Consider the following 72,089-nt stretch of genomic DNA (forward strand, 5'->3'; position numbering starts at 1 on the left):
TCGGTCTAACCAACGCACCCGCCGTTTTCATGGATCTTATGAATCGGGTGTGTAGGCCTTTCTTGGATAAATTCGTAATCGTGTTTATCGATGATGTTCTGGTGTATTCTAAGACCAAGGCCGAGCATGAGCAACATCTCCGATTGGTATTGCAAAAGCTTAGAGCCGAGCAACTCTATGCTAAGCTTTCCAAGTGTGAATTTTGGTCTGATGAAGTACAGTTTCTTGGTCATGTTGTAAACAAGATGGGTATTCATGTCGACCCATCCAAGATTGAAGCAATCAAGAACTGGATTACGCCATCCTCTCCTTCCGAGATCCGTTCTTTTCTGGGCTTAGCTGGTTATTACCGGCGTTTCATTTCAAACTTCTCAAAGATCGCTTTGCCTTTAACAGCTCTAACGCACAAAGGTAAACCGTATATTTGGGGCTCGAAGCAAGAAGAAGCCTTTCTGACGCTCAAGCGTTTGTTGTGTGAAGCTCCTGTTCTTGCGCTACCTGAGGGTAATGATGATTTTGTCGTGTATTGCGATGCATCCAACCAAGGTCTCGGTTGTGTTCTTATGCAACGAGGCAAGGTTATCGCTTACGCATCAAGGCAACTCAAGGTTCATGAAAAGAATTATACAACTCACGACCTCGAGCTTGGTGCAGTTGTTTTTGCCTTGAAGATCTGGAGACACTACCTTTATGGTACTAAGTGTATCCTTTACACTGACCATAAAAGCCTTCAGCATATCTTTGATCAAAAGGAACTTAACATGAGGCAACGCCGATGGAACGAACTCATCAGCGATTACGATTGTGAGATCCGGTATCATCCTGGTAAGGCTAATGTGGTAGCCGATGCGCTCAGCCGAAAACCCTGCCAACTTAACTGTATCTTGCCGCGCACCCAGCTTCACTTCGCGCCGATTCAAAGCAACCTTGAATCGCGTATTCGTGACGCGCAGCGCGCATCCATCAGTAATGGTAACCTTCGCGCCGAGTTAGCGTGTGGCGCGGGAGCACTCTTTGTCCCTAATCTGAGTGGAATTCTCTGCTATCTCAATCGCATCTGGATCCCTTGTGATGAGAATCTTCGCGCTGATATCCTGAGTGAAGCGCACAAATCTCGATATTCTATTCATCCTGGCGCTGAAAAGATGTACAAGGATTTGCGCATTACTTATTGGTGGCCTGGCATGATCGGATATGATGCTCAAAGGAGTACCATGGCGGCAGACAATTTCCTTGACATAAAGCTGCGCGAGATGCTCAACACGGTAGTTTTCACGAATGGGCAGAAAGTGAGCAGATTTAGTCAATCGATCCACTATTACCCAAATGCTATCATGTTTGCTTGCTGTCAAAGGTAACTTGGTAATAAAGTCCATCGCTATACCTTCCCATTTCCACGTAGGAATTTCTGGTTGTTCGAGCAAACCAGATGGGCGTTGGTGTTCAGCTTTAACTTTAGAACAAGTCAGGCACTTAGCTACGAACACAGCAATATCCTTTTTCATGCCAGGCCACCAATAAGTAATGCGCAAATCCTTGTACATCTTATCAGCGCCAGGATGAATAGAATATCGAGATTTGTGCGCTTCACTCAGGATATCAGCGCGAAGATTCTCATCACAAGGGATCCAGATGCGATTGAGATAGCAGAGAATTCCACTCAGATTAGGGACAAAGAGTGCTCCCGCGCCACACGCTAACTCGGCGCGAAGGTTACCATTACTGATGGATGCGCGCTGCGCGTCACGAATACGCGATTCAAGGTTGCTTTGAATCGGCGCGAAGTGAAGCTGGGTGCGCGGCAAGATACAGTTAAGTTGGCAGGGTTTTCGGCTGAGCGCATCGGCTACCACATTAGCCTTACCAGGATGATACCGGATCTCACAATCGTAATCGCTGATGAGTTCGTTCCATCGGCGTTGCCTCATGTTAAGTTCCTTTTGATCAAAGATATGCTGAAGGCTTTTATGGTCAGTGTAGAGGATACACTTAGTACCATAAAGGTAGTGTCTCCAGATCTTCAAGGCAAAAACAACTGCACCAAGTTCGAGGTCGTGAGTTGTATAATTCTTTTCATGAATTTTGAGTTGCCTTGATGCGTAAGCGATAACCTTGCCTCGTTGCATAAGAACACAACCGAGACCTTGGTTGGATGCATCGCAATACACGACAAAATCATCATTACCCTCAGGTAGCGCAAGAACAGGAGCTTCACACAACAAACGCTTGAGCGTCAGAAAGGCTTCTTCTTGCTTCGAGCCCCAAATATACGGTTTACCTTTGTGCGTTAGAGCTGTTAAAGGCAAAGCGATCTTTGAGAAGTTCGAAATAAATCGCCGGTAATAACCAGCTAAGCCCAGAAAGGAACGGATCTCAGAAGGAGAGGATGTCGTAATCCAGTTCTTGATTGCTTCAATCTTGGATGGGTCGACATGAATACCCATCTTGTTAACAACATGACCAAGAAACTGTACTTCATCAGACCAAAATTCACACTTGGGAAGCTTAGCATAGAGTTGCTCGGTTCTAAGCTTTTGCAATACCAATCGAAGATGTTGCTCATGCTCGGCCTTGGTCTTAGAATACACCAGAACATCATCGATAAACACGATCACGAATTTATCCAAGAAAGGCCTACACACCCGATTCATTAGATCCATGAAAACGGCGGGTGCGTTGGTTAGACCGAAGGACATGACCAAGAATTCAAAATGGCCATAACGAGTTCGAAAAGCAGTCTTCGGAACATCTTCATCGCGGATGCGCAACTGGTGATAGCCAGAGCGGAGATCAATCTTCGAGAAACAAGAGGCACCTTGGAGTTGATCAAAGAGGTCGTCAATACGCGGTAAGGGATACCGGTTTTTAATGGTGAGTTTGTTCAACTCGCGGTAATCAATACACATGCGAAACGATCCATCTTTCTTTTTAACGAACAACACCGGAGCACCCCAGGGCGAAGAGCTAGGGCGAATGAATCCTTTAGCAGTCAACTCTTGAAGTTGGCTGGCCAATTCTTGCATCTCAGCGGGTGCAAGACGGTAAGGAGATTTAGCAACGGGGGAAGCACCAGGGACAAGATCAACACGAAACTCGACTTCACGAGCGGGAGGGATACCAGGAAGATCATCAGGAAAAACTTCAGGAAAATCACGCACAACAGGGATATCGCGAAGCTTCTTTCCTTCATCGGGTTTAACCACATGGGCTAGAAATGCAATACACTTCTTCCGCATGAGTCTTTGGGCTTCGGCGCAAGACATAAGTTTAAGACCACTGGAGGGTTTTTCGCCGTAAATATGAAGATCACCATTTTCTCGAGGTATGCGAATCATCTTCTTGGCGCAAATAACTTCGGCGCGATTCTTCGAGAGCCAGTCCATACCAATGATAACATCAAAGCTTCCAAGAGGCATAGGGATGAGGTCGATCAGAAAATCGTTTTCGTTAAGGTTAAGCGTGCAATCTTTAATTACCGAGTTTATTAAAACAGTTTCGCCATTAGCCAATTCAACTGAAAAATCTTCTTTTAAGTTATCGCGCGGTCGCGCAAGCTTCCGCTCAAAGGCGCGAGAGATAAAACTTTTATCGGCGCCAGTATCAAAAAGCATAGATGCATAAAATCCGTTAAGCAAAAATGTACCATTAACTACGTCGTTATTCGCTTGCGCTTGGTGCGCGGTTATGTTAAAAGCTCGGCCACGCGTCACTTGGTTCGAAATTTGGTTCACCGGATTCGCTTGAGTAATCTGAACTTGTAGCCTTGGGCACGCGTTCCGGAAATGACTTGGATCACCGCAGTTAAAGCACGATCTGGGTCGTGGGTTTTGGTAAGTTGGCTGTGGGTTCTGCGGGTAGGCTGGTGGTGTTGGCGCAATCGGATTGGAGGGAGGGGTTCTACAGTACTCAACGGAGTGGCCTACGCGGCCACATCGGTTACATTGTCGACACGGGACTTGAGGTGGGTGATGAAGTCTACAGGTTGGGCAAAAGGGTTGGTTTCCTGTGTAAGGTTTCTTAGTTGGCGGGGCAGGAAGTGCTGGATTGGTTAAGGCATAGTTGTGGACTACAGGAGGAGTTGGGTAGGCTGACAGTGGGTTAGGCGTGTAAACTGGTTGATAAATGGGTTGTTGGACAATGGGCGGGTTGGTAAGCGCATAGGCTTGTCTGCGCCTACGTTTCTGGTTATGGTTTGAGGGTTCTGGTTTGGTTTCTGTTGGTTCAGGGACAGTCTTGGTGGGTTTGGTCTTCTCAGTTCCCCGCAGGAACAGGGTTCCTGCTCTGACATGGTTGTCGCTGAGCACAGCGGCCAATTCGATGGCGTCAGAGAGGGTAACTGGGTTTCTGGCCCATACAGAATCTTGAATTTCCATGGGGAGACCCCCAAGGAATTTCTCGATGGCTCGGCGTGAAGGGGTAACAAGGTGAGGGACCAGTAAGCTTAGCTCGTGGAAGCGCGTCGCGTACTCGCGCGCTTCGCCACTGTATTGCTTCAAGTTCCAGAATTCTTCCTCCAGGCGCTTAACTTCGTTGGGAGGGCAGAATTCTCGCGTAAGAATTTCCTTGAATTCCTCCCATGTCATGCTAGAAGCAGCCTCTGCGCCACGCGCATGAGCTACTCCATTCCACCATGTAAGCGCTCTGGATTCCAGGACACTGGAAGCATATAGGGTTCGTCTTTCTGAGGGGCATTGGGTATGGAGGAAAGCGTTTTCAATCTTCTCAAGCCATTGGAGCATCACGGTGGCTCCTTCAAGACCTGTGAACTTCGGAGGGTTACCCGCATTAAAGGACTTAATGTTATAACTGGAGGTATTAGCATTGTTTTGGCTCAAAGCTTGGGCTATTGCGGCGGCCATTTCCTGGGAACGTTGCTGTCTACGCATGCGCGAGGCTTCTCTTCTCTGAAATCGGCGAGATAGCGGAGGCATTCTATAAAAATTTTAATTTTAGTTAATATCTTGGTTTTAGCGCAAAGTAAAATCTTATAAAGCTTGGTTTCACGGAGTCAGTTACTGTCTAAAGTAAAATAAATGACCCTAAATGCAGACTTAATAAAGGTAACAAACTCGAACCAAGAATCGGCAATTCATGTATCACCATGACTTTCCGAATTCCCAATTTAAAATGACTAGTAAACGAGTATTGGAGATTGACGATTCATGTATCACTATGACTTTTCAATCTTCAATATAAAATATACAAGAAAATGAGTATTGGAGGTTGACAATTCATGTATCACCATGACTTTTCAAGTCTCCAACCTCAGAACATAATCGTAAATGAAAATTGAAAATCAACTATTCATGTATCACCATGACTTTTCGGATTTTCAAATCCAACAAACGAATATGTAGGTAAAATCAGTAAAAATCGAAATTCAACAAAAATCGAAATATCGCGAAATAGAACATAAAATCATATACTGCGCAAGCGCGAGCATATTCATAAATAACGAGTAATTAACAATAAGCGCGCAAACATGAGATTTCTCTCATGCGCGAGAGGGGACTCTTAGGTATTCTAGGCCGTTACGTCTAACCACCTATCCTAAAGTCAACGAGCTCTGATACCAATCTGTAACACCCCGACCAAAGGCGGATTATACATCGGGCGCCACATATTGCTTCATTACTCGCGACACTATTGGTGTCAATATTTATTAATACACATTTTATCGCGCACGCGCAGCGGGGAAAATAAAGAACATAAATCAAACATAAATCAATATATTATAAATTATAACATTCAAACAACATTAACTTGTCTTGATACATTTTAATTCTAGGTCCAAAAGTAAAAACGTCCTACGTGTCCACAAGCTCCAAAACAGCTACTGCAAACCTGAACATGTGTTAAAATAAACGTCAAACACTTGCGTGTTGGTGAGAAATCAAGTTTAATAGATAATCATAGATAATCACAGTAAATCTGCGCGCAACACGTGTATGTCTAGAGTTTAACAAGGGTGTAATCAGATTGTGATCAAGCCTAAGATAGTTCATAGATCATAGTTCAATCCATGCTCCCAATTGAGCATAAAAACGAGAAAACATCTGTGCAAGTGTAAACTAAGAAAACCGTAAACGATAGGTCTCCCGTGTTCAACTAATGGTACCAACGGAACTGCGGAATAGGCCGAACAAAGCGGTTAATGATACACACATACAAATAAACAGCCAAGTAAACGTCCTCAACACATGGGATACTGCGCGACTAAAGTTCATAAACAAGTTTAAGACTCAAGTTTTGTATGAACACATGAACATCCCAAAGCATTTAAAATAAAAAGGGATTAGATACGAGATAACTCACTTGATAAACGATGCGGTGATAGATAAAGCAAGAACCAACTTTAAACAAGCACAAGTTAACCTATAAACAAGATTATTGTTTTAATGATTTGTTTTAAGTCTTGATTATAAGTTAGCATAATTAATAAGTAAATTATAATATATATTACCGGAAAAAGCAGGAAGAACAAGGAGGAAGACGGAGGCAGAGAGGAAGACGGCAGAGAGAGCAAGGAGCAAGAGAACAGGAGAGATTAAGTGTTTTGTGTGTGATGTGTTATGAAATATTATTATTATTTATAGAAAAACCCTAGGAGACATAATCCCTAGAAAAGGGGAAAAGATCTCAAAAAGCAAAAGATTCCAAAAGCAAAAGATATCAAAAGATATGGCAGCTGCAGGGGCAAGATAAAGCTGTCAGGGAAACAGTAACAGGCATGGGCGGATCAGATAAAGGTACTGGTCAAGCATGGCAAAAGCAGATCTCAAAAGATAATGTCAGTCACTTTTTCTACCAACCAATGGGGGTTGGTACGCATGCTGCGCCGAAAGTAACTATTCAGACATTAGATAGGTTAGGTCAACAGCACAGAAGATAAGACAACACAAAAGCAAACGGCTAGATTTAAACAGAAGATACAAGGGTTAAGCGCGGGAAGGCTGAGTGCGCGAGCGCGAAGGCTGGCACAACAATCCTTAGCGCACTGCGGGAAGAATCACAAATCCTTAGCGTGCTGCGTGAAGAACAAGAATTCTAAGCGCATCGCGGGAAGAACATACATTCTTAGCGCATTGCGGGAAGAACATGCATTCTTAGCGCGCTGCGAGAAGAGTTCTCTTCACGCATCGCAGGAACAAGATGTCTTCACGCAGGCTTCCATGTAAGGAGTCTGGCGCGTGGAGCTGCAGACATCCTTAGGCGGGAAGAACCAAAGGACAAGCAAAGAGGAGGGAAACAAGGCGTAAGGGCGGGACGGCGACAAGAGGGAAAAGAAGGCGGAAAGAGAGAAGGAAGAGGGAGGGGACGGCGGAAAGAAAGAGAGAGAAAGAGGCGGGAAGGAAATATATATTATTATTAAAAATAAAGCATAAGTATAAATATTAAATAATAAAAGAGAGATCGGGTCAGAGAAACGGGTACCTGGGTCGGGTCGGATCGGGGCAGATGTCACAAGCATCATATCCGATCGCGATGGCCGTTTTATATCTCGCTTTTGGAAATCTCTCCAATCTGCGCTAGGAACTCGCTTGGACATGAGTACGGCATATCATCCTCAGACTGACGGTCAGTCTGAGCGAACTATTCAAACTCTTGAGGATATGCTCCGATCTTGTGTTCTTGATTTTGGAGGTAATTGGGATTCACACCTGCCTTTGATCGAGTTTTCTTATAACAACAGCTATCATTCCAGTATCGGTATGGCCCCATTTGAAGCACTTTACGGTCGTAAATGCCGCTCCCCGATTTGTTGGAGCGAAGTGGGTGAAACTCAAATCACAGGACCCGAACTTGTTCAAGAGACAACCGATAAAATCGCCAAGATCCGTGATCATCTGCTGACTGCCAGAAGCCGACAGAAGAGTTACGCAGATCGTAGGCGAAAGCCTCTCGAATTTCAAGTTGGTGATCTTGTTCTCCTCAAAGTGTCGCCTTGGAAAGGTGTTGTCCGCTTTGGGAAGAAAGGTAAGCTTGCTCCTCGATATGTTGGTCCATTCAAGATTCTCGCGCGTGTGGGAAAAGTTGCCTACAGACTTGACCTGCCGCTCGCGCTCAGTAATGTGCATCCAACGTTCCATGTTTCCAATCTCAAGAAGTGTTTAGCTGACGAGAACCTTCACATTCCACTTGATGAAGTTCAAGTTGATGAATCCATGCATTTCATTGAGAAGCCTGTTGAGATTATGGATCGCGAGGTTAAGCAAACCAAGCGCAGTCGTATCCCTATCGTGAAAGTTCGCTGGGAGTCCAAGCGCGGAGCCGAGTTTACATGGGAAAGGGAAGATCAAATGAAGATCAAGTACCCGCACCTGTTCTCTGCGCAACCTACTTCGAGATAAATTTCGGGACGAAATTTCTTAAAGTAGGGGAGACTGTGGCATCTGCCCCGATCCGACCCGACCCAGGTACCCGTTTCTCTGACCCGATCTCTCTTTTATTATTTAATATTTATACTTATATTTTACTTTTAATAATAATATATATTTTCCTTCCCGCCTCTTTCTCTCTCTTTCTTTCCGCCGTCCCGTCCCTCTTCCTTCTCTCTTTCCGCCTTCTTTTCCCTCTTGTCGCCGTCCCGCCCTTACGCCTTGTTTCCCTCTTTGCTTGTCCTTTGGTTCTTCCCGCCTAAGGATGTCTGCAGCTCCACGCGCCAGACTCCTTACATGGAAGCCTGCGTGAAGACATCTTGTTCCTGCGATGCGTGAAGAGAACTCTTCTCGCAGCGCGCTAAGAATGCATGTTCTTCCCGCAATGCGCTAAGAATGTATGTTCTTCCCGCGATGCGCTTAGAATTCTTGTTCTTCACGCAGCACGCTAAGGATTTGTGATTCTTCCCGCAGTGCGCTAAGGATTGTTGTGCCAGCCTTCGCGCTCGCGCACTCAGCCTTCCCGCGCTTAACCCTTGTATCTTCTGTTTATACCAGCCTGTATGCTTTTGTGTTGTCTTATCTTCTGTGCTGTTGACCTAACCTATCTAATGTCTGAATAGTTACTTTCGGCGCAGCATGCGTACCAACCCCCATTGGTTGGTAGAAAAAAAGTGACTGACATTATCTTTTGAGATCTGCTTTTGCCATGCTTGACCAGTACCTTTATCTGACCCGCCATGCCTGTTACTGTTCCCTGTCAGCTTTATCTTGCCCCCTGCAGCTGCCATATCTTTTGATATCTTTTGCTTTTGGAATCTTTTGCTTTTTGAGATCTTTTCCCCTTTTCTAGGGATTATGTCTCCTAGGGTTTTTCTATAAATAATAATAATATTTCATAACACATCACACACAAAACACTTAATCTCTCCTGTTCTCTTGCTCCTTGCTCTCTCTGCCGTCTTCCTCTCTGCCTCCGTCTTCCTCCTTGTTCTTCCTGCTTTTCCGGTAATATATATTATATATAATAGTTTACTTATTAATTATGTTAACTTATAATCAAGACTTAAAACCAATCGTTAAAACAATAATCTTATTTATAGGTTAACTTGTGCTTGTTTAAAGTTGGTTCTTGCTTTATCTATCACCGCATCGTTTATCATGTGAGTAATCTCGTACCTAATCCCTTTTTAGTTTTAATGTTTTGGGATGTTCATGTGTTTGTACAAAACTTGAGTCTTAAAACTGTTTATGAACTTTAGTCGCGCAGTATCCCATGTGTTGAGGACGTTTACTTGGCTGTTTATTTGTATGTGTGTATCATTAACCGCTTTGTTCGGCCTATTCCGCAGTTCCGTTGGTACCATTAGTTGAACACGGGAGACCTATCGTTTACGGTTTTCTTTGTTTACACTTGCACAGATATTTTCTCGTTTTTATGCTCAATTGGGAGCATGGATTGAACTATGATCTATGAACTATCTTAGGCTTGATCACAATCTGATTACACCCTTGTTAAACTCTAGACATACACGTGTTGCGCGCAGATTTACTGTGATTATCTATGATTATCTATTAAACTTGATTTCTCACCAACACGCAAGTGTTTGACGTTTATTTTAACACATGTTCAGGTTTGCAGTAGCTGTTTTGGAGCTTGTGGACACGTAGGACGTTTTTACTTTTGGACCTAGAATTAAAATGTATCAAGACAAGTTAATGTTGTTTGAATGTTATAATTTATAATATATTGATTTATGTTTGATTTATGTTCTTTATTTTCCCCGCTGCGCGTAGCGCGATAAAATGTGTATTAATAAATATTGACACCAATAGTGTCGCGAGTAATGAAGCAATATGTGGCGCCCCGATGTATAATCCGCCTTTGGTCGGGGTGTTACAAGTTATAGTTTACTATGATTTTAAAATTTATTTTAATAGATCTGCAACTTCAATTTTGATATTTTCTTATTTTCTTATCTTTCACTATTAATATTAATGAATGAATCAAATAAAATTTACATTTAATAAAAATAAACTTGAATTCATATATTGATATAACTTGAAATATAAGGGTCATATGTTAAAATGTTAAAAAAAAAGGTGAAGAAGGCTATAAAAGTGACAAATAGCAAAAATGAGTAGTTATTTATTAGAATAGATAAATTAACTTTGTGAGTCACACAGACTTAAAAGGCAATAAACTTGACAATCAATCGGTTGTCTAGTACTCTAGGCAGAATGGGAAATATGAATAATTTTAGTGTTTGAAATTTTTTTAAAAACTTAGTAATTTATGCTCCATTGATTTTCATAACTTCTAATAAAGGCTTGAAATTGAAATATAAAACGAAAATGGAAAATAAACATACACTTATCTTTATTAAACATTGACATGGCTACATTATGGTCAATGTGGCATGTAAGTGTTATCAAATATATGTAGGTTTATTCCGAATTCATGGAAAGCTTGCATAACACTTTCAAAAAGTTTTTGGAAGATGAAGTTAGTGTGGTTATTAAAGTCGGGTTATGTCCAAATGGAGAACCGTGGTATCTTCTTGTTCAAAGCGCGGTTGGGAGTATCCAGGTGTTGGGGCATTTCAGGTAATCCATGATATAGTTGTTTATGTAATATTGATGTGTATACAGTATACATGTCTAATTAGGTTTTATAAATATAAATGTTACGTGTTTAGGTTTTATAAATGTGTGTTTGTCTTTATGACTGGTTAAATATGTCATGCATAAATAATTTTTAGTATAATTCTATTTTTGATTGCCTCGCAAGTAAAGTTTTTGCCTCACACCTACAACTTTGCGCCTCACCTTATTTAAACCAAGCAACACACCATTGACTAATTCACACACATGTCTAGAGTCACTCTACTTCATTAATATCTCATAATCACAAGTATAGATTTAATTACCATAACTTGGATATCATGTGAATCAAAATATGTTACACTTTACTTTTCAAGCATATAGATCATTTATTATACTGTTGCTTTTTTCAGACAACTACATTGTAACATGTTATGACAACTACATGGTAAAAAACTAGGAGAATAAGGTTGTTGAAGACCAGTACAGGTTCTATGACCAAGTACCAGAAATGGAAAGCTCGTAAAATTCCAAACCAGATGTCTCTGATTTTTTGGTAATGCGAGCACGTTTGATAACCGGAAATCAAAATACTTTCTTTATTGGTACGCTCAACAATTAATCAAACATGGTGATCAAGTTCTTTCTAAGGCCAAATGTATTTTTGGAGAAAAAAATTGTTCTTAATGTAAAGGTAAGTTGGTTTAAATGAAAAATAAAACGCATCTTTTTTTTTCTTTCTCTTTAGGAAGCTATTAGCATGCAAAGTATTTTGAGATTCCATTTTAATGATTTGCTGATACTTTTTTAATTATGAGCAGGTATCAGGCATTCATTGGTGGTTCACCCATGAGGGAGGAAGCCACGCCTCCGAGCTAACCGCTGGCCTTTTCAATTCATGCGACCATGATAGTTACGCCACATTTTTAAGGATGTTAAAAGCTAATAAAGCTGGCTTAAATGTCGCAGTGAATCGATCTTCCGAATCATGTCAGAACAATGAAGTAAAAATCTTGACAAGTGGATGGAAGAGGTAAGGATATAGTTGGTCCAGTGCCCATTTGTGGCCTAGTGGTAGAAAAGTTTGCGTTATCCGTTGAAGATTCAAGTTTGATCACCACTTGTGTCACTTTGGATGGATATTAACAATGAAGAATTTGAGTAGTAACTTTTTCAAATATAAAACATTACATGTCTGAAAGTGATTGGTATATATTGACCTTGCATTTTAACATATATATAGTAGACGAAACTATTTGAAAAAATAAATGGATAGATTTAAAGCATATATTTTAATTTATAAATTTATATAACAATTTACAATAATAATAATAATAATAATAATAATAATAATAGATAAATGAACTGATTTAAAAAAATGGATCGAGTTTTAATCATATATTTATAATTTAACGATTAAAAAATTACTTTACAAATGAAAACGTATTTGAGTTTTGAATTTTTTTTACAATCTTCTATAATATGCATAGTACAATATGTTAATTATAACATTTGAAATTATATTCTTTTCAATCTTTGACAAACATAGTTTATTGTTAATTTTTGGATTTCATCAAGTATTTTGGAATATATAGTAAAATAATATATTAATATTTATTTTTATAAAAGTATAGAGATATAATATAAATAGAGTGTAAAATGAAATGAATAATTATTGATCTATTACATATATTAGGGTTAATTAATATGTTAGTTTTGCAGGAGAGAAATTATGAGAATTAACCAAAAGATAATAAATGTCCACAATTATTTTACTTAATTACAATTGAGTGACTAATATAAAACTTAAAAGACAAAATGGCAAAAAACGTTCATTATGTTTGCACGGTTTTTCAATTGACGTCATTTGACAAACTTAATGACAGAAAACATCATTTATGCTTAAAAACTCTATCACGTTACGTCCTTTGACACTTGTTAATTTTTCTGATTAAATCTGGTCATGTGCTTTGCACATGAGGGTATATTTGTAAATTTACAGTTAATTTAATAATCAAAACTAAATTATAAAAACATATTAAACACAATCACCACACACTCACATTCTCTCTCTCTCTCAACCACCACCATTGCCAAACAACCACCGTCTACAACCTCCATTATCCACCGTCCTCCCCCCTCCACCACCGCCACCCACCTCTGCAGCCAAAAACCAATTAAAAGCTCTCTATCTCTCTCAAAAACTCTTTACAACCTCTGCAGCTATCGTCCCCCATATCAAAGACGGAGACGATGGTTCCGACGTGATTTCCGGCGATCGGAGGCGAGATGATGTGATTCAGTTGTCTTCTCCAACAACGAGGAAAGAGAACGGCCACGAATCTGACGCAAAAGAAGATTCCGATCACTAAGGTAAGTGTCGACAACCTAAAACCTCGATTATCGACAGATGGCGGTGGTGTGGGTTGATGGCGATACCTGTTTTGCTACGATTAGGGTTTCAGAAGACCAAAGATGATGCTGATGGTGGTGGGGGGTCAGGTGGATACGGTCCCGGGCGAAGGTGATGTTCAAAGGCGGTGGGTTTTTTTTGGTGGTCAACGATGACTGTCTTGGTGGTGAGAGGTCAGGTGAAGGTGATGTTCGAAGGCCTAGGATTTTATGAAGTTAAGAGAGAGTGAAAGATATATGCCGAAACAAATATTATTAAACAAATATGCAAAATTACAAAAATACCATCATGTGGCTTGCACATGACCAGATTTAACCAAAAAATTAACAGGTTTAATGTCAAATGACGTAACGTGATAGAGTTTTTAAGCATAAAGGATATTTTCTGTCATTAAATTTGCCAAAGGACGTCCATCGAAAAACTGTGCAAACATACAGGACGTCTTTTGCCATTTTGTCAACTTGAAATAATAATAAATTTTTAAATTTTAATAATTAATATATAAATATAAACAAACAGACCTACTTTTATGAAACACCCTCTATCTCCTTTATCATTTCCCCCTCACTCTCTCTACACAACCCCCACCTAAAAAGTCATTGCATAGACTTAAAGGTGTTTGGGATTTCTTATTTTACATTCTTATAGCTTTTTATTAAATTAATAAGCTATAAAAGTGTAACTTATGGAATTTTCACCTCTCACAATATAAGCAATCCCAAATACTTTATTACTTTTCACAAAGTAAGTTATAAGTTGATGAAAATAAGCAATCCCAAGTACCCCTTAATTTAAACCTCATTCAACTAATGTACGTACAATGTCAGTGCTAAGTCGCTTTCCCACTTTAACCATAAAAACCCAATGCCAGATTTGAGAAAAATGTGAATGGAATAGTGTACTATACATATCAATTAATAAACCGGTTAACTAAACCGACCTCGGTTTAGAACCAATTTTGCAGAAACCGGTTTCGAACCGATTGAAACCGTAGGTTCGGAATCCGTTTGTAATTTTCTCCACCAACACTGGTTTCAAATAGGTTAACCGAACCAAAACCGGCAAAAAATGGTCAAAACCCGAAACGAAACCGATCAAAACCCGAACATAAACCGATCATACATAGTCAAAAAACCGATTTCAACCCGAACCAAAACCGTTCATAAACCGGTTTTGACTTTTATTGACTAAACCGAAATGGTTTCAACCCAAAATCGATTTTGAATTTTATACCGATTTGTGCATTTGGCATAGATGGTAACTCGTGGACAGCTGGCATTCATGGTAAACGGTCACCAAACCCAACTTCTGTAACATATCACCTCGTAATTAATGTTAACTCAATTTGCATAAAGTTAAAATATAATTACATTTTAACTTAGGTTGGTGACCTGTATTTACTTCACCAAAATAGCGTATCCATATTTGCCATAAATGCATTTCAGGGATAGAAAACCTTTTTTCATAAGTTGACAGCACTATCAATATTACTTTTATTTTATTTATGAATTCACACTTTTAATTTTATTAACCATGTTATATTTAAAACTTTTCAATTTGTATAATAATTGTTATTACTATATTTGCTTAATTGTTTTTAAACGACCAATAGATAAAAAATTGTCTAGATATTTTGTACGAGGTGATCAATGCCAAAAGGCCACCGGCCAACTCAGCCATACAGAGCCTTAAGCGCCTCAAAAATATCTCTCAAGTTACGGAGAAAACCTACCCGTCCAAAGGCCGGCTAATGATAAAACCCGGACGCTCTCATTATTGAACTGGTCTCAGTCTCCCTTCATTGAGTCACTCATGCCCCTCACAAAGTGTTGTCTGTGAGGATTATATAACAATATCGATGCATTTTGATAGGCAATCACATCTATGTAAATTACCTATTGATAGAGAAAAAAAACATTGGTTTATATGTAAATGGGTCGAACCAAGCTTGACTTGGTTTATACATGATCTGAGTGGAGCTGGCTCAGTTATAGACAGAGGATTTCGAGCGGAGTATTTTTGAGGTTTTTAAGAGAATGTCGAGTAAGGAGCTATGTGACGATCTACAACAAGTGAGAAACAAGTGTAGGGGTATGGTACTAAACCCGGTTTTACGACCCTAAATTTATTATGTTTGGCTTATTTTATTATATGGACTAATACAATGTTATTGGGCTGAGGAGGTTTTGTGGAGGTAACCCTAACTGGGCTAGGCCCATTAGGGTACCATGATGGTGGCCATGAGGCTCTCTATATAAGGAGGTCTCCACTCCTTGTTAGAGGGTCATGCTCAATAAGAGCCACCACCCTATTTTTGTGTCTGTAAACAAGAGATCCTCAGGATTTCTTAGCAGTCACCTCCACACCCCCGAAAAGCCATTGCAGGTCTCAAGCAATCGAAGAAGAAGATCAAGTCGTGGTTCGTTCATCTCGAAATCAGTGGAAACATCGTCATGGATCAGGTCAGATTCATTTCATGCTTCGACATTGGCGCCATCCGTGGGACGGCAACGAACTACCCTTCGATTTTCGTCTCGGCTGTCAGATCTCTCCCAGGAAAAACCCAGATCTGGAAGTTTACAGAAAAAGGCTTCAAGGCTTGTTCTATTAAAGCTCAAAAAGATCCTTAGATCTAAAAGAGGCTTCCAGATCTGCGCAAAAAAGAAACTACCTGATTCGGATGATCAAGCCTCCGGATCTGTGATGGTTTTAAATTCTCTCCGCTACGAGCTTCAGATCTATCTAGATCTGATTTACAGATCTAGATCTAGATTACAGACCTGGATTTTGGGTTTAAAATTACAGATCTCTCAAATTGTAGATCCAAAAATTACCAGGCTTCCGCCGCCATGCACGCGCGCTCGCGGATTCTCACTCCGCAGCCATGCATGTGCCACCGCGGGAACCACCATGTGGGTTTCGCGCAAAAGACCTCCACCATGTGGGTTTTGCGCAGAAGACTGCCACCACGCATGCTCGCTGGCGGGTCACCATTCCGCCGACATGCGTGAGCGCAACTCTCCGCCATGCACTCGCGCCCGCGAGTCACCACTCCGTCGCCGTGCATGCGCACATAAGGCCACGCGCCAAACTTAAAGGTTGGGAATCCTCATAAACCCATAAGGCCAAGCGCCAAACTTAAAGGTTGGGAATCCTCATAAACCCATAAGGCCACGCGCCAAACTTAAAGGTTGGGAATCCTCATAAACCCATAAGGCCAAGCGCCAAACTTAAAGGTTCGGAATCCTCATAAACCCATAAGGACAAGCGCCAAACTTAAAGGTTGGGAATCCTCATAAACCCATAAGGCCAAGCGCCAAACTTAAATGTTGGGAATCCTCATAAACCCATAAGCCACGCGCCAAACTTAAAGGTTGGGAATCCTCATAAACCCATAAGGCCACGCGCCAAACTTAAAGGTTGGGAATCCTCATAAACCCATAAGGCCACGCGCCAAACTTAAAGGTTGGGAATCCTCAAAAACCCATACGGCTTCGCGCCGAATACAAGACCGAACGCGGCTCCGCTCCGCTCAACACGCCGTCATAATTAAACCTATTAACACAAGCCACGTCACATGCGCGCCACCGCGGGTCAACCATTCCGCCATCCTACATGCGCACCGCCATGATGCTTGAGCGCAGTCGCATATCACATGCTCATGCGCCACTTATGCTCACGCATCACATATGCTCACGCATATTACATATGCTTACGCATCACATGCTCACGCATATCACATCAGCGCACGCAACATCTGCGCATGGCGCATGACACAGCCTGTGCGCACGCGCATGCAACATCTGCGCGTGGCGCATGACACAAAGTCTACGCGCACGCGCATGCAACATCTGCGCGTGGCGCATGACACACAGTCTACGTGCACGCGCATGCAACATCTGCGCGTGGCGCATGACACAAAGCCAAAGCCTATGCGCAAGCGCATGAAACATCTGCGCATGACACAAAGTCTACGCGCACGCGCATGCAACATCTGCGCGTGGCGCATGACACACAGTCTACGCGCACGCGCATGCAACATCTGCGCGTGGCGCATGACACAAAGCCAAAGCCTATGCGCAAGCGCATGAAACATCTGCGCATGACACACAGTCTACGCGCACGCGCATGCAACATCTGCGCGTGGCGCATGACACAAAGCCAAAGCCTATGCGCAAGCGCATCTGCGCATGACACAAAGCCAAAACCTATGCGTAAGCGACACAACAAATGAGAATAGTCTAATCCCAAATCAGGATAAGGACAACTTTATTTAGCAGCAATGAACTAGGGGACTATCGTGGTATACCACCACTACATTATCGCGATGGAAGACATCCGAATCTTAGGGCGGGAGCCTAACAATATCCCAAACGGCCACGCGCTAATTTGATATGTTTTTGCAGGTTCGGCTACGAGTCGCACAAGCACATATGACATTATTATTATCTGGCCGATTGCGCCTCCATTATTATTTTGAAAACAAGCTGGGATAGTCATCCTGCGTAGAAGAGGCCCTTGTGGGCCAGTCATTATCGTCATATTATAGCTCATAAGCCGCAATGTGCGCAAGCTTCATTATTTTTATAGCTCGTAAGTCGCCTCGTGCGCAGGCTTCATTATTCTTATAACTCATAAGCTACCCCGCGCGCAAACTATTGAGCATCATTATCGAGATGCGCGCTCTATCTTTTATCAGGCCTCGCGCCACTATCGTAAGTCGACATTGCGCGCAAGCTTCATTATTTTATAGCTCGTAAGTCGCCTCGCGCGCAAGCTTCATTATTTTATAGCTCGTAAGTCGCCTCGCGCGCAAGCTTCATTATTTTTATAGCTCGTAAGTCGCCTCGCGCGCAAGCTTCATTATTCTTATAGCTCGTAAGCTACCTCGCGCGCAAACTATTAAGCATCATTATCGAGATGCGCGCTCTATCTTTTATCAGGCCTCGCGCCACTATTGTTATGATGCGTGCTATATCTTATTCATGCCAGTGCACCATCATTATCATAAAGATCACAACATGTCACCATCATGGAGAAAACCTCCCAAAACTCAAAGACAATAAAGACAAGGCCGAAGAAAAGGGAAAAAAAACCGCCTCATGTCCTAACACACCTTATAAAGTCCAGCGCTCCACCTAAACGCTTGCACGCCTAGGAGCAACACTGGACTTGGGGGGCTTGTAGGGGTATGGTACTAAACCCGGTTTTACGACCCTAAATTTATTATGTTTGGCTTATTTTATTATATGGACTAATACAATGTTATTGGGCTGAGGAGGTTTTGTGGAGGTAACCCTAACTGGGCTAGGCCCATTAGGGTACCATGATGGTGGCCATGAGGCTCTCTATATAAGGAGGTCTCCACCTCCTTGTTAGAGGGTCATGCTCAATAAGAGCCACCACCCTATTTTTGTGTCTGTAAACAAGAGATCCTCAGGATTTCTTAGCAGTCACCTCCACACCCCCGAAAAGCCATTGCAGGTCTCAAGCAATCGAAGAAGAAGATCAAGTCGTGGTTCGTTCATCTCGAAATCCGTGGAAACATCGTCATGGATCAGGTCAGATTCATTTCATGCTTCGACAACAAGTAATATCTATGAAGTGAGAAACAAGTAATATCTATATACAGGGAAATAATTAAGAAAACTTCAGGTGTATTTAATTATTGCTTTTATGAATTAAGCCATACAAAGGCTTGTAAACAAACAAGTCTACAAGCAAATTTCTGACAAATTTCATAACAATTTTATTTGGTGAGTTTAATGCTGGTTAGATGGTTGGCTATTCAGGTGTATTTAATTATTGCTTTTATGAATTAAGCCATACAAAGGCTTGTAAACAAACAAGTCTACAAGCTAATTTCTGACAAATTTCATAACAATTTTATTTAGTGAGTTTAATGCTGGTTAGATGGTTGGCTATGTATAGTGGAGGACTATAAAAGGGGGCGTTTTTTTAGAAGACCTATACTCGTGAATTCAAATATCAATTTTTAGTATATCCCTACTTTATAAGATTTTTATATCAAATATTTGGTGAGATTATTTTTTAATTTAATAAGATGTTATAACCCGTTTAAGAAATATATGGGTTTGATAAGACTCATACCCGTGAATTTGGGTCAACGCATGAGAAGCCTCTATTTAAAAATTAAGCAAATCTGATGACTCCAAAAAAGAGGGAAGCGACCATATCATGACACCTAAGATTTTTGGGTTTTCGTATATATAAATTATAGATAGATAGATAGATAGATTATAAATTAGTTGGTCGTTAAAAAAAAGATAGATATTATTGTTATTGTTATTATTTTAACAAGACACTTAATATTATAAGTTCAAAACCTTAACCGAGCTGCTTCATCTCTCACTTTCTAGTATGGTACAGTGCTCCATCGCTTTCAAGCTGCTAATGCTATAACTATAAACACATAGACTTAACTCTCCTCAACAACTCCCTTTAAATCATAACTCTTCATCTCCTGTTATATATAATACTCCACCTACTTCATATTTTCCGGCAAACTCCTAAACCATCTCCGGCCGGCAGTCCCTTCAACACCCAGGTAAAAACCTCATAACGTTTGTTTTCACTTCAAGATATGTGTTAATTGTTTAGGATCATTTTACTTAAAAACTCAATAGTGATGCCATGACTCCATGAGCTCACAGAAGGTTTTTTTGGGTACTTTCGCCGGAAAAAGTTACCGATAACCGACCTATTTAAAGTTCGGGCTAGATCGGTTCGGATTGTTAGATTATAGGGTTTAGATCTAAATTGAAAAAAAATATGTGTTTTTTTTAACTAAATATTGTCAAAGTTCATCATGCGGCTAAAAAACATTATCAAAATCATCATTTTACAATATGATATGAGAATGTTCACACATGTGCCAAAACTTAGGGGTGTTTGGTTGAACTTTTAAAACTTGCTTATTTGCTATTTGTTTCTTGAAAGCAAAAGATGTTTGGTAAAACAACTTCAAAAACTTCAAAATGTAGCTTTTCAAAAGTTATTTTTGCTTTTCAAAAAGCAAATAACTTATTTTTTTGTTTTTATTTATATGTTACAACTCTCACTGCTTTCTTCACCTAACCTCTCACCACAACTACAAACCAGTGTATCAGGTGGTCCAAAACTTGGCATTTTAAGTTATACATATAAGAGATGTTAATACATGATATATTAGTTATGATAGACGTTATATGCTGTGATTTTAGGTATGATACATGTTAATTTTTGGAATTATGGGTTTGTATGTGTGTACTTAGCCCACATTTTGTGTTACTGTATATGTATGAATTTTTTATTTTTTTTTGTAATGTGATTCATGTGTAAAAAATAACAGAATTACATATAATTTTTAAAATAAACAAGTTGGTTTGCGAGCCGACTCGGACTCGGTTACTTTGTAAATGAGTTGAAACTTGACACTGAGCCCAGTAGCCCACCTTTTGTGATTGTATGAATGTGTATAACTAATTTTTAAAATATTTTTAAAGTATATAAGTTGGATTGTATGTTGTGTTGGATAATAAGCAAACTCTTCCATTTTACACTTACAAGTCTCGAATGAAACAATGGGGAGGTTTGCTATTATGAGTAGAGGGTGTTAATCGGGTCAATCCTATATCAGGTCGGGTTATTGGGCTTAATAACTAAAACTAACCTGCAACCTTACCCATCAAGGTTCGGGTTATTTGGGTTCTGTCGGGCCGGGTTCATTGTGTTAGCTTGGTCATTCTATATTTTGAAGTTAAATAACAAATATTGAAAATGTCACTTGAATTGTTTGGTATAAAGAAGCTCCCAATATGAACACTTCTTTTTAACAGTTTGTCTTTTGGTGGTTTTTTTTATCTCTTTTACTTTTTATTATTTTTTTTTCAACTTGGTAATCATTATATGGGTTCAAGATTTGTTTGATGTGTTAACAAATAAACCAGTAAAAAGCTACATTCAATTTTTGGAACTTTATGAGGTTCTCTCTTTTATATAAAAAGTGCAAAAGATATTAATAAAAGGCTTGGTAAGTGGACATTTGGCCTTTGGTGAACTAGATTGGGTTATTTGGGTTAACCCGAAACCCGATAAATTTTTAAAAACGAACGCGTAATTCGACGCTATTAATAATTCGGGTTTGTCGGGTCAACCATAATAATCTGATTAAAACTTTGTTTACCTCATTTAACCCAAACTTAATTGGCCTATCCAGGTTGGGTTAATCGGTTTAGAGCATTTTTACACCCCTAATTATGAGATGTGTGTAAATGTGGCAACTTGAAACAAATAAACTAGTTATCATATGCCATGTTATTTGTGTGACTTTCTTAAACCATGAAACTATTATGCATAAGTCATGTTTTTGTTATGCAGCGAATAAAGCAAATTGTGAACAAAAAGTCGTAAACCAAGGAGGAACATCAACATACACAAGTTCTTGCTACAATAAGTAATGCTAAATCGGCTCAGAGTTGTTCGATGGGACGATTGATGCTAAAGCCGCATAATATCTTGTAAGCATTTATTTAACTCGTCTCTCTCTCTCTCTCTCTCTATATATATATATATATATATATATATAATATAAACTCATATAGTGAGAACCATTTTGAGTTTTAAGAACTCGAAAGAACTCAACTTAACAATTTTTTTTTCGAATTTTTTTTTACACATGTGTAATACGTAAGTGTAAGTAATGTGCAAAAAATTACTATATTTTTTTACACACCGAATCGACTTTTTACACATGTGTAACTAACGTTTAAACTTGCGTAATTATCAAAAATACTTATTCTCTCTCCTGCTTCATTTTTTAATTAGATTTAATCTCAGCCACATATTTCATATCATTTAATTAAATGCGTGGTTCAAAATTGAGTTCTTAAAGTTCTTAAAACTCACCATGGTTCTCAAAATAACCTTCCCCAACTCATATATAATATAAGCTCATATTTCTAAACTTAAATACAGCGTCGACTTGAGGAGAAGATGTAGGCTCAAACTCAAACCATCCAAGAACCTTTATCAGCTATTAACAAGGTCTGAGAAATTCTTGGGTCCTCTACGCACATGAATGAAGAAGATTGGGTATAAACCTTCATCTAAAGCGCATGTTTCATTGTGTTCAATTGATCCCCACATCTTACATAACTTTATCAAACCAAAAAATCTCGAAAACCTAACCCACACTCCCGGCTAAAAAAATTAATCCTCCACAATCGGATAAAAATACCTAATCACCCACGCATCGTTAAAAGAATCCTAACCCTTCACTCAAGCTAAAAAAAACCTGACCCTGACTCTACTTAAAAAACCAAACCCTAACCCTAAAATAACCTACCTCTTTCCAAAAAAAGAGGGGGGAAAAATAAACTATATGCATAGGTTAAAAAACTCATAGGTTACCAATGTGGTTCGGGAGTCGCTCCCACCGCATCTTCACGTTCGAAGTTAAACATGTGGCACGACGCTATTATCGGATATCTTGGCCCAACAATGAAGTTTTTCTTAATCACCTCCCGAATTTCCCGTTTGTCGGTATAAAGCTTTAGCTCTTCAATCCCATATAGCTTTCCCTCTACGTTTTTAGGATTGCTCGCACATGTATATAAACAGTTGGGTTTCAATATCGTAAAGTCCGCCATTATACCTATTAGTAATATATTGGTTAAGGTGTTTTACTTTTCTACACCCGATGTTTACCACCTGTTGTGGAGAAGTTTAAGATGCTCACAATCTTGTGGGTTTGACATGCGATAGATCATTGATAGAAAGAGGGATGCTGTAAATGAGTTAAGATGTTTAGCACGACGCGATTATCGGGTATTCTGGCGTGTCGATGAAGTTTCTTTTAATCATCTCCCGAATTTCACATACGTTTACCAACTGTTGAGGAGAAAGTTTAAGGTTTCCGTAATCTTGTGGCCTCAAAATGCGATAGATAATTGTTATAAAATGGGATGCCGCAAATGAAATACAATAAGGAGTCCTTTGGTTCCATATTTTGGAGAATACTTGTTTAATCATGTGTTTAATTGCAACAATTAGTTATGTAAATCTTTCTATTGATGAGTACATTGTAAGATGCAAACATTTCTAATAACTTGTACTTATTGTTAATCTCTCAACATTATTGCTATCTTCTTTTCTTTTTTATTTGTTTCTCCATGACACTAGATATAAACACGTGTGATACTATTTAGTGGACGAGTGATTGCAATATACAACATAGTTTTGTAAATTAATTATGAGACCGAAGACCGAACTTGTATGGGTATCAGCCATTCTGGATGTTGGGTCGGTCGGTACTTCAAGCTATATTGAACCGAATTCAAAGCAATGGGAGAAGCATGAAACTGCTCATCAGATATATTTTCAAGTCTAAAGCAAGATCCGTTGTGGTTGCATCGAAGTTTTTTGACATTTTTCTAACCTGAAACTTTTTATTTTAATGAGAAAGCAAACTTTGTTGGCTCATTCAACTTAAGTAGGTTATTAAAGAAACCAGATTTTTATAGGTAAAAGGACGGAAAATTTGACTCGGTAGTGTTTGGAGTGCCCACTAAAGTTACTCAAAAACCTTTGTTTCCCCTCTAAAGTCACTTGACTTCTATTATGTATTCAAATATTGTTAAATTTTTTAAAAAAATCAGTGACCTTAATGAAAATTATATGAATCCTTATTACTTTATAGTGATCATCTTCTTCCAGGTTGACTTGAGATGAAAATTTATGAAATTTGATTAGTATCTTTTTTCTTAAATACCGGCATTAAATCGAGACGAGGGTCTCACCAGAAGCAACCTCTTTATTCCTACGGTTTAGTGGTAAGACTGTCTACATCTTACCTTTCTCAGACCCTACCATAACTTTGCTATTAGTGGGATTTACTGAGTACGAGATTGAGGATGATATGCCTCTATATTTTTTAAAGGGTCAGCCGACTCCTACACGTTTGACATCTTGTAACGTTTGCGCATTAATAACTTGTACGCTACCACTTACAATTCTATTTTGATTAAATTGTTGTCAAAGCGTAGATTTAAATAAGCATATCATCATGGTATATACAAGGTTTATAAAAAATTAACTTTTAAAGGTGTATAAAAAAAACTAAAAGTAAAGAAGAAATTGAGAATGTCTTATTAAATAAACAGATAAGACAATAACAAAACTGTACTGGCGATTGGTGAAGTACCAGAAGATAAAGAAGTGTACAATGCCAGCCATGAGCCAACCTTACAATTTTGTTTTTATTTATGTTTTGAACTCATTCTACATCACTACAAAACAAAAAAGAAGTAGCCTTAAAAGTAAAAAAATGGGCAATTTCATAAAATAGTAATCAAGTTTTAAAAGTTTTCTAATTAAGTCATTCAACTTTAAAAAGTGTTTCAATTAGGTTACTCAACTTTCATATTTTATTAAATTAAAGGTTTTAACATGTTTTTTTAACAATTTTATTTTTTGTTTCACATAAGAAATCTTTTTATCTTCCTGTTGATGTTAACGTTGAGTGGCGACGTGAATTTTATTTTTTATTTTTGAATTTTAATATAATTAACGTTTTTTAATTTTTTAAAAATATAACTACATATATTGCAAATTCCGACCCCCACATCTTATCCTCCATTTCTTTCTTGACAAATAAAAAAATCGGTGAGACTCGATTTGAAGATTTAGTGACCCGATTTGAGAAAAATATGCATGAGTGACCTAATTAGAACACTTTTGAAAGTTTGAAACTATTCTACGAGATATTTCCTAAAAAAGAAATAATTTAGAGGATATATTTTACGGCACTTTGGGGTTGGGGTTGTTTGAGATTCCTTATTTTTGTCTTCTTATAACTTATAATTAGTTATTTTTATCTTCTTACATATTTGTAACTTATGACTTATTTGTAAAGAGCATTCCCAACTCATCCTCATAATTATGTGAGAGGAGTTGGTAAATTATAGGGTAGAATTTTGAATGATTTTGAGTGTAAATTATAAGGTGCAGAGATAAATGTAGTGATTTTTTGTAAATTTGAAGAAAGAAAGTTTGTCCCCATTTATTTTTTAATATTAATTGAATTGGTTGTGAGTGGAGCAGAGAGAAAACTGTAATAATAAAAGTATAAAAAATATTATTTAATAAACAGGAAAAAAAAATTAGTGTTTTGTAGTGTAATTATAGAGATATGGATGGGGCACGGGCTATGATTCCTCTAAGTTAGGCTATGTGTAGTGGAGGGGCTACAATTTGGGGGCGAATTGTGACACGTGGCGTCAAGTCAGCAAAATGGGCAAATTTGTTTTTGGGGTGTAGTGGTGTAGGGGCTACAAATTGAGATCACAGCATCTTTTTTTATTATTTTTCTTTTTATAATTAAACTAATCAAATAAAAACCAATTTCTTCAAATAATTAAATAAAAATGCATTAAAATTAAAAAGAAATTCAAAAAAAAAGATACATAACTAAAAAAAATACATAAATAAAAATATAAAAAAAACATATAGCTCGGTTGGCGTACATGTTTAGGTTCGGGTCGGGAAATTGAAACAGATAGCTCGGTTGGTTTACATATATACACACACACACACAACATATATACATATACAAATAGTAATATAATAATAATATATATACATATATATATATCTTACACACACATATATATAATAATATAAACAAATAAAACAACAGAGACATGCTGGGCGAGAAAAAGACCACGCCCCGCCTCTTTTCGCACACTTATCGTCTGGGGGCGGTGTTCTAGCCCCATGTCGCCCAAAATTCGTCTGAGCCCACACCCACTAAACATGGCCTTATAAGAGGTGGAATAAAGAATCCCAAATAGCCTCTTTATTTTTCTCCATTCCATCAGCTTTCTTTTTCTCTATATTAACACCACTTCTCTCCCTCCACCAAACACCAACCGGTGTTTAGCGGCCACCACTGTTTCGATCTTCACCTAACATCTCACTACAATAATGAACACCGGTGACCATTAACTACTGCTGCCGGTGGTTCTTAATCCGTCACCGAAGTACATGTAAGAACAAAATCTGGCGATTTAAGTTATACATGTTATTTTAGGTGTAATAGATGTTATTAATACATGATATTTTAGTTATCATAGACGTTATATGCTTAGATTTTATTATGTATCACAAGTTAATCTTTGGAATTATGGGTTTGTATGTGTGTACTTGACCCCATATTTTGTGTTACTGTGTATGTATGGATTTTTTATTTTTATTTTTATTTTTTTTGTAATGTGTATGAATATGTGTAAAAAATATCATAATTATATATAGTTTTTAATCCCATATCGGGTCGGGTTATTGGGCTTAAAAAACTAAAACTAACCTGCAACCCCACCCATTAGGTTCGGGTTAATCGTGTTCGTGTTAGTCGGGCCAGGTTTGTCGTGTTAGTTGGGCACACTATATTTTGAAGTTAAATAACAGATATTGAAAATGTCACTTGAGTTGTTTGGTTTCGAGCCACTGTTTAGACCAAGGTTATTTAAAGAAGCTCCCAATATGAACACTTCTTTTTAACAGTTTGTCTTTTAGTGGTTTTTTTTTCTCTTTTATTTTTTATTATTTTTTTTCAACTTAGTAATCATTATATGGGTTCAACGTTTGTTTGATGTGCTAACAAATAAACCACTAAAAAGCTACATTCAATTTTTGGAACTTTATGAGGTTATCTCTTTCATATAAAAAGTGCAAAAGATATTAATAAAGGGCTTGGTAGGTGGGCATTTGGCCTTTGGTGAACTAGATTGGGTTATTTGGGTTAACCCGAAACCGATAAATTATTAAAAACGAACTTGTAATTCGACGCTATTAATAATTCGGGTTTGTCGGGTCAACCAGAATAATCTGATTAAAACTTTTTTCTACCTCATTTAACCCGACCTTAATTGGTCTATCCGGGTTAGGTTAATCGGTTTAGAGCATTTTTACACCCCTAATTATGAGATGTGTGTAAATGTGGCAACTTGAAACAAATAAACTAGTTATCATATGCCATGTTATTTGTGTGACTTTCTTAAACCATGAAACTATTATGCATAAGTCATGTTTTTATTATGCAGCGAATAAAGCAAATTGTGAACAAAAAGTCGTAAACCAAGGAGGAACATCAACATACACAAGTTCTTGCTATAATAAGTAATGCTAAACAAGCTCAGAGTTGTTCGATGGGACGATTGATGCTAAAGCCGCATAATATCTTGTAAGCATTTATTTAACCCGTCTCTCTCTCTTTCTCTCTCTCTCTCTATATATATATATATAAATATATAAAATATAAACTCATATATAATATAGGCTCATATTTCTAAAATTAAATACAGCGCCGACTTGAGGAGAAGATGTAGGCTCAAACTCAAACTATCCAAGAACCTTTATCAGCTATTAACAAGGTCTGAGAAATTCTTGGGTTCTCTACGCACATGAATGAAGAAGATTGGGTATAAACATTCATCTAAAGCGCATGTTTCACCGTGTTCATTTAATCCCCACATCTTACATAACTTTATCAAACCAAAAAATCTCGAAAACCTCTCGGCTAAAAAAATTTAATACTCCAGAATCGGATAAAAATACCTAATCACTCACGCATCGTTAAAAGAGACCTGACCACGACTCTGTTTAAAAAACCAAACCCTTACTCTGACCCTAAAATAACCTACCTCCTTCCGAAAAAAAGAGGGGGACAAAATAAACTATATGCATAGTTTAAAAAACTCATAGGTTACCCATGTGGTTCTTAGTTCCTCAATCTTGGTCATGCGAGTTTTGAAACTGAACATGTAATCTCTCAGAGCAGATGACATGTACATGCCAATTATAACAACCGCGTGAGTGCGGGGGCTTTGACCAAGCTCTAGATCAACTGTTCTTACAAATGGATGCTCGGGATTCGCTCCCACTGCATCTTCGCGTTCGAAGTTAAACATGTGGCACGACGCTATTATCGGATATCTTGGCCCAACAATGAAGTTTTTCTTAATCATCTCCCGAATTTCCCGTTTGTCGGTATAAATCTTTAGCTCTTCAATCCCATATAGCTTTCCCTCTACGTTTTTAGGATTGTTATCGTACATGTATAGAAACAGTTGGGTTTCAATATCGTAAAGTCCGCCATTATACTTATTAGTAATATATTGGTTAAGGTGTTTTACTTTTCTACACCCTATGTTTACCACCTTTTGTGGAGAAAGTTTAAGATGCTCACAATCTTGTGGGTTTGACATGCGATATATCATTTATAGGAAGAGGGATGCTGCAAATGAGTTAAGATTCTGTCATTATATAAATTCTATTTAAACGAGCAGACTTCCGAGATTGAGCCGAGGTGAGTGAGTTTGTTGGCTCATTCAACTTAAGTAGGTCATTAAAGAGACCCGATTTTTATAAGTAAAAAGACGGAAAATTTGGCTCGGTCGTGTTTGGAGTGCCCACTAAAGTCACTCAAAAACCTTTTTTTTCCTCTAAAGTCACTCAACTTGTATTAGGTATTTCAATATTGTTAAATTTTAAAAAAAATCAGTGACCTTAATGGAAATTATATGAATCCTTGTTACTTAATAGTGATCATCTTCTTCCAGGTTAACTTGAGATGAAAAATTATGAAACTTGGTTAGTATCTTTTTCTGAAATACCTAAATGAAATTAAATCGAGCCGAGAGTCTCAACGAAAGCAGTCTCTCTATATCTACAGGGCAGTGGTAAGTTTGTCTACATCTTACAATTCTTATACCCCACCATAACATTGTTATTTATGAGATTTACTGAATACGATGATGATGATATATCTCTAATTTTTTTAAAGGGTCGGTCGACTACTACACTTATAGAGTAAGGTGGGCACTGATCCCCCCTACCTCTTGCATCAATCTTAATATATCCAAAAATTTAGAAAGCAATTCTCTCATGGATAAATAATTTTTTTTAAACAACCAACAAAATATTAATTCATTAAATGTTTTTTTTTTGTTTTTTTACACAATAAATATTAATTCGTTATATGCTTTCATAACTAAATTACTAATTATTAATAATATAAAAATGAGGAATAAATAGATAAAGCGTGTCACTTGAATCCTCATGAATGACATATAATACTCAAGAGGCTAAAATAAGTCCAAATGTAGTTACTATGTGGGAAACAAAACTAAAAACTGAACCGTCTAAATCAATGGAGTAGATATCTTTGTTTTGTTCGATTTTGGACAAGACGGAGGAATGACTAACCTCGCATGAATTAGATTTCGTTAACGGAAACAAAAATCTAGGATTCTCCGATTATGAGTTAGCATATGTTTATAATTACAAACGTTATATGCATGTTACATCTATCAGTTTTTGTTTTAAAGTATGTCAACACTATATTTAAATTGTAAAGGATATAATTCTTGATTTTATAGTGTTTTTTCAAAACATAATAATGTCAGCAATTGTATATTGTTTCACTTTTACCCATCTAAATCCATTACATGGGTGACAAATTGATAATTGGTTTCTTCTATCCCTTCCTTAATAAAGTTGAAACACCTCCTTCCTCCGTCCCATTATAAGTGTTCATGTTTGAAAAATACAAAGTTTTAAGGTGTATTGAATGATTGCCTTTTTTTTCTTACCAAATGACAATAATGCCCTTGAAAAGTGGGTCCATCAATATTGTTTATTAATGTTAGTTGTGTGTGTTTAAGGGTAAACTTGGAAATTGACTAATAAAATTTTGAAAGTGGACACTTGTAATGAGACAAATAAAAAAAAATGTGAACACTTATAATGAGACGGAAGGAGTAAACTTCAATAAAATGAATTCTTAGTTTATATTTTTCCACATATTTTCCAACAAATCTATGATGCAATCATCCTTTCTTTGATAGGGGTACTTAAAACGTAAAAACAAACCACTTAAAAATTTCAATGTAGATGACAATAAGCACGCATTAATCACAACTTTATGAAAATCATATTTTCAACGTCAGATGATTAATTAAGAAAAGGAAATTACAAGAAAATAGAAATCTTCAATCACGTTTGCGCATATTTGCGGGTTCGGGTTTGAGTACCGAAATGCATACCCTATCCGTACCCTACGGGTAGGGTCGGGTATGTGTAATAGCCCAGCTACCACCGCACCATAATATTGTCCGCTTTGGCCGAGACGTACCACCATCGCCTCACGGATTTGCTTTTGGTTGCCCAGGTGGTCACCCATCCTCATACTTCTCCCACCTAAGCACGCTTAACTGTGGAACTCTCCTCTCATCCATTACCATTAAGCGCCAAAAACGCGTTATGATGGGGAAGGTATCCACCTCCTTATAAAGAAGGCTTAGTTCGCCTTCCCAACCGATGTGGGATGTCACAGTATGAGTTCGGGTATTAATAACCCAGGTATTAAAAAAACCGGTTGCGAGTTTCTATTTCGGGTCCGGTTCCAGGTTCGGGTTATTGTGCACCTCTAGGCTGTAGTTTAGATTTTTCCTTTTGGGCCCTGTGCTGCTGCCTAGCCTGCACAGGCCCAAACCCGGCCCAAACATATATATTCTAAGGTTTTGGATTCTTCACCATAATATTGTTCATTCATCAGTAATTAACGTGCCATCATATGAGATGAAGAGGAAGAGATCTCAGGAGGATGATAATGTAAGCATACCATTCATTCCTTTCTTTTAATTAATAAGTTTTCGCCTTTCGGTCGTTTCTACATAAGCACATGCATGCATGCAAAGAGTTATATGAATTCTAATTTATATATTATTATTTGTTTTGATTGATTAGGAAGATAATAGGGAGTGCAATCAAGTACCCTTGACAAAAGAAGAAGAAGAAGAAGAAGAAAAAGAAGAGGTATAATAATTGTTATAGGGAAAAGATTCAATACGATAATACCTTAACGTACAATAGGTACGTGGATCCATTTTTTCACGGAATCGATCCATGAAATCACATCCAAACATCTCGGAATCGTCAATACATATTGAATTAATCATTGGTTCACCGAAAAAAAACAGTTTTGGATGGTTAATCGATCAATTTTTCACCTTTTTTCACGAAAACCGTTTTTGAACGTTTTAGGTTTTTGGTTGAGCGTTTAGTACTTTTGCCTTTGAGCGTCTCGCGTACCTATCGTACGTTAAGGCATTAGCGTACAGTATCTCTACCCAATTGTTATATATCATCACATAATTAATTAAGCCTATTATTTGTTGATGATTTGGTTAAAAGTAATTGATATGTCTGAACAAAGCAATGCTTAATAATAATTCATTTACTCTCATTGTGTAAAGATGGTTAAGGGGAAGAAGTCTATTTCTGAAGAGTTGAAGGCCTACAACAACGACGACAAAGATGATGCTTATTGTCTTAAATGGGATCTGGTTAATGATGTTTTAAATATTTTTTGTGCAATACCTAGAGTGTGTCGGCTTAAGGAAGATCCAGCGTGGAATCAGTATATCACAACCACCTCTTTTTATCAAAAAACCAAAACCTGTATTATCGCTGGGAACTGCAAACCACTTTCAACCTACAAGTTTTTGATGAGACAGGTAATGTTGTATATCAAAATTTATAATCTTGTTATAAATTTGTAATACACGGGTAATGATGAGACAGGTTTGGTTGTAATACACGGGTTTTAGGAAATTTAGTTTTTCATAACATTTGGTGATTAATCATAGGGTTATTTATAGCTAGTCTGTCTTGTAACATAAAGGATATATATCCTCATTATTTGTTGTTATTATTCTAATTTAATTATTGCTGTAATTCTTTAGGAAGAGTATACTAAACAAGAGGATACCGAGTCTATTCAATTCAAGACATCGAACGAGGTATATTTATAGCTAGCCTGTCTTGTAACATATAGGATATCCTCAATTTTTTGTTTACTGATCCGATGCTATTATTCTAATTTAGGTGTTGTAATTGTTTAGGAAAAGGACACGAAGTCTACTTTGTCCGAGTCATCAGAAGAGGTACTACTATATATCAAAGTTTATAATCACACACACGTTGTAAAAGTCGGATTCCAAGGCCTTGGAATCGGCGATTCCAAGGTCCTCGGACATCAACCTTGCCGCCTTTTCCCAAGTCGGCCACTATTACTCGCCAAGGTCCAACTTGGTCAAAAGTCGGAGTACTCGGCCTCCAAGGTCAACTCGGCCACAATTTTTTAATTTTTTTTATTTTTTTGTTATTTATTTTTAGTAAAAAATAAAAATAACAAAACATGAATTTTTTGAATTATGTTTTGTTTTTTCCATATGAATTATGCTTATTTTGACGTGAATTTTGCTTATCTTAACATATATATAATATCTAATAATTCATTTATGTTGTATTTATCATGTCCGAGTACATGCCGAGTACTCCCTACAAGGGGGTTGGCCGCCTAGGGACCGCCTAGCGAGTTTTACAACATTGGCCTGTTAGTTGATTTGGTTGAAAGGAAGTGACATGAAACAATGTTTTAGGAATTTGCTTGTATTTATCATTTATGTACAATCAACATTTTAGCATGCTTGATTTGGACCATTATGGTTTCTAAACACTTTTTTGTGGTTTATTATTACATGAGTTTAACGGTTTTTATCAGTTTTTATGTATAAACTTTTTGGTGCTAATTAAAGTTATTATAAATAGCTAGCTTGTGTTTTATGAATTTTATTTTGTTTTTAAATGAATTGACATAAAGGATATCCTCATTTTTTGTTTACTGATCAGATGCTATTAGTCTAATTTATTTATTTTATGTAATTCTTTAGGAAGACGATACGGAGTCTACTAAATCCGAGTCAACAGAAGAGGTATTAAAGTTTATAATCACATATACATGTTAACAGATTTGGTTGCAATACACGGGTTTTTTAATGTCATGCTTTTCATAACATTTGGTGATTAATCAGGGTTTGGATCAAATACAAATGAAATTAACGAGCTAAACATGAGAATCAAGTAAAGTAATTATATATACAAGTAGAGTAATTATGTAATTACATCATAGAGTAATTATTAGAGTAATTACATAATTACTCTACTTGTATATATAATTACTCTACTTGATTATCATGTTTAGCACGTTAATTTCATTTGTACGTTAACTTTCCCCAGATTAATCATAGAGTTATAGCTAGTCTGTCTTGTAACATAAAATTAAGATATTCTCATTTTTATTGCTATTATTCTAATTTATTTGCTGTAATTCTTTAGGAAGAGGATACGAAGTCTATTCAATCCGGTTCATCAGGAGGAGAGGTATTGCTATATATCAAAGTTTATAATCACATGTACCTGTTAGCTGATTTGGTTGAAAGAAATTGACATGAAAAAAAGGTTTTAGGAAGATATGTTATTGAAGCCAAGCTAGCTTGTCTTTATCTTGTATGTACAATCAACATTTTAGCATATGCTTGATTTGAACCATTATGGTTCCTAAACAATTTTTTTTTTTGGTTTCAGAAATAATTTGCTTTTCTTGATTTGAACCAAAAGCCACGATTCTTCATCTTTTTATTGATTTGAACCAAAAACCACGATTCTTCATCTTATTATTACATGAGCATAACGGTTCTTATCAGTTTTTATGTATGATTTGTATTTTTAGCATTCTTTTGATAAAGAGTTTATCTCATACGTGATGCGCTCGTGTCAGATTTTTGGACCAAACACGCTTTAAAACCAAGGTGATGGCGTGAACCAATAATTTAATATAAAACAAGGCCTTTAGGAAATTATGTTTTGCTAAACTTTTTGGTGCTTGTTAACGTTATTATAAATAGCTAGCTTGTGTTTTATGAATTTTATTATTTCGTTTTTAAAGGAATTGATATGAAACCAGGATTTTAAGAAATTTTGCTAAACCTTTTGGCGCCTAGTAAAGTAATGGGTTTATAAATAGCTAGCTCCTGTTGTATGAATCTTATTTGACATATCTCTTATGAATTATGATATTTGAATCGCTACTCGACATTATTTGCTCTTAATTTTTATTAATTATTTGCTCTGATTGTTTAGGAAGGTTTCTGCAGGCCGACCGTTAAGCTGCCAGTCCAATTCGGTTCTTATTCTCCTGGGACTGCACCTGATCGTATTCCGTATCATTTGTACCTTCTGGTGAAGGAAGTAGTTGATATCATGAAGCGTCCCGAGTGGCACAGCAACTCTGATGATATGAAAACATTGAATTTGGCTTAGCGCAAAATTTGGTGTTTTTGGGCCTACTTCAACCCTCATCTGCCAACTGGCTGGGAATAGTGTGCTCTTTTTCCTTAAATACCCTCCCTTATCGTTTTAAGTAGAGGTGGCAATCTTGACCCAAACCATTTCAAATGGGTCAATTTGGGTTGTTTTAAAAATCATATGGGTTGGTCTGAGTCATAGATTTTAACTAAATGGGTCACTTGAAATTCCACCATCTTATTTTCGGGTCAAAATGGGTCGACAAGTTCAAAGAAACGGGTCGATGTGGGTTAGTGTCTTGAGGAAAAGTGGCAGTTCGGGTTAAAACGTGTTTTGGATTGGAACGAGTTCGGTTTAGGTTTTGGCTCGGATCAGGTTTCGATCCGACACGAGTTTTCGCACTGGACGGGTTGGGTTTCGGTTTCTTTTGTTTCGTTTAGATCGATTTTTTCGGTTTCGATCAATTCGGTTCAGTTTTCGTTTTCGTCGCCTTTTCGGTTTCGGTTCATTTCTCGGTGTTTGTTGTTTTTCAACGAGGACAACGGAGGAAACGTTTTAGTTTTTTTGGTTTTTTCGTTTTTGATTTATATTTTGAGCTATGATTTTTTTGAATTTTTTTAGGGGTTGTGGATCTTAATAAAACCCCCTAAAAAATTCAAAAAAAATAGTACGATGATGATGATGATGATGAAAAAAATTCAAAAAAAATAGTTTTTTTTTACTTTTTTCGTTTTTGATTTATATTTTGAGTTGTGAACATTTTTATCTTTTTGCAGCAATCGGGAAACTGCCAGCGCCGTTGTTGCCAGCTACGACCCAGACCGTACGCCTAGATACAATATGGACGGTTACACCCCTATCACAAAGTTTGCTGATTTCGATGAGTTTGAGTATGAGGACTTTAGCAGACTCAATCGAAGAGAGATGATTCAAGCTATGGGGATTATTCACTCACGGAAGACACCTGAATATTGGAGAATGCGCCCGATAGAGACGCTATTCTGTTGTAAACTATGTTCCTGCTTTGGCATTGATTACACTTGTTTAGAGAACGCTTCTGCGGACGACGTGTGTTTGATGGATGTGGGAGAAAAGGGCTTCCAAGAGTTTTAACTAATGTTATTTCTAAGTGACTATGAACATGTTTATCGTACTTATGAAAAACCAGATATTATTCTTTTTCCATTAACTCGTTAACGGTTTTTGATTGTTATTTCGAAGCTCAAAATGCTGACTATCATCATTTTGATACATTTTGTTTACGTGCTTAGATTTGTCCAACGAGTCGTTTAAGTGGTGATTTATGTATCAATGAGAATTAAATATGTCTTCTACCTTTCAAACTGAACGGTTTGAACCGCCTGTAAGTAACTTAGCAGTAATGAATAGTGTTGACCATAATAAGTTTTCTTTTCATTACACGGTTGCTTTGATGTTAATCGTAAGCATAACAGATAATTTAATCTGGAATTATATTTCAGAGAGTAAAAAACATCTTTAGACTGTAAAAGAGTAAGCAATGTATTAATCAGGATTCTTATTATTTTAAAACAGCAGGCGTATAACGTATTAGTGTGTATTTTGTAGCTAATTACGTAACGTATTATGAAAATTGTCATATTAAAAATTTTGAAAAAATCGTTATATTTATAGTTCTTGATCTTTCAGTAGCTGAAAATAGTGTTTATGATTCGGATAAGTCTATAAAGATGAATCCTGAAGCTGCAATAATGGTTATGTAATGCATATAATTTGTACTGCATTTGATGACAAGCAACCAGCTAATACTCCCTCTGTCCCGGTCAAAGTGTCTTAATTTGAAAAACACAAAATTTAAGGTATTTTGCTTACTAAATGACAATAATGCCCTTGGAAATTGGGTCCATAAATATTGTTTATTAATGTTAGTTGTGTGTGTTCAAGGGTAAATTTGGAAATTGGCTAATAAATTTAAAAAGTGGACATTTGTAATGGGACAAATAAAAAAGGAAGCGTTGACACTGTTAATGGGACGGAGTCAGTATGTTATAACCATCTTTAATGATTAGAAAACTAATAATGACATTATATATTTTGTAACTCCCGTTCCGAGTTTCCGACCAGTAGACCGATAATACGACCAGTTCAATATCCGAACCCGTTCAAACAACAATTTGATTCACAAACCTAGTCACAAGAATGGATTTATTGATAGTAGTATTCTCTACTTTCTAAAACTGGAAAGAAAAATCACGCGTAAATAAACACCAAAGTAACAAATTCAGCAATGTGGATTGTTTATACCTTCTAAAAATGGAAAGAACATAACAGGATATAATAAAATACTTATAGAATCATGTCATAATTGTCTAACTAGTGCACATACATATAACACCTATGCATATGTTTATGTTTCTTCTGACTCAGTGAGTCGGGTCGGGGTTGAATTTTACAGACTCCCTCCAGATGAGCTCTTTGATATTCTCCTCAGTGCAAGACGGCTGCTCAAAGTCAAAACTGAATGGTCTCGGGCATACCGGCTCCTCATTGATATCATTAAGAGGTGCTAAGTACGGATGACACAGAGCCTCGTCAACTGTAAAATCAAAAACATATGGAGTGTTTGGAACTTTGGATGCGTGTATAATGTGATTCTAGTTTATAATAACGAGTTATACCTGTGATACGTCTATTTGGATCAAACACGAGCATTTTTTCAAGCAAATCCAAAGCTCCGGGAGATTTGTCTGGGAATCTAGCAGGGAACTGCTGCTTTGGATACTGAGGAAGTTGTCTAACGTATCGTCTCGCGTTATCGCTTCTTAAGAATCCAAGACTCGCATCATCTGGTGAACCTATCAGCTATACCCGAAACACACATGGTCAAACTAGCATACAATAATATAGTGGGACCCACAAAATCTTAATTGGTTTTTATTATAACTTTTTTATTAGTTTAAGAGTAAAACTAGTTATTGATATATACGTAAAATTACCAAATTACCCCTGGGTTTAATGTGTGACAAACTTGGATAAGTTTCTGATAACTTTAGGGTAAACTTAATATTAATAAAGAAAACTGTAAAATTACCAAACTACCCCTGGATTTACAGTGTGGTAAACTTGATTCTAATTTTTTGATTATTTTAGGGTAAAACTAATTATTAGTTAAAATAATGTATATTTACCAAACTACCCCTAGCTTTAAGGTGTGGTTAACTTAATTATAAATTTCTGATTATTTTTAGTGTAAAACTAATTAGTTATAAAAAAACGTCAATTACCAAAATACCCCTAGATTTAAGGTACCTCTGTGATGAGTCTAAGTTGATGAACATAATCTTTGCCAGGGAACAAGGGTTGTCTAGTCATAATTTCACCAAGAATGCAACCGACCGACCAGATATCAATAGCTGCCGTGTATTCTGAACAGTTTAAAAGCAATTCTGGGGCCCGGTACCAACGAGTAACAACATATTCAGTCATAAAATCTGTTTCAGAAGTCGTTCTTGCAAGTCCAAAATCCCCGATTTTCAGGTCACAGTTAGCATTCAGAAGCAAGTTGCTCGGTTTTAGATCGCGATGCAAGACATTTGCAGAGTGAACATATCTTAGACCTCGAAGAATTTGGTACAGAAAATACTGCAAACCAAGTATTATAAATGTCAAATAATAAAATATAATATATTCAAATTCTAAAACAGGTGTAGTGGGGCCCGACCCGACAATGATCATCGGCCAGTGGTTGATTAGAGCGTATTATCTGATGAAGATCAGTGTCCATTAACTCATACACAATGTACACATCGTTAAAGTTTTCCTTTAACGGAGGCCGTATGATGTCTTTGATTGCAATTACCTGCATATATTAAACACAAAACAAATTCAATTAATAAAATAAATACAAGTTTTAATGTTTAATGTTATTAAGCTTAATTAAAAAAAAACTGGTTAAACACAGTCAGCAAGAAAGTTTACATTTTCATGATCCATGTGGCGGAGAAGCTTGATTTCTCTTAAAGTTCGTTTAGCATCGATTCGGTTGTCAAATGCATTTCCGATTTTCTTGATAGCAACTTCTTCACGCGTCTCTGCGTTCGTTGCAGCACTGTGGTAGTAAACGAAGGTTAGTATGCAGTTTTCTTCGTTTCTTAACTAGAGAATAATGTTGATGACGATCATAGAAATGTATATCATTAACAGCATTACACACTCTTTGTTTAATAATGCAGACTTGTGTTTTATATGGTTAAAATTTAAAAAGTAGATATTAAGATAGGAAACTGGTGTTTGGATGGATGTGTGTTTTGAATGTAATTATTGTTACTAGTTATATTCAAGATGTCTGTTAAGTTTATCTCAAAATATGTCCCAAAATAATTGTACCATAACAAAAAATCAAACAGATTATTATTCTTATAGCACATCCAAACACATCTTAAGTATACAATTATGTATCATACTTAGTGCCGGACGCTGGTACAGCATAACGCGGCATCAGAAGCGTAACTGGTGTCGGTATGCACATAATGTGGTACGCGTGTAACCGGCATTGAAACGCACGTAACCGACACTTGAACGTGCATCCCATCACGGGAATGCACGTAGCCGGCATTGAAACGCGTGTAACCGCATTGAAGCGTGCGTAACTGATGCTTGAACGCGCAACCCATCACCAGAATATGCGTAACCAGCGTCCAGCATTAAAACGCGTGTAACTGACGCCCGAACGCACGTAGCTGGTACCAGTTACTTGTGTGGAGCAGGTTACACGTTGAGTGCTGGGTTAAGTGCAAACCGGGCCGGATTACACGCCAGAACCCGTTCCAACCCGAACATTTTGGAAAGACTTTTGAAACCCTTTAAATGTAAAAATTTTAAACAAATTATTAAAATATCCTCTAGTCATGATTTTTACACCATTTTTTAAACCGGCCTTTATGATCCGAAACCCGTTTTGACCTGAACCCGTTCTACCCAAACCCGTCCCAACCTTAATCAAACCAACCTTTTTTTGAATCGACCGTTTGACCCAACCCATTTACCAGGCCTAAAGATCACATGTTCATTAGTAACCCACCCCCCCCCCCACCCCATCATTAAGGGTAGTTTGGGAATTATGTAGACTCTTTTTAAACTGTTTTTGGTTAGTCATGATATTGTGAGTCATAATTAATAATCAATAAGGGGGTGTTCGGGATTCCTTGTTTTATCTCCTTATGACTTATTTAAGTCATAAGTTATACAAAGTTGAACTTACGACTTATCCACTCACAAAATCTACTTTCTCCAAACACCTTATAACTTACATAACCGATAAGTTATAAGCTATAAGGAGGTACAACAAGGAATCCCAAACACGCCCTAAAATACTCAAACCGAAAAACAGATCAACAAAAATTAAAATCTAGCATTAAAATTCAAACAAGTAGTTTAATTGATTGATTAATAACTTATCGGTTATGTAAGTTTGTTTTAATAACATACCAAACAATACCATAAGCTCCTCTACCGACAGGACGTATCGGAGGCACATACTTTCGAGATACTTCAAAGAGGTTACCGTACACATTGTACTGAACGTAACGGCCACCGTGTGTTAGTGCTCCTTTAATATTATTATTGTTACTATTATTATTATGACTTTGATGCTCACCTGAGCTTGACTCCATTACAACAATTGCTCTCAAAAATTTTAATTTGTTTTGATTAGAAAGAAAATAATATTAAACTGGAAACTGAGATTTGAAAAAGAAAAAAGAATTAAAGGAGCTTTTCAACTGTATGTAGGTATGGAAATCCGTGAATAATATTATAACTTTTTTTAATCTTTTTGTGCTGGTGAAGTTGACTTCTTTCATCAAACCAGACACCTGTTATTTAACACAACACATGACTGATGTCAATGGTTGTTTGGAAACCAGGTATAATATTTGTTTTTGTTGTAAGTAGAGGTGCACAGACCAGTTTAAAAGTTAAAACCGGTTTGGTTTGGTTTGGTTAATAAAAGTCAAAACCGGTTTATGATCGGTTTCGGTTCGGGTTGAAACCAGTTTCTCGACCAAGTTGCGATCGGTTCGGTTTGGGTTTTGATCGGTTTCGGTTTGGGCTTTTGCTCGGTTTTGGCCGGTTTCGGTTCAGTTAACCAAGTTGGAACCGGTTTTGGGGGAGAAAATTTCAACCAGTTTCAAACTTAGAGTTTCAATCGGTTCAAAATCGGTTTCTACATAATCAGTTTCAAACCGGTTCAGTTTCTGTTCGATTTTCGGGTCGGTTCGGTTAACCGGTTTATTTGCCCACCTATAATTGGTTCTATGGCGCAAACGAGCCAAGTCGTCAAGGCGGTGTTCGAGAAACGTGAAAAAATTTGGGTCGGAGACCAAAAACAATTAGACATTATACTAGTTGAGTAATTGGGTTTAAACATTAATAATACAATTTTTTTTATTCAAAAAAGCATATATAACTTGGAAAATGAAAATTTGGGTCGGGGTCCGTCGACCACCCGACCCTACCTCATAGCCAGCTCTGAAAGTCGCTTGCAAATTATTCGAGATTGAATTGATAGAAATTTCATCGAACAATCAATGAGATTGGTGTCATTGGCAAACACAAAGCCTTTTAAACACACGGGCTTAAAGGTCTTGGGTTCAAATCCCACAAACGACAATGATTTAAAGGAATTCGCGGGTCAAAAGACAAGTCAACAAATTGGAGTCTTCTCGAGCCTGAGCTGAGCCTTGTATGGGAGATCGTTTAGGCTCGTCGAGCCTTAATGAGCTTAGTATTTTAAATTTTAACTGTTTTGAACTTTTATGTATTAGTTTCACAATGCATAACTAAGCTCGAGCCGAGTTGTGCCTTGTTTAAGGTACTGCACACGAGTTCGTGCTAAGCTTAGGCTCGTTAAGTGTTTCTCAAAGTATATATAAAAATAATTTAATATGTATATAAATTAATTAATAATAATAATTAAAGCCTAGCATTAGGAAGTGCTTGAAACACTCTCGAGCTCTCAAAAGTAAAAACGAGGTTAAGCTCGGGCTCGATTTGTTTACACCCCTGGTTGTATGGGAGCTAACAAAATCTACACGTCTTTAGATTTTTGTTAACACATTAGATAATACACGATTACATACAAGATTACAAGGTAAGGATGCGTAGATCATGTTTAAGTCAGACCGAACCACTGAACCTCACATATACGGGAGTCTCTTGTACCTGGTTTACCTTTTTATCTCAACTTTAAACTATTGTCTAAGTGTTTATTAGTATGTAATACATTTTAATGATTTTGGGCATAGACATAGTTGTATGTGACTTGGAAGTTGGAAGTTGGAACTTTATAACATTTACAATAATATGAAATGGAATTTAAAAAGGATAGGCAGCCAGCCATACACTACACAAAATAAGAGATCTTTTCCATCATGGGTTGTCGATTATATATACCACAATGTTTTATTTTCTTTATTTATCATTTTAGGCACTAGTTATTTATTTTTAAAATTTTAAGTGGTTCTATAGGTAGTTTACTTTATCATCAATCTAGTATATCGGCTAATTTGTATGTGTATACTTTAATCTTCATCTAAAAGAGACTTAAACTATCACTTAAGGGCCAATTTATTCATTTTAATATCATGTAACGTATATTACGGTTTTTAGATAAAATCTGAGATTTTTAAACGCCGGTCTCTGAAGTTTTAACTTATTAAAGATCATTTTTATGTATGTTGTATTTGAAAAAACAATGTAAATGAGAAAATTAGGTATCGAGTTCAATTAATTACTTCATTTATCCTTATTTTTAATAGTTATTGAAAGGCGTTTAACCTTTTCGTGGTTACGATTAGTCGATCACCTAGAAAACCTCATTTTGGCTTTAGTTTTACGGTTGTATCGACAAGTTAATATTATTTATGTAACCTGACTAAAATCAGAAAATTCAAACATCGAGCTAACAAATGTCATGCCCCTAAAAACAAACCCATAAGGGAAATTTTGGGTCGTCACCAAGCGCAATTCACAAGGGAAACTATGATATAGCGGAACAATATCTCAACAAGTGATTGATCAATAACTTGAATTATATTTCTTTCTTCAACTCGAAGTCTTGAACCATAGCAACAAGCCAACATCTCTTGTCGTGTTTTGTAAAAGTGATTTTATAAATAATAAATTGATAACCAAAATCTCTTGACGTGTTATCTAAAGGTGATATATAAAATAATAACAAATGGCGTGTTAACTTTATATAAATCAGTTTATTAATAAATGTAGTCATTTGAATTTTCTTTTTCTTTTTTTTGGAAAAAGATGGTATGATATTGTCCAACAGTTTGCTAACTAGATAAACAAGTTAAACTATCGAGCGATCATGATATATTATGTTTTGTTATTTGAACAACAAAATAATACATGTCACAATGAGAGCCATGACATGTTATGTTTCATAAAATGATGTTTCTTTTATAAAATTTAAGGGGTATTTGGGATTCCTTATTACTTTTTTATAACTTTTCATTAAGTTAATAAGTTATAAAAGTGTAACTTATAAAACTTTTTCTATAATCAATCCCAAACACCTTATTACCTATCAAAAAGTTTATAAGTTATAACTTATAAGTAGATGAAAATAAGCAATCCAAAATACCCCATTAGTCTTAAACATACAAACTGACTATTTTCGATTATAGGCAATTTGGCTTCATATATTACCAGCTATGCCCGATTGGCAATTATAAGTCCTAGCTATTAAAATGACAAAAAAATAATCCCAACCACGTATATGGATGCAAAGTTAACGAAAACTTAACCATCCGTTAGTTTCTGGTGACGTGGTGGCTGAATCATAGGACTCGTCAATCAACTAATTCACTATTTGATTATAACATCTCCAACTTTGCCATGTAAAAGATATCTGGGTCAACTTGGAAGGAAGAGGCGAGAAGGATTTCCCCATGTCCTGCCTATAAAGAGAAAGCAGGACAAAACGGCAAGTCACAATTGCATAGGAGATCATAGAACCGTTAACTGCATGCATCGTGAGCATCCGATTGACCAGGGTTAGAGAGTCTTCTTCCAACGTTCGGAAACAAGATACGGGTTATAGGCAAGGCCGGCCATGGCATATGGCAGAGTAGTCGACGGCCATAGGCCCGACTACCCGCTAGGCCCGGAATTTTTTTATTTGTAAATTATATGTGTTTTTGTGAAAAACTATATTTATACTTAATGTTTTAACACAATTACATAAAAACTAACTTGGTCTAGTGGTAAAAGAGCATGACTCTCAACCAAAAGATTGTGCGTTCAAGCCTCATTTGAGACATGTTTTAGCCTATTTATACATTAATTAGTTTTTTAAACAACCCGAATCATAACTAAGGAAACCAATTTAAAAATTAAACTGTTTAAACTCAACAAAATATTTTTTTACTTTAGGCCCAAAATATTTTTCGCGTTCGGCCCAAATTTTTTTTTCAATTCTCGGAGGCGGCCCTAGTTATAGGAACATGTATTGATGTTTCATATCGGTTAATGCTTCCGGGTTTGTCTTCTATCTCCGTAACAAATGGTCCATTTATTGATGGGCGAACGACGAGGATTGAAACCTCGGGTTATGTGTTACTATCATGTGAATGAATTCAATTGAAATACAAATTAATGAATATGCATACCTACATGTGAGAGGGATAATATATTTTTTTAACGAGGTTGAACTCACCGATAAGCTTGTGAGAGATACATTTTAGATACCAAGTTGAATTATAAGCAAAAATGAATAATAGTAAAATTTTTATTAGATTATTTTTAACAATTCACACATGAACTATACTCCAAAGTCCAAAATTACATTGTTTTTTATAACCACAAGACTTGAGCAACCCTCACCATCTTGACCGAAGACTCTTATTCAATACGTTGGTATCGCTAAATCGAGGACCCTTCAACTTTATCAGTGGATGTAAGATACATTTACTGTTTTTACACAATAAAAGATATTTAAACTTGGTTATAATTTTCATTTAATGGACCGTTCTTTAATATCATGAACCGCAACCAAATCTAGAAACCAAAATCTTCTACAGTAGATTAATAATAGCTTAAAACACATTCTTAGCTAATTTTATAAATCATACGTGATAAACGGTGGATTTTAGTTGACAAATATATAAGAACACTAATACAGCTGCGTCAACCAGCAGGTTAAACTGGGTTCAGGCAAATAACGATCCTAGCCAATATCACATTTTTAAGTTTTATAATTCATCTAACATTATTGTGAGGGGGATGTTAATGATTAATATACACAATAATGATAGGATAAAACTATTAAAATGTTGATATTCGTTGTTATCACCTACTGTTTAACAAATCACTATCATATAGCGTTCCTTAAAACATATAATTTAATGCAAGTGATTGGCTCCTCATCACATATACTTTAAATAGTATAACGTTCATAAAACCTTGATTCTATCCTACTCATAAATATCAAAACAAAAACCATATATAATTAATTTTCCTTGAATTTTCAAATATCTAGAATTTCTTTCAACACCATACAAGTCATTCCATCAACCTATGAGATCATGTTTAGTAGTTTAACTAAAAAATGAAAAAGTGACTTACACGTCTATGTCGTGTAGGCATGAGACACTAACTTTTTCCTTAAAAACACGTAACGATTTTACTAAAAACACTATAATTTTAGATTTTATTTTATATAAAAATTTGTGAGAGGGTTGTTTGATTGACTAGAACAAAGTCGCCTCACACTCGAGCCCTCACACGCCCACTAAACAGGATGGCGCTCCTGGTCTCCTGCCCCTTGGCCCCTCACATTCTTTTAGTGTGCTGGTGTTTTAACGCCCTTAAAAGCTAATGTCAAGTGAAATGTTAGCTCACTACACTCAGTCTGATTAAATTCCAAAACAACCACTTTTTATAAATTTAGAAAATTTAATTATATGAAATAAAGTCACAACACTAATGTCGAGTGAAGCGTTAGCCCACGCAACTCAGTCTGATTTAAATCAGAAACACAGCCACTTTTTATAAAATTAGAGGATCAAATTTTATAGAATAAAGTCACTACACTAATGTCGAGTGAATAGTTAGCCTGCTACACTTATTCTGATTAAAATTCCAAAACACAACCACTTTATATAAAATTAGAAAATCAAATTATATTAAATAGAGTCATTACACTGATGTCGACTGAAGCGTTAACCCACTACACTCGGTCTGATTAAATTCCAAAACACATCCACTTTTTATAAAATTAGAGAATCAAATTATATAAAATAAAGTCACAACACTAATGTCAATTGAAGCGTTAACCCACTACACTCGGTCTGATTAAATTCCAAAACACATCCACTTTTTATAAAATTAGAGAATCAAATTATATAAAATAAAGTCACTACACTAATGTCGATCGAAGTGTTAGCCCATTACACTCAGTCTGATAAAATTCCAAAACACAAACCACTTTTTATAAAAATAAAGGATCAAATTATATAAAATAAAGTCAATAGAATAAAATTATAAAAGCCATTATGTGGGGCTTTTAGACAATTGCCGTTGTGTATGGAAAAATTGCAGCTGTACAGCTGCAGCAAGTTTCAATGAATCAAAACTTAGCTGGATAATGGGTCCCACCACACTATCAAAACCAATCAAAAACCACACTTTTACACCAAAAGAAAGATGCTTGCTTTGCTTGTTTGGGGTCCCGTTTTGCAACTGTAACTTTTTTTTATTTTTTTTAAATTATAATTTTATTACAAATAAAAAACTGAAAGAATAATAATAAAAATAATTAAATTGTTGTTTAAATAGTAAATACAAAATTAAAACAAATGAAAAAAATATAATAAATACCAGATTATAAATGTAATATAAAGGTTGAGAGAATTTGCAGACCTCAGATCTTTTATCATGAAATCGAGTTGTGCTTGTTTTGTTATCTCCATCTATGATTCCGGTTACTGCCATCGCCTTCGCCGGTATCAGAATCTATATCACCCGATTTTTTATCATTTAACACGATATTGTCAACCTTGTAATCGCGATTAGAACGCGAAGATTCTCTCTTTTCCTGCAAATTAAAGTAAAAAAAAGATTTTTACTTTTTAATTATTATTCATTAAAAAATATTTAAAGCAGCCAATTGATTCCTCTATCTTATCGTTTACTAATAAAAAACATTGTTTATTCACTTATTGTCCATTAGCAATCATTAATAATAATTTTATTAATTTATAACATTTATAAGATTCCTCTAATTTTGTAATTTACTCCTAAAATCCATGAACTTCATCATCCAGGAATGATTTAGGTACTTGACCGAATAAAAGTCAAAACCGGATAATAATTATGCTTACAGAGGGAAACAGCAAGTCATCAGCTTCAAGCATGTGAAGCACATGTCCCATTTTTGGTCTTTTTGTTGCGTCCGGATCAACACACCGAAGCGCCACTAAAAGTATGCGTTTTAACGCTTTTGAAGATGGCATTTCTGGCAACTTTGGATCAACAACCTCGTCAGATTTGCGATTTCCCACCATTGTTTTTAACCATTCCACTAAATTCACCTGTAATTATGCATTTGTTTAGAGACAAATAAAAAAAATTAAAAATAAAAAATAAAAAAATCCATATTGACCCGTTATATTAGTTAAGTTGACCTAAATACTCATATGCATACCTCGCCTTGCGGTCGACCATAATCAACTGGATTTCTCCCAGTGATAATCTCCATAATAAGTATTCCAAAGCTATATACATCACTCTTTTCGGTCAACATCCCGGTGCATGCATACTCTGGCGCAACATAACTGAAAGCAAACGGACCAACTTTTAAATTTCACAATTGCATTTAATAACATAAATTTCAAGAAAACGAAACAACTTACCCAAATGTTCCCATTACACGAGTTGTCACGTAACTTGTATCCGAACCCAAGAGCTTTGCAAGCCCAAAGTCGGAAACTTTAGGGTTCCATTGGCGATCAAGTAATATATTGTTGGATTTGATATCACGATGAACCACTTTCGGTTCAAGACCCTCATGAAGATACGCCAAACTGTAATAACAAGAATATAAAGCATTAACATTTATCAAAACATCTTGACTTACAAGCAAATTATGTAAACAAATTTCACGAACATACCCTTTTGCAGTTCCCTGAATGATACTCATACGAATACTCCACGTTAAAGGGCTAACATCCCCAACCTCACCGTGAATCCACTGTTCAAGATTCCCGTTGTCTACATATTCATAGACCAGCATCCTGGAAAAGAACATTTAATAAGAATAACAAAAATGAAAACTTTGGAAAATAAAATTCTTACCTATAGGCTCCTTCAACACAATATCCTAGCAAACGAACAAGATTCTTGTGACGCACACGTCCAATCGCTTCTACTTCTACTTTAAACTCCCTCTCAGCTTGACCCCTGTTTGTTTATCATACATTAAAAAAATGCAAAATTTACATTAAAAAAGATGGTATAAAAATTCAAAAAGACTAAAATTTGTAAACCATAAAGAATCCCCTTGTTCTTTTAACCAAATCCTTAACACATTTAACAAGTTCTGACATAGATATCACATACTGAGTTCTCAAATTATCATAAACCATCGATTAATCAAGACAACGGGACATGATCGTGAGAGATTACATTCTCTATAAGAGAGCTAGAGAACTCCATATTATATATACGCAGTATACATAACATATATGTAGTATATACTACATATATGCTATACATACTACATACTGCATATATAGTATTAATTTCTCTAGTTCTCACACGAAAAATGAGTTCTCTCATGATCCCGTCTTATTGTTTTGATTACTCGACGGTTTATGATAATTTAACAACTCAATTTCTGACATCTATGCAAGAACTTGCTAAATTTGTTAAAAATTTAATCAAATGAACAACTGAATACATACATACTACATATATGCAATGGGTTTGGTCCGTTTGGATCAAATACAAATAAAATTAACGCGCTAACTGTGAAAATCAAGTAGTGTAATTATATATACAACCTAGAGTAACTATAATTACACTACTTGATTCTCTAGCACGTTAATTTAATCTACACGTTAACTTTCCCCTATATGCAATATATCGCATATATGTAGAAAAACAAGTTCTCTTAGGATCTCATCCCTTAAACAACTACACAAACATATGCTTAATCTAATGTTCTAAACAACCACCTGTTATTTAACAAGTTTTTAACCGCGACACGAGTATTATCCTCCAAAACCCCACTATATACAATCCCATACCCCCCTTCCCCAATCACATTCTCATCCGCCAACCCGGCAGTCGCCGCTTCAAGCTCCCGAAGCGTATACCACCTCCCCCACCCCAAATGCGACACTTGTGGCAACACCGCACCACCGCCACCACTCGTATGGCCCGTATCGGTGCTCGTGGCTCTGCTCTCACCACTCGAGAACACGACACGGTGTTCGGGCTTCCCGATGTCAATTTGGATCTCGGGAACAGCCGATGATGATGTCCTGGAAACAATTTCTTGGATGTCTTTTGTGACGGGTGGTTGTGGTTGGGTTAGGGTTTGGTTGTTGGGTTTTTTGTAGTGGCTGCGGCGGCGGGAGGTGAAGCAGACGGAGAGGAGGAATAATAAGAGGACGAAGATGGCGCCGACGAAGATTCCGACGACCACCCATAAACGGAGGCCGAAGATGGATGTGGGTTTTGAGAGTTCGGTGTTCATGAATGCTTTATCGTATATTGACATTAGAGATGGTGATAACTGAGAGCATGTGTGAGTGAGGGTGGATGAGGAGTGGTTGCCGGAGATTAGTTCCGGCGAGTGTGTGTGTGAGAGAGAGAGGAAGTGAGAGAGAATGTGTGTTAGTGAATTAGTGTAAGATGTGGTGGTGGTGTCTAAATATTATTATTATTATTATTATTATTATTATCTTGGTTTGTTACATAAAATCGATACACAGATCGGTTTTAAACTCAAAATCAGTTTAGGTTAAAACAGGTTTGGTTTGATTAATAAAAGTTTAAATCGGTTTCGGTTCGGATTGAAACCGGTTTTTTACCAGGTTACGATAGGTTTCGGTTCGGTTTCGGGTTTTTGGCCAATATTGGTTCGGTTAACCGCTTTTAGGGAGAAAATTACAAACTAGTTCTAAACCGACGGTTTCAATCGGCTCCAAACTGTTTCTACATAATCGGTTTCAAAATGGTTCGATTCGGTTCAATTTCGGGTCGGGTCGATTAATCGGTTTGTTTGCCCAACTCTACATAGAATTATATGTTTGTCACTTGTGTTGGGTTGGCAGGGTTAGTATGTTGATGTTTTTCAACTCTGACTTAACTTGTATATTTTTATTCGTGGTGTGTCGTGTTGACTCGTTTATTCGTGTCGTGTTCGGGTTATGTTTCGGGCTAATCCAGTTTATGTTTATATATGAATATGAGTAATACATATTGACTTGGTAATAAATTAAATAATTAGTTAGTCTTATACATATAAAGGTTGGCAATAATTTGTGATAGATCTAATTGTTTTTGTGTATTTATCTTTTTTCATTTCTAATTAGTAAACTTAGGTTCACGTATTTAGTTAAAGATAAGAACAAACGAATAGAAGTAGCTAGAGAATAGACAGTAATTTCAACATTTTTATTCTATTACTTTTAACTTAAAAGTAATAAAAATAAAAACTTTGAAATTAGAAAGTAGACAAAAGTAGTTTAAAAAGATAATAAGTTTACTTTTAAAAGTTAATTGATATATGAAACATTAAAAATCTTAGTATTTAACTTCAAATTTTAAAACTTCATATCTCTATAAAAAAATATTAAACTTCTCTAAAATTCTTAAACGGGTTAACAAGTTGACCCACTTGTTAATGGGTCGAGTCGGGTTGACTCATTTTCTAAACGTGTCGGGTTTCGGTTGACATGTGTAAGAAAACGGGTCTTGTTAGTCGATCCGAAAAATAACTGGAAAATACTCTAAAAAATACCCCAAAGTGCAACCCCTAAAAAATTCCAATCTATACCCTAAAAATACCCCGGGAAAAAACCCGAAAATATGTTTTTTTCAATACCCGGAAATAGGGTATTCAAATACTCGGTTTTAGAATACCCAGTTCTATACCGGACCCAAACCCGATACATAGGGTATGGTTTTTAGAGGCATTACCCGGACCCGAACCCGATTCGGGCATTGTAAATATATGTTTTCCAATACCCGATCATACCCGAACCCGGTTTTTTCTAATACCCGATTTACGCACCTCTAGGAAGGGAGATGTTAGGCTAAACAACATTGTTTACTTTTAACAATGCTAGCGGGCTTATAGTCTATAACCCAGTCCAGATTCATTTTCAAACTTGGGCTTCTATCATATTGTAGTGGGCCTAAGCCCGCTACAATATGAATCTGGGTCAATGCACCGGGTCAAGCTTTTACCCACTTTAGAGCATGGTGTCACGTAGTAAACTTCAGACTCTTGTTCGACGTCTTAGACGTGTTCTAGGATAAGCTTAATGACCCGTACAATTCACTAGTTACAAACTAGCTAGTACTTATAGCGGAAATGCAAGCTTTGTAAACCAAATAGTTTTGTATTGTTACAAAGATAAGAATACAAAGAGAGTTTACTAGCAGTACAAGTGTGTAACTTGTGAATTGTTTGGATCATAAGGACTAAGACTTATCTTAGAACGCATCCAAGACGCCCACGAGAGTCAGAAGTTTACTCCGTGACAATGGGCTCTAAACCACACCTTTCATTCCAAAGTGCAAACTCCGAACAAATCCCATATGTCACGGGACACCAAAGGCCGAAATACATATTACATAGTCAAGACAGTCTGCCATATTGTATGACAACCAACTGTTAGACATGAAACTTGTGCTTATATAAACGAATCCCCTCGTTATGTTGAGACTAAGTAATAATGCTTAACTTGTTCATATCTTATTACATCGCTCTCATATTAGCGACGAGGATTCATGTAGCATTATCAAAAATACTTATTTTCACGAAACTAGTAAAAGAAAAAAAAAAGACATGATCTTTTAAGTTGAAATTTGAATCAATTTTTAGTGACAAGGTTGTAACTTTAACGATTATATTCAAACTGTGCTTATAGCCTTTAATATCTCAAGAGTTATATTTCTGGTGACATCTTTAAAATTGCATAATGCGTTAGAAAAATGACGACCGAAATACAAAGTATTTTGTTATGAAGTAACTCATTTGGTACGTAGAGGTACGTTCTTGTATTTTACTAAGAAGTTACTGGTTCTAACCCAGACAACAAATGTTTTTTTAAAGTAAAGGAAATCGAAATAGGAAATCACAACTAGCTTTTGCCGGATAAGGTGACTACTCGTGTTTTTATTTTTTAAAACCGAAATGCACGTTACATGCCATTTTTATTTGTTACGTGTTATAATATCATGTGAACTCTACTTGAAATTTAATCGATCATGTAATTTTTTTAATAATATGTAAATGGTTATTGTGTAGCAAACACTTTTTTTGTTAATTGACACGATGAAGCATGTAATTCTAAAACTTATGTATTGAGATCGACTATATATCATATTCCGTTTAAAAAACGTACACTTTGTATCTTGTTATGTGCCATAAAGTTAGCATGGGATCTGTAACAATAACAAGGTGACCGGTGTTACGTAAATACATTGGTTGTATAAAAAAAATCACTTATGTTAAAAGGTACATGAAATCATTTTATTGTAAAATTTGGCATATAAAAATTAAAATTATTTATGGAAAATTGGCTAAAACAAGCTCGCTTTTATGTTACGTTAAACACATTTGCATTTTGCTACCACTGTAAATTACAGTTACAAATACTCAGTTTTCTAGTAGTGATTTGCACCTTTAACGTAGCAACTCCCCATCAAACCACCTCTCCAAAGAGCGAAGGCCCATGTGCACAAATGTAATTGTAGCGACATAAATTGTTGAAAGATTGTACGTAAAAAGATGTTATATGGTTTTGCCAGCTGATGATGTCCGGAATACATATCCGTGATGCGCCTTTTTTTACTTTTTAATTAAGTCGACTTAATCATTGGAGGGTGTTCCCTGAGTAACGTTCCTAAATAGGTATACGTATTCATAAATTAAAAAAGAGTAAAATGCGGTTTTCGTCCATATGATTTATCCAAATATGCGGTTTTAGTCCAATAGTTTCAAATTTACGATTTTCATCCCTGTGGTTTCATTTCACTTGCAGTTAAGCCCGACCACACTAACCCCCGTTAAGTCTAGTCGTTAAACCCATCAGCGTGCCCCTCATGTGAATGACAGTTTTGTACTTTTATCCCCAAATAAACCTCAACCGTAATTCGCAAACCTCCTCACATGAGTCGCTGGTGTGTATTTGGGGTAAAAAAGGACAAAACTACCCCTCACATGAGGGGCACGCTGATGGGTTTAACGACAAGACTTAACGGGTTTAGTGGGGCCATGTTTACTTGCAAGTGAAATGAAACCACAGGGACGAAAATCATAAATTTAAAACTTTTGGACTAAACCGTATATTTAAACAAACCATAGAGACGAAAACCGCAGTTTACTCATTAAAAAATGTGATGAAAATTGTAAACAATTTGAATTAAATAAAAACTCATTATTCTAGCAATCTAGCGTATGGATAAAGGATGTACTTTGTAAAGGGTTGTTAAGATTATACATTAAATTAATAATTAAAAATCTTATATCAATCATTGATAAATTAAACTGTACAAGATTCAACTCACAAATTACAAGAACCAACAAAGAATGGCTATAATCACAAAAAGTATTAGGAGAGCACAAGTGTGTGGCTTGAGAATAAAGTAATCATAAAAGGCGACAAAAAATTGTTTATGCGTGATCCATGCAACACTAAATTCTCTTCTATTCCCACATGACATAATACAAACCTAATAAAAAAATGAAATTAAATTCTCTTCAGAGGCTGTGAAATTTTTGAGTAGGGTTCAGCGCGTCGTACACGGAACCTCTTCAGCTTCTAGGTCCCAAAGTTTCGTTTTTAGCAGGATTGGCTTTGTTGTTCAAAAGGGGGTTGCGGCGCAGCTTGTTGCCCGTTTGCCTGCCACTTTATTGTAATCGTTTTATAGTAAATTATATAAAACTTCGATTGTGATACCAAAAAAAAAATTCTCTTCTTACAATTCTCTTACATGAATCATGCATTCATTCTAATTCGTCTACAAAAGAAACTCAACAAATTAATATGCTAATTGAGGATAGTTGAGAAGTGAGATTTTTTGATAATTAGAGTTTGTCAACTGTTCTTTTTTATGATTTATCCTGCAAATTGTAGTAATTAAACTAAAGCCATGGCATGGGTTACAATTTATCTTTATTTGACTTGTAATCAAATAATTTCCAAAGTATGTATCTAGTTAAACATTAAATATAAGTAGTTAAACATTAAATTTCCAGTGTCGGCTTTAAGATGTGTGCGCGCGCGTGCGTATGTGTGTGGTGGGGGTGGAGGGAGTTAGAAAAAATTATGTATTGTTAATATATATTTAAACATAATCATCCAATTCGTTTAATCCTATTTTTGTGAAAAATAATTTTGCACAACCTAAATTCTCAATAAGCCTATTTAAAAATTTAACTTTTCAAATCCAATAAAAACCCCTTTTACATGCAAAATTTAAAACAATTTTCGAAGATAGCCATGATGCATGCATGTATGTATGACAAATTGGCATATATTATAAAAATATAAGCTAGATTGTTATTATTCCAACTTTTGAATACCAAATTGATCAATAAACTACTCTAGCTTGTTCACACAAACTTAAAAAAATACGGACAACGTTATAGTAAATTTTAAATGAAGTATTTATGTATTTCAAAAAAATTATGTAGTATAATGTTTCGCTGTTTATATTTAAATTAAAGTAATTAAATAAGGGTTTAAATCAAATACAAATAGCTTTTATTGTGAGAAATATACAAAATAACTAGAGTAATTAATATGTTAACACTAGAGTAATAATTATTACATCATATTATTTTTTATCATATTTACTTTAGTTATTTGTATGTTTAGTATATTAATTTTATTTGTATTTTATCCCTCCTCATAAAATATATATGTATTTTAAGAAATATAATAATAAAGTTTTTTTTATATTAAGAATGCTTATTTTACTTTAAAAAAAGGGTTCATCCCACGAGTGACGATTCGATCCATACCAACTGAACTGGTTTGGGTCCAGGTCCGGAAACCTACCGGGCAACCATGGGCGATCGTTTATTATATCCAACCATGTCCCGTTATATCAATTTTTGTTACGTTTGTTCAAATATTTAAATACTAATGTTAAGAAACAGATGTATACAAACTTCATATCTACACTCCCATCATGCGTAATAGTAGGGCATAAAACATGCTATATGCTATTTTTTCTTCACGGTCCATTTGCATGATAATATACACATACACTGATTCACATACGTATATGTATATGCATATATATTATCATGATTTAGCTACACTTTTATATATTCACACACATATGTCAAAACATTAAAAAATAGTGGTTTTCCAAATATACCCTTTTGGTCACACTCATTCTTAGTCTTTTAACTAAATCTCACTTCTATAAATAGCAACCTCCCTTTATTCCTTTTGCAAACCAACAATATATCAAGAGATAGTAAGAATAATAAGAAGATGATGATGATGATGATTATGAAGATGATCAAAGGGCTTGCAATGATGGTCTTCATAGGCTATATTTTCCTATGGGTCATCACACCAACCTATGTCTATAAACAAAAGTGGCTCGTTAGGGTTCGAGCCCACACCACTTCTACTTACTTCGGGACTCAAGGTTCGTTTCCACTTCTCGAATCGCCATTACTTGAATCTAGTCCGATTTTACTATTTTACTAGTCTAGTTACATGATAACACATAATGTAACAACTTTTTATGTGTTAATTTTTATTTCTTAGTAGTTTATTTTCTTCATTAATTGCGTATAAATTTTAGGCCCGAAGATGTTGCTCTACACACTCCCCGTTTTGTTCATGGCGGTCGTGGGAAGTGTATATCTCCATTTAAGAAAAAAGGCAAACCAAAACCGCGACGAAGGGTATAATAGCCATTCCAAATACAAAACTAAACATGTTATTTTTGTTATTCCATGATAGTTAATATATTTTTATCTTCTCAACCTTTAGAGAGAAAGAAGCCAAACCCGATAACTTGAGTATATGGAGAAGGCCAATGATCATCAAAGGTCTCGGGATTGTCTCAAAAATCGAGCTTGCGTTCTTTGTTATGTTTATCGCTCTCATTGTATGGTCTTTCACGACGTACTTACACGTCAGTTTTGCCAATATTAATCATAAAACAGCTGCCAAAAAGGGAGAGGAAGTGTATGTGAATAAACCAATATATTTGTTCATATCTATATATATTTGTTCTATGTTATACATATGTTAATCCAATATTATTTTGGTTGGCTAGGTGGCAATCAAAGTTGGATTCAGTGGCTCTACGATTCGGGTTAATTGGCAACATATGTCTAGCATTTTTGTTCTTCCCAGTGACTCGAGGATCGTCTATATTATCGCTGTTCGGGCTGACTTCTGAGGCCAGTATCAAGTATCACATATGGCTTGGACATATTGTTATGACCCTCTTCACTTCTCATGGTGTTTGTTACATTATTTATTGGATAGTAACCAAGCAGACATCCGAGGTACCATCTTTATATTATTACTAGTTTTTATCCCCCGTATTACGCGGGTTGTTTTATATTATATGTTTATAATATTTATTTATTTTTTGAATTTTTATGTTTTTATTATATAAAAGTTAATAATATACTTATGGTTTGATGATAAATTGTTTCACAAATAAATGAGATGTTATAACCCGGTTTAAAAACTATATGGGTTTGATGAGACCCAAAACCCGTTTATTTTTTTTACTATAAATATAGATTTTTAATTATAAATAACATATATCTTTTTTTAAATAAATCAGGTATTAATTTTTAGATTATCCCTATTTTATAGGATTTTTTATATCAAATATTTTGTGAGATTAGTTTTTAATTTAATGAGATGTTATAACCCGTTTAAGAAATATATGGGTTTGATGAGACCCATACCCGTGAATTCGGGTCAAATGCATGAGAAGCCTCCATTTAAAAATCAAGCATATCTGATAACTCCAAAAAAAAGGGGGAGCGACCACATCGCGACACGTAGGATTTTTGGGTCTTCGTTTATATATATTATAGATTATTATTATTATTATTATTCATAAATTTGTTACAATCTTTATGGCTTAGAAGGCCTAAAAATATTCCACCAGTGAATTTGGAAAATGAAGATAAAGCCAATAATTGTTAGAATATCAACTTCTATATGGTCCAAAAGACCAAAACTATTGGCCATCATAAAGTTATTTTACATCACTTTTTATCATATGATTAGATTCATTATACCATTAACTAATGTTATGTGATAGTTCATGTAGATGTTGAAATGGGCAAAAACCGACATATCGAATGTAGCCGGAGAGGTGGCTTTGGTAGCGGGATTGGTTATGTGGGCAACGACGTTTCCTAGGATTAGACGAAAAATGTTTGAGGTTTTCTTTTATGTGCATCACTTATACATCATCTTCATAGTGTTCTTCGTGTTCCAAGTCGGATAACACCGTTTATCTCTATATTTAGGGAGCTTGTTTCCACGACCGAAACACTAAAATGTAAAGCTCCAAAAATTCTCTTTATTAGTGTGTTTAAAGACTCGTCTGATCTGACCATGTTGGAATTGTTATTACCAACATCCGGTACACCTATAGAGTTTTCAAAACTAGAGTTACAAATCGAAGCCTATGTGACACGAGAGAAGCAACCCGTGACCAATGACAAGAAACCAGTGAGTACCATTTGGTTTAAACCAAACCCCTCCGATGTGCCCATAACTCCTGTTTTAGGACAAAATGGTTGGTTATGGCTTGGCGCGATTATTTCATGTTCTTTTGTGGTTTTCCTTTTGTCTATGGGACTTGTGACGCGATTTTACATCTATCCTATTGATAAAAACACGAACAAAGTGTACTCGTATGGATCAAGGGCCGTGTTGAATATGTTGCTCATTTGTGCGTCTATAATGGTGACATGTTTTGTGGGTTTTTGGTGGAATAAGAAGAGTAATGCTATGGATTCGAAGCAAATTCAAAACATGGAGGGAGCGACGCCGGTTAGCTCACCTAACTTGTGGTTTTACAACGCGGATAGAGAGCTTGAAAGTGTGCCCCAACAATCGCTCTTTCAGTCTACAAATGTGCATTTTGGCGAAAGGCCGGATCTTAAGAGTAAGACTAAAGCTTACACCTTATGCTTTAAAACTTACAACTAACATCTTTTATTTTTACTTTTGTTTTTTGTTAGGGATTTTGTTTGAGCAAAAAGAAGCAAGTGTTGGAATGTGGGCCAAAGAAAATGAGGCATGAGGTTGCAAACATATGTTCATCTGGATTGGCTTCAAACTTGCATTTTGAGTCCATAAGTTTTAGTTGGTGATTGGCTGTTGCAAATTACAAGATATGGTGTGCATTGGGCAACAAGTTGTTACTTTTTTTTTTGTCTATCAATCCTCACTTTTGACAACTCAAATTTTAATTTCCTTTTGTTTGTAAACTTTTAATACATAAATAAACTGCTTTTTATTCACTAGCAATGAACTATTATCGAACATTTTGGATCTGAATGATATACTTTTTGGTGAGCTCTTAGGTTTGTTCATCGGTTTTTCGTATTCGAATTCTAACTTTTCCAAATTGAGCTCAAATTCACACTGAATTAGACTTAGAATTCCAAAACCCAATTTGATATAATCATATAAATAAACCGAAGTGTGGAAAAGTACATTAAAAAATGCCGTATATAAGCATGTATATTGCTAATATAAAAATAGCATATATAAACTCAAATTTTTATATTTGGGTTGGTTCGAAAATCACATATTCAAATTGAATTCCAAACCGTGTTCAAATTCGGTTTTTTTACCAATATTGAATAATGAATACCCCCTAAAAGGGTGGGGTTAATGTAGACTTCATACCTTTTTATTATTAATGATCTTGGATCTCAGAAGACGATTTATTATTTTATTTTACATTAATGAGAAGGAGAACGATGACTCACACAGACACACATCAGTTGGTAAAACAAAAAGATTCAAATGAACAGTCAATTGTGTGAAACTGACAAATGCTAAAATATCAATACTGTTATGATTATTCAGATTCTAAGAAGAATAGAATAACAAGAATGATAAAATTTGTCATAAACCATTATATATATATATATATATATATATATATTAATTTGAAATGTCGGTGACACTCACAAATTGTTACTGTACTACCCCCGACAGATTTTTAAGCATGTGATACAAGCTGTTAATGCGTTAACGTTGGCAGCTTCATATTGGTTGTTTTGTGCGGTGCTTTGATAATGTTCTGCACATCATATGCTTTGGGTGTGACATCTGCCCCGATCCGACCCGACCCAGGTATCCGTTTCTCTGATCCGATCTCTTTCTTTTATGATTTAATATTTATTTATACTTATATTTTACTTTTAATAATAATAATATATTTTCCTTCCCGCCTCCTTCTTCTTCTCTTTTTCCGCCTTCTTTTCCCTCTTGTCGCCGTCCCGCCCTTAAGCCTTGAACCCGTCCTATGTTTCTTCCCGCCTAAGGTTGTCTGCGCAGCTCCACGCGCCAGACTCCTTACAAGGAAGCCTGCGTGAAGACCACCTGTTACTGCGATACGCGAGACGAACTGTCCCCGCAGCGCGCTAAGGATTTTAGTTCTTCCCGCGGCGCGCTATGGATACCGTTCTTCCCGCGACGCGCTAAGGAATATAGTTCTTCTCGCGACGCGCTTAGAATTGAAGTTCTTCCCGCGGCGCGCTTAGAAATGTAGTTCTTCCCGCGACGCGTTAAGGTTGGTTCTGTCTGCCTTCGCGCTCGCGCACTCTTGACCTTCTGTGTCTGCCTTCGCGCTCAAGCTTTCTCGCGCTATGTCTTGAGTCTTTTCTTCTGTTTAATCCAGCCGTTTACTTTTGTGTTGTCTTATCTTCTCTGCTGTTGACCTGACCTATCTTTTGTCTGAAAAGCCACTTTTGGCGCAGCATGCGCACCAACCCCATTGGTTGACAGAAAAAGTGACTGACATTATCTTTTGAGATATGCTTTTCCATACTTTGACCAATACCTTTATCTGACCCGCCCATGCCTGTTTACTGTTACCTGTCAGCTTTTCCTTTGCCCCCTGCAGCTGCCATATCTTTTGATATCTTTTGCTTTTGGAATCTTTTACTTTTTGGAGATCTTTTCCCCTTTTCTAGGGATTGTGTTCCCTAGGGTTTCTCTATAAATAATAATATTATTTTTCCTAACACATCACACACAAACACTTAATTTAACCTCCTCCTTGCTCTCTCTGCCTCCGTCTTCCTCCCTGTTCTGCCCTGCTTTTCCGGTAATATATATTATATATAATAATTTACTTATTAATTATGCTAACTTATAATCAAGACTTAAAACAAATCATTAAAACAATAATCTTACTTATAGGTTAACTTGTGCTTGTTTAAAGTTGGTTCTTGCTTTATCTTACACCGCATCGTTTATCAAGTGAGTAATCTCGTATCTAATCCCTTTTTGCTTTTAATGTTTTGGGATGTTCATGTGTTCATACAAACTTAGAGTCTTAAACTGTTTATGAACGTTAGTCGCGCAGTATCCCATGTGTTGAGGACGTAGACTTGGCTGTTTATTTGTATGTGTGGATCATTAACCGTCTTGTCGGTCTATTCCGCAGTTCTCATGGTACCATTAGATGAACACGGGAGAACTATCGTTTATGATTTTCTCTTTTGTTTACACTTGCACAGTTTTTCTTGTTTGTGAGCTCAATCGTGAGCACTGGCAGTCTATGAGTATGAATCTTAGAGTTGGTCCCGATCGGATTACACCCTTGTTGAAAACCAGACATACACATGTTGCGCGCAGATTTATTGTTATCTATGTATTGTATTAAACTTGATTTCTCACCAACACGCAAGTGTTTGACGTTTATTTTAACACATGTTCAGGTTTGTAGTAGCTGTTTTGGAGCTCGAGGACACGTAGGAAGTTTTCTTTATTTTTGACCTAGATTAAAATGTATCAAGACAAGTTATTGCTGTTCGAATATTATGATTTATAATATATTGATTTATGATGATTTATGTTATTTTATGTCTACTTTGCGCGTGCGCGAATGAATGTATTTATTAAATATTGACACCCAATAGTGTCACGAGTAATGAAACAATATGTGGCGCCCCGATGTATAATCCGCCTTTGGTCGGGGTGTTACAGATTGGTATCAGAGCTCGTTGAATTTAGGATATGTGGTTAGACGTAACGGCCTAGAATACCTAAGAGTCCCTTCTCGCGCATGAGAGAAATCTCATGTTTGCGCGCTTATTGTTAATTACTCGTTATTTATAAATATGCTTGCGCAGACGCAGTATATGATTTTATGTTTTACTCCGAGATATTTCGATTTTTGTTGAATTGCGATTTTTATTGATTTTACTTACATATTCGTTTGTTGGATTTCAAAATCCGAAAAGTCATGGTGATACATGAATAGTTGATTTTCAATTCCCATTTACGATTATGTTCTGAGGTTGGAGACTTGAAAAGTCATGGTGATACATGAATTGTCAAACTCCAATACTCATTTTCTTGTATATTTTATATTGAAGATTGAAAAGTCATGGTGATACATGAACCGTCAATCTCCAATACTCGTTTGCTCGTATATTTTAAATTGGGAATTCGGAAAGTCATGGTGATACATGAATTGTCGATTCTTGATTCGAATTTGTTACCTTTATTAAGTCTGCATTTAGGGTCATTTATTTTACTTTAACTTTTGACAGTAACTGACTCCGTGAAACCAAGCTTTTCGAGGTTACTTTGCGCTAAAACCAAGATATTAACTAAAATTAAAACTTTTATAGAATGCCTCCGCTATCTCGCCGCCATCAGAGGAGAGAAGCCTCGCGCAGACGTAGGCAGCAACGTTCCCAGGAAATGGCCGCCGCAATAGCCCAAGCTTTGAGCCAAAACAATACCAACACCTCTGGTTACAACATTAAGTCCTTTAACGCGGGTAACCCTCCAAAGTTCACAGGTCTTGAAGGAGCCACCGTGATGCTCCAGTGGCTTGAGAAAATAGAAAACACTTTCCTCCACACCCAATGCCCCTCAGACAGACGAACCCTATATGCTTCCAGTGTCCTGGAATCTAGAGCGCTTACATGGTGGAATGGAGTAGCTCATGCGCGTAGCGCAGAAGCTGCTTCTAGCATGACATGGGAGGAATTCAAGGAAATTCTGACGCGAGAATTCTGCCCTCCCAACGAAGTTAAGCGCCTGGAGGAAGAATTTTGGAATCTTAAGCAATACAGCGGTGAAGCGCGCGAGTACGCGACGCGCTTCCATGAACTAAGCCTGCTTGTCCCTCACCTTGTTACCCCTTCCCGCCGAGCCATAGAGAAATTCCTTGGGGGTCTCCCCATGGAAATTCAAGATTCTGTATGGGCCAGGAACCCACTAACCCTCTCTGACGCCATCGAGTTGGCCGCTGTGCTCAGCGACAACCATGTCAGAGCAGGAACCCTGTTCCTGCGGGGAGCTGAGAAGACCAAACCTACCAAATCTGCCACTGAACCAACAGAAACCAAACCTGAACCCTCACACCATAACAACCCGAAACGTAGGCGCAGACAAGTCTACGCGCTTACCAGCCCGCCCATAGTCCAGCAACCCGCCTACCAACCTCCAGTATACGCCCCTAACCCACTGTCAACCTACCCAACCCCTCCTGTAGTCCACAGCTATGCCTTAACCAATCCAGCATTTCCTGCCCCGCCAACTAAGAAACCCTACACAGGAAACCACCCCTTTTGCCCAACCTGTAGACTCCACCACCCACCTCAAGTCCCATGTCGACTTTGTAACCGATGTGGCCGCGCTGGTCACCTTGCAGAAAACTGTAGAGTCCTTCCCACCAATCCAATTGCGCCAACACCACCAGTCTACCCGCAGAACCCACAACCAACCTACCAAAACCCACGACCCAGATCGTGCTTCAACTGCGGTGATCCCAGTCATTTCCGGAACGCATGCCCAAGGCTACATGTTCAGATTACGCAAGCGAATCCGGTGAACCAGATTTCGAACCAAGTGACACGTGGACGAGCTTTTAACATAACCGCGCACCAAGCGCAAGCGAATAATGACGTGGTTAATGGTACATTTTTGCTTAACGGATTTTATGCTTCTGTACTTTTTGATACTGGCGCCGATCGAAGTTTTATTTCTCGCACGTTTGAGCAGAAGCTTGCGCGACCGCGCAACGATTTAAAAGAAAATTTTTCAGTTGAATTGGCTAATGGCGAAACTGTTTTAATTAACTCATTGATTAAAGATTGCACGCTTAACCTTAACGAAAACGATTTTCTGATCGACCTCATCTCCATGCCTCTTGGAAGCTTTGATGTTATTATTGGTATGGACTGGCTCTCGAAGAATCGCGCCGAAGTTATTTGCGCCAAGAAGATGATTCGCATACCTCGAGAAAATGGTGATCTTCATATCTACGGCGAGAAACCCTCCCGCGGTCTTAAACTTATGTCTTGCACCGAAGCCCGAAGGCTCATGCGGAAAAGGTGTATTGCATTCTTAGCCCATGTGGTTAAACCTGCTGAAGAAAAGAAGCTTCGCGATATCCCTGTTGTGCGTGATTTCCCTGAAGTTTTTCCTGATGATCTTCCTGGTATCCCTCCCGCTCGTGAAGTCGAGTTCCGTATTGATCTTGTCCCTGGTGCTTCCCCCGTAGCCAAATCTCCTTACCGTCTTGCGCCCGCTGAGATGCAAGAATTGGCAAGCCAACTTCAAGAGTTGACTGCTAAAGGATTCATCCGCCCTAGCTCTTCGCCCTGGGGTGCTCCGGTGTTGTTCGTTAAAAAGAAAGATGGATCGTTTCGCATGTGTATTGATTACCGCGAGTTAAACAAACTCACCATTAAGAACCGGTATCCCTTACCGCGCATTGACGACCTCTTTGATCAACTCCAAGGTGCCTCTTGTTTTTCCAAGATTGATCTCCGCTCTGGCTATCACCAGTTGCGCATCCGCGATGAAGATGTTCCGAAGACTGCTTTTCGAACTCGTTATGGCCATTTTGAATTCTTGGTCATGTCCTTCGGTTTAACCAACGCACCCGCCATTTTCATGGATCTAATGAATCGGGTGTGTAGGCCTTTCTTGGATAAATTCGTGATCGTGTTTATCGATGATGTTCTGGTGTATTCTAAGACCAAGGCCGAGCATGAGCAACATCTTCGGTTGGTATTGCAAAAGCTTCGAACCGAGCAGCTCTTTGCCAAGCTCTCCAAGTGTGAATTCTGGTCTGATGAAGTACAGTTTCTTGGTCATGTTGTAAACAAGATGGGTATTCATGTCGACCCATCCAAGATTGAAGCAATCAAGAACTGGTTGACGCCATCTACTCCTACCGAGATCCGTTCCTTTCTGGGCTTAGCTGGTTATTACCGGCGCTTCATTTCGAACTTCTCGAAGATCGCTTTGCCTTTAACAGCTCTAACGCACAAAGGTAAACCGTATATTTGGGGCTCGAAGCAAGAAGAAGCATTTCTAACGCTCAAGCGTTTGTTGTGTGAAGCTCCTGTCCTTGCGCTACCTGAGGGTAATGATGATTTTGTCGTGTACTGCGATGCCTCCAACCAAGGTCTCGGTTGTGTTCTTATGCAACGAGACAAGGTTATCGCTTACGCATCGAGGCAACTCAAGGTTCACGAGAAGAATTATACAACTCACGACCTCGAACTAGGCGCAGTTGTTTTTGCCTTGAAGATCTGGAGACACTACCTTTATGGTACTAAGTGTATCCTCTACACTGACCATAAAAGCCTTCAGCATATTTTTGATCAAAAGGAACTTAACATGAGGCAACGCCGATGGAACGAACTCATCAGCGATTACGATTGTGAGATCCGGTATCATCCTGGTAAGGCTAATGTGGTAGCCGATGCGCTCAGCCGAAAACCCTGCCAGCTTAACTGTATCTTGCCGCGCACGCAGCTTCACTTCGCGCCGATCCAGAGCAACCTTGAATCGCGCATTCGTGACGCGCAGCGCGCATCCATCAGCAATGGTAACCTTCGCGCCGAGTTAGCGTGTGGCGCGGAAGCGCATTTTGTCCCTAATCTGAGTGGAATTCTCTGCTATCTCAATCGCATCTGGATTCCCTGTGATGAGAATCTTCGCGCTAATATCCTGAGTGAAGCGCACAAATCTCGGTATTCTATTCATCCTGGCGCTGATAAGATGTACAAGGATTTGCGCATTACTTATTGGTGGCCCGGTATGAAAAAGGATATTGCTGTGTTCGTAGCTAAATGCTTGACTTGTTCTAAGGTAAAAGCTGAACACCAACGCCCATCTGGTTTGCTCGAACAACCAGAAATTCCTACATGGAAATGGGAAGGTATAGCGATGGACTTCATTACCAAGTTACCTTTGACAGCAAGCAAACATGATAGCATTTGGGTAATAGTGGATCGATTGACTAAGTCTGCTCACTTTCTGCCCATTCGTGAAAACTACCGTGTTGAGCATCTCGCGCAGCTTTATGTCAAGGAAATTGTCTGCCGCCATGGTACTCCTTTGAGCATCATATCCGATCGCGATGGCCGTTTTATATCTCGCTTTTGGAAATCTCTCCAATCTGCGCTAGGAACTCGCTTGGACATGAGTACGGCATATCATCCTCAGACTGACGGTCAGTCTGAGCGAACTATTCAAACTCTTGAGGATATGCTCCGATCTAGTGTTCTTGATTTTGGAGGTAATTGGGATTCACACCTGCCTTTGATCGAGTTCTCTTATAATAACAGCTATCATTCCAGTATCGGTATGGCCCCATTTGAAGCACTTTACGGTCGTAAGTGCCGCTCCCCGATTTGTTGGAGCGAAGTGGGAGAAGCTCAAATCACAGGACCCGAACTTGTTCAAGAGACAACCGATAAAATCGCCAAGATCCGTGATCATCTGCTGACTGCCAGAAGCCGACAGAAGAGTTACGCAGATCGTAGGCGAAAGCCTCTCGAATTTCAAGTTGGTGATCTTGTTCTCCTCAAAGTGTCGCCCTGGAAGGGTGTTGTCCGCTTTGGGAAGAAAGGTAAGCTTGCTCCTCGATATGTTGGACCATTTAAGATTCTCGCGCGTGTAGGAAAAGTTGCCTACAGACTTGACCTGCCGCCCGCGCTCAGTAATGTGCATCCAACGTTCCATGTATCCAACCTCAAGAAGTGTTTAGCCGACGAGAACCTTCACATTCCACTTGATGAAGTTCAAGTTGATGAATCCATGCATTTCGTTGAGAAGCCTGTTGAGATTATGGATCGCGAGGTTAAGCAAACCAAGCGCAGTCGCATCCCTATCGTGAAAGTTCGCTGGGAGTCCAAGCGCGGAGCCGAGTTTACATGGGAAAGGGAAGATCAAATGAAGATCAAGTACCCGCACCTGTTCTCTGCGCAACCTACTTCGAGATAAATTTCGGGACGAAATTTCTTAAAGTAGGGGAGACTGTGACATCTGCCCCGATCCGACCCGACCCAGGTACCCGTTTCTCTGATCCGATCTCTTTCTTTTATGATTTAATATTTATTTATACTTATATTTTACTTTTAATAATAATAATATATTTTCCTTCCCGCCTCCTTCTTCTTCTCTTTTTCCGCCTTCTTTTCCCTCTTGTCGCCGTCCCGCCCTTAAGCCTTGAACCCGTCCTATGTTTCTTCCCGCCTAAGGTTGTCTGCGCAGCTCCACGCGCCAGACTCCTTACAAGGAAGCCTGCGTGAAGACCACCTGTTACTGCGATACGCGAGACGAACTGTCCCCGCAGCGCGCTAAGGATTTTAGTTCTTCCCGCGGCGCGCTATGGATACCGTTCTTCCCACGACGCGCTAAGGAATATAGTTCTTCTCGCGACGCGCTTAGAATTGAAGTTCTTCCCGCGGCGCGCTTAGAAATGTAGTTCTTCCCGCGACGCGTTAAGGTTGGTTCTGTCTGCCTTCGCGCTCGCGCACTCTTGACCTTCTGTGTCTGCCTTCGCGCTCAAGCTTTCTCGCGCTATGTCTTGAGTCTTTTCTTCTGTTTAATCCAGCCGTTTACTTTTGTGTTGTCTTATCTTCTGTGCTGTTGACCTGACCTATCTTTTGTCTGAAAAGCCACTTTTGGCGCAGCATGCGCACCAACCCCATTGGTTGACAGAAAAAGTGACTGACATTATCTTTTGAGATCTGCTTTTCCATACTTTGACCAATACCTTTATCTGACCCGCCCATGCCTGTTTACTGTTACCTGTCAGCTTTTCCTTTGCCCCCTGCAGCTGCCATATCTTTTGATATCTTTTGCTTTTGGAATCTTTTACTTTTTGGAGATCTTTTCCCCTTTTCTAGGGATTGTGTTCCCTAGGGTTTCTCTATAAATAATAATATTATTTTTCCTAACACATCACACACAAACACTTAATTTAACCTCCTCCTTTCTCTCTCTGCCGTCTTCCTCTCTGCCTCCGTCTTCCTCCCTGTTCTGCCCTGCTTTTCCGGTAATATATATTATATATAATAATTTACTTATTAATTATGCTAACTTATAATCAAGACTTAAAACAAATCATTAAAACAATAATCTTACTTATAGGTTAACTTGTGCTTGTTTAAAGTTGGTTCTTGCTTTATCTTACACCGCATCGTTTATCAAGTGAGTAATCTCGTATCTAATCCCTTTTTGCTTTTAATGTTTTGGGATGTTCATGTGTTCATACAAACTTAGAGTCTTAAACTGTTTATGAACGTTAGTCGCGCAGTATCCCATGTGTTGAGGACGTAGACTTGGCTGTTTATTTGTATGTGTGGATCATTAACCGTCTTGTCGGTCTATTCCGCAGTTCTCATGGTACCATTAGATGAACACGGGAGAACTATCGTTTATGATTTTCTCTTTTGTTTACACTTGCACAGTTTTTCTTGTTTGTGAGCTCAATCGTGAGCACTGGCAGTCTATGAGTATGAATCTTAGAGTTGGTCCCGATCGGATTACACCCTTGTTGAAAACCAGACATACACATGTTGCGCGCAGATTTATTGTTATCTATGTATTGTATTAAACTTGATTTCTCACCAACACGCAAGTGTTTGACGTTTATTTTAACACATGTTCAGGTTTGCAGTAGCTGTTTTGGAGCTCAAGGACACGCAGGAAGTTTTCTTTATTTTTGACCTAGATTAAAATGTATCAAGACAAGTTATTGCTGTTCGAATATTATGATTTATAATATATTGATTTATGATGATTTATGTTATCTTATGTCTACTTTGCGCGTGCGCGAATGAATGTATTTATTAAATATTGACACCCAATAGTGTCACGAGTAATGAAACAATATGTGGCGCCCCGATGTATAATCCGCCTTTGGTCGGAGTGTTACATTGGGCTGAGCCTGAGCCTTGAAACGGTATTTTAATTATTATTTATGTATTAATTAGCAACTTGGTTACCACTCTCAATTTGATTCTGTTCTACTCCTACGGTTTTTTTCTATTTTCCTAAGTAGCTTACAAAATCTACGATGTTGAAGGATAAGTGTTTTGATTACATGTCTTACCGAATTCGAATTACATGATACTGACGAGAAAAGGTCTACATGAAGGTTATAGCACTAAAGATAAATATCAATTCCCAACAGTAGTTTGGGTATTTTCAAAGAAATCGATGTTTTGTAAACGGGCTCGGTTCAGTAATTTCGAGTCATTGTTTCGGTTGCTTGTAACTTTAGGCTGTGATGAACACGTTATTTGACTGACTAACAAGCAGGTTTACACTTGGCTTGGAATATACATAGGATGGCAATTGGGTACTCCATTTGCAACCTGTCTTGCAGCCATATTTGTGTAATCGTGTTGCTATGATGCTCAAACGGGTCTGAGCCTTAATTCATATTCCAATATCCATTAATATGCATCTTTATTATCTTAAATTCACAAGGGCGGTTTGGGTATTTTTAAATGAATTGTTGTTTTAGTAAACGGGCTTGGTTCAGTTAATTTCGAACTGTGTCTGGTCATTATCTCACATTTTCCAAATCACAAATGGGTCAAAAGATTAAGAAAATTCAGCTTCGGGTCATTGGGTGATCGTGTTCGAGCGGGCTGAGCGAATGGTGGACTAATGATGTGCGGCGTTACCAACATGAAAACCGAAAAACTGGTGTTGTTCAAGGACTGTTTGACCTTATGGCGAAGGGAAGGTGTGACTTTTGTACTCAATGTCAGAACTAACGTCATATTCAGTCGAGCAGCTACGTGAGGGCAATGATGCGGTTATTTTAGCAGTTGGTTCGACTAAGCCAAGGCATGTTCACTAACTCCGTGGATTATTATTAACGGCCGCACGAAAGTTAATGTAAGTTTATATTACATGGATCTTCCCGTTGGGCGCATAAAGAGCATATACAAGTTCACATATTAATCTCCGTAAGTTGGATATTTGTATGTAAAGTGTAGCAGTAGACTACTACTATTTTATTGTTGATCTTTTTAAGTTTTTATGTGACATTTCATAAGGTAAATTTCACACTGCAGGTCATACATACTACTAAAGGTAAATCTAAGTCCCATAAGGTAGTTTCAGGTATTTCCAAATCACAAATGGGTCAACAAATCAAAAAAAAAATTCAAGTTCTGTCTACTGCTATCATATTTTGTGTGTGAGTTACAACTTACAAGTGATTAAAGCTTTTCACTTTTGTCTTCCTCTCGAATAGAAAGAAAAGCATTCACATGAACCTATCATATGCATCAAAAGAATGAAGCAACGTTTGAATATTGTACGGACTACGGAACAGTGAAACTAAATGAACCTTCCAAGAGGTTGACTCCCATGTTGGCAATTGTGTTGCAAAAAATATTATGTCATGTGTATTTTATGTAAAAGTAAATTACTTGCATTCTGAGATGATTTGTGGACTTGAGTTTGGGACATATAACTTACTAGCCAATAAAATGTACTTTAATTCATTTAGTAGTTTGATTTCAGTTATGGTGAGACGAGCATGACAAGCAACACGAACTTTTAGCCAGCAACACAAACTTGACGTATGCATTAACCAAACGTTCTCTCGCCACCACAATACGCAATGTAATTCCCAATTTCACGGCCCGGCCCGCGCCGCCACAATACACAACAGAATTCCCCAGAATTCCTAATTTCACGGCCCCGCCGCGGAGCGCAGGTACACCAACTAGTTGATTTTTAATTTGAAATGTGAAACCAAGAACATGGGAAGAGTAAAGAGATATTGTTCAGTGGAAGTGTCAGCTCCATTATCTTTGTAGAAAAGACATCTCTATTCACAGAATCACAGTAGTGTTGGTACTGGACCATATGGGACTCAGCCGAAAGTTAACAGATAAAAACTATCACCGAAACCAAACCAGTTTAAACCACTTGTCACAGCTTCATGTTTCTTTCCAGTTTAGAAATGAGGGTCTCATTTGCCATGGGAGTCATAAGGGTATGTTTGGCAAAACTAGCTGGTGGCTGGAAGCTGGTGACTAAATGTAAACAAAGAGACAAACTCAACTAAACATAAACCAAGAAACATAAACCTATGTAGTTAAACTAAACATAAACCTATGTAGTAACGAACCACAATGCTATGTAGTTAAACATCATCAACCTATGTGGTCACACACAAGCGTCCGGCCTAGGCGCCTAAATATTCTTAATCAGGTGCATGTAAGGCGAGCTCCTTGCTCCGAGCAAACCTGGCCTGGCAATGCACCAAGAATGGCTTCACCTTGCCACAGCTAGACAAAACCCGGCTTGAACCAGAACTTTACCATATTTGCTTATCAAATTACTTTGTTTAAGTATTTATAGTATTATATATTGATAAAAGAATAAATAATTCTGTATCGAATTTATATAGATTTATATATATCAGTATGCCTGTCTTGTCTCGAACATGTGCAAACTTTTTACGTGTCCTGAGCGTGCCCTTGTGCCATTGACTAGCTAGCCACAAATCATTTGTTCCGAAATTGGCAAGTATGAAGCAGCACTATGCGTGTTTCATTTGGCATGAGAGGAATACAAATGGGAGTGACCACACAATTCTTGTTATTGGAATATTGGGTATCTTTTAGTGCCAATAAAGTGCTTAGACAAACCAATTGTGTCCAAACATCTTTTTCCCAAATTAAATTGCATAAACAAAAGTCAAACAGAATTAAAAAGCTAAAATACTACCAATACATCAAACAAGTCCATGAAACTGTCTTGTATCAGAGTTATTTAGTGTGTTCATATGTTTCTTGTTGAGCCAAAGTTGCATAATGGTAGATTATATAAGTTTCATATAGTCTGGTATGTAGCCCAATAGACTCTATGGTTATACAAGATAGAGGAGCAATAACCAAACCGTTAACCAAAACCAAACTAAAACTAACCGTATACCAGATTAGCCAAAAAACTGAATTAACCCAAAGTCGGTTATCGTCTATTTTGATACCTTTCTTTATCCTAAATGAAACAAACCATTCATACTTTCATATTTTTATAGCTTTTATACATCCATTTCATGTATTTCATTTATTTATACCTCCATTTTATGTACTTCTAAGCAAAAGCATTTAGCCCAAGTTTGGTTTTGGTTATTAACCGATCCAAAAACCGACAAACTAACTGAATAAACCGAACCGATAAACCAAAAACCGATTGGTTAATAAAATAGACTAGCCGATGACTTCGGTTTCGGTGTAGGCTAATAACCGAAACCAAACCGAACCGCACGAGCCCCTAATACAAGAAATATAAACTGAGTTTCATCTTCTGTCGTTACTTCGTATTTACACATGGTTTTGAAGAAAGTCTTATTTACATTATCAGATTATCATATAACAAACTACAAAAGTATTTTATTTATTCAACTTCTGGTTTACAACCCACCCGCCTATCCCCTGAGGATTTTCTCATAGTCAGAAAACTAAAAAAAAAACTGAAAAAGAAATACAAAATTATACAACTTGTAGAAAAAACATGGAACAACAAGCTTGGATATGTAGAAAACAAACATTTTCTGACTCGCTAAAGTACGACCATATAAATTACCTGTTTACCTCATGGACGAACGATTCATCCTTTTCTTCGGGTGGTGAAATCTTGTTTTTGACTGAAGATCCCGTCAACCTTTTTTGATGATTTAATGAATCGTGCTCCTGTCAGGTCTCCTCTGTAATT

At 37.2% G+C, this 72,089-nt stretch overlaps 3 protein-coding genes, 3 long non-coding RNA genes and 1 pseudogene across 9 annotated transcripts in view; 4 read left to right on the plus strand and 3 right to left on the minus strand.

The window, feature by feature from the left end:
• The first annotated feature begins 10,787 nt into the window (after window positions 1-10,787).
• On the plus strand, window positions 10,788-12,111 carry LOC143621017 (uncharacterized). The gene is made up of 3 exons (XR_013151441.1): window positions 10,788-10,985; window positions 11,396-11,676; window positions 11,804-12,111. It is a non-coding gene; the product is annotated as an uncharacterized LOC143621017 (long non-coding RNA).
• Window positions 12,112-30,965: 18,854 nt separating this feature from the next.
• LOC143621018 (uncharacterized) lies at window positions 30,966-31,922 on the plus strand. Its single transcript, XR_013151442.1, has 3 exons — window positions 30,966-31,065; window positions 31,201-31,269; window positions 31,725-31,922. It is a non-coding gene; the product is annotated as an uncharacterized LOC143621018 (long non-coding RNA).
• A 274-nt stretch (window positions 31,923-32,196) lies between these two features.
• Window positions 32,197-35,765, plus strand: LOC143621019 (uncharacterized). Of its 2 annotated transcripts, XR_013151444.1 has the most exons (4): window positions 32,197-32,255; window positions 33,634-33,678; window positions 34,438-34,676; window positions 35,379-35,765. It is a non-coding gene; the product is annotated as an uncharacterized LOC143621019 (long non-coding RNA). The 2 variants fall into 2 exon arrangements; XR_013151443.1 differs by lacking the exon at window positions 32,197-32,255 and having other exon boundaries at window positions 33,459-33,678.
• A 1,045-nt stretch (window positions 35,766-36,810) lies between these two features.
• On the minus strand, window positions 36,811-40,390 carry LOC143621131 (mitogen-activated protein kinase homolog MMK2-like). Its single transcript, XM_077092645.1, has 6 exons — window positions 40,069-40,390; window positions 38,560-38,689; window positions 38,303-38,440; window positions 37,891-38,223; window positions 37,260-37,443; window positions 36,811-37,177 (listed from the first exon to the last, which is right to left on the minus strand). The coding sequence occupies exons 1-6, from the start codon at window positions 40,251-40,253 to the stop codon at window positions 37,005-37,007; spliced, it is 1,143 nt and encodes a 380-aa protein (XP_076948760.1). The 5' UTR covers window positions 40,254-40,390; the 3' UTR covers window positions 36,811-37,004.
• Window positions 40,391-46,550: 6,160 nt separating this feature from the next.
• LOC143621132 (putative serine/threonine-protein kinase At1g01540) lies at window positions 46,551-49,432 on the minus strand. Its single transcript, XM_077092646.1, has 7 exons — window positions 48,831-49,432; window positions 47,950-48,054; window positions 47,766-47,888; window positions 47,508-47,678; window positions 47,300-47,429; window positions 46,977-47,186; window positions 46,551-46,690 (listed from the first exon to the last, which is right to left on the minus strand). The coding sequence occupies exons 1-7, from the start codon at window positions 49,376-49,378 to the stop codon at window positions 46,556-46,558; spliced, it is 1,422 nt and encodes a 473-aa protein (XP_076948761.1). The 5' UTR covers window positions 49,379-49,432; the 3' UTR covers window positions 46,551-46,555.
• A 5,749-nt stretch (window positions 49,433-55,181) lies between these two features.
• Window positions 55,182-58,300, plus strand: LOC143621021 (ferric reduction oxidase 2-like; annotated as a pseudogene). Its single transcript, XR_013151445.1, has 5 exons — window positions 55,182-55,500; window positions 55,660-55,762; window positions 55,851-56,048; window positions 56,140-56,374; window positions 57,160-58,300. The product of XR_013151445.1 is annotated as a ferric reduction oxidase 2-like (transcript).
• Window positions 58,301-71,611: 13,311 nt separating this feature from the next.
• The window catches only part of LOC143621133 (uncharacterized), an 11,040-nt gene continuing 10,562 nt past the window's right edge, over window positions 71,612-72,089 (minus strand). The window contains exon 23 of one of the 2 annotated variants that reach the window (XM_077092648.1): window positions 71,612-72,089. This exon is cut by the window's right edge and continues 68 nt beyond it. In XM_077092648.1, coding sequence (XP_076948763.1) covers window positions 72,071-72,089 — 19 coding nt within the window. In that variant the 3' untranslated portion in view covers window positions 71,612-72,070. The other variant, XM_077092647.1, reaches the window with a different exon arrangement.

The sequence above is a fragment of the Bidens hawaiensis genome, unplaced genomic scaffold (genome assembly GCF_021521415.1).
Source record: "Bidens hawaiensis isolate Kalapana, Puna unplaced genomic scaffold, B.hawaiensis_p1.1 tig00002772_1, whole genome shotgun sequence".
Lineage (NCBI taxonomy): Eukaryota > Viridiplantae > Streptophyta > Magnoliopsida > Asterales > Asteraceae > Bidens > Bidens hawaiensis.

Bases quoted from the DNA above. Each gene is read 5' to 3' on its own strand.
- LOC143621131 (XM_077092645.1), bottom strand. From the start codon at position 40,253: ATGGAGTCAAGCTCAGGTGAGCATCAAAGTCATAATAATAATAGTAAC. The intron at 38,690-40,068 runs GTATGTTATTAA...TTACTACCACAG, and splicing joins GGAGCTTATGGTATTGTTTG to TGCTGCAACGAACGCAGAGA. The intron at 37,444-37,890 runs GTACCTTAAATC...TTTCGGGTATAG, and splicing joins AACTTAGACTCATCACAGAG to CTGATAGGTTCACCAGATGA.
- LOC143621132 (XM_077092646.1), bottom strand. From the start codon at position 49,378: ATGTCAATATACGATAAAGCATTCATGAACACCGAACTCTCAAAACCC. The intron at 47,430-47,507 runs GTAAGTTGTTTC...GTTTGCTTTCAG, and splicing joins CGTGTAATGGGAACATTTGG to TTATGTTGCGCCAGAGTATG. The intron at 47,187-47,299 runs GTATGCATATGA...GCATAATTACAG, and splicing joins ATGGTCGACCGCAAGGCGAG to GTGAATTTAGTGGAATGGTT.